The 66,144-nt window shown below is 42.4% G+C and overlaps 1 protein-coding gene across 1 annotated transcript; it reads left to right on the top strand.

The window, feature by feature from the left end:
* Positions 1-5,773: 5,773 nt before the first annotated feature.
* Positions 5,774-35,643, top strand: PSKH2 (protein serine kinase H2). Its single transcript, XM_077268002.1, has 3 exons — positions 5,774-6,080; positions 17,015-17,681; positions 34,959-35,643. Exons 1-3 carry the CDS (start codon positions 5,839-5,841, stop codon positions 35,274-35,276), a joined length of 1,227 nt encoding a protein of 408 aa, XP_077124117.1. The 5' UTR covers positions 5,774-5,838; the 3' UTR covers positions 35,277-35,643.
* The last annotated feature ends 30,501 nt before the right edge of the window (positions 35,644-66,144 follow it).

Raw genomic sequence — 66,144 nt, 5'->3', positions numbered from 1 at the left:
ATCCCTTCTTGGAGCTGAGCCACACATTGATCAAGGAGAGTTACAGCTGACTGTGTCTGGTGTATTTCTTTAGTGCACATGATCAATATCTATTAGGCCAGGAGTAGGCAACTAGAGAATTGAACATTTTATTAATTGTTCAACCCTAATACTAGTAGTACAGGTGAATGTTCGGGTAATCCTTCTGAGTCAGTATGGCAGCTGACGTTGTTGGGGTAGGTTGTTTTTGGCTCCACTGATTTTTCAATGAGTGTTTCCATTTTTCGCCTATTTTGTTTTGGTTGATTGTTACGAACAACGTGCAGCTATAAAGTTTTGTGTCTTTTTGGGCAAAAAAAAAAAAGCATATAAATGGTTGCAACATGCAAACCAGAGCAATTAAAAATAAAAGTGTATTTATTTGTACATTTTGAAGCTTCAACCTCCTTCAGTGTACTCTCCATTCGCATCCAGGCGATTGTCTCTGTGCTCAGGGGTCAGCAGGCGAGGCATGAATTCTGCTGCAACTCATTTCATGTCCAATTCCTCCATTAAAATCCACTTATAGTAATTTCATGAAATCACAGTCAAATCCACAAGTTCATTCATGGCAGAATTGCTTGACAAATTTTCACACATTATTGATACATTTTCACACATTTTTCATCAGTTCGGGCGGTCAATTGTAATAAGAATAAAAAAATAATAAAATAGGTCGAAAAATTGAAAAACCCGTTAAAAAAAAGAATTGTTGGAGCCAAACGCAATCTTCCCTAACAAAGTAGGCGGCAGGCATAATATCTCAGAAGGGTTCTGTGACCATTCGCTTAGCGGTGGAAGCCTGTACAATAAGCAAATATCGGCACTGACTGACAGCCGGCTGTTTTCTCCCAAGTGTCGCACTTTCAATACAGCGCCCGAGCACCTTCATAACGTATAAACCTGCAGATTAACCCTGTATCTGCAAGTTAATAGAGTTCGCAGACCTGATAGGTTCCCTTTAATTTTTTAAAAAAAATTCTTTTTAAGATTTGAATAAAATGCTTTCATTTATTTTAATTTGCCCGACTGATTAACCTATGTTTGTATGTCGTAAAGAAGAGAAGTTCCAAAAAATATACCTTGGGTCGAGAAAATGGATTAAAAATACTACGTTGTGTAATTGAAACCATCAATAATGTAGAATAGAAAAACTTGAGAAAAAAGGAGTGAAAAACAATAGTGAAACCAGACGATCCGGCTCTGTTGATATTCATGTGTCCTGTTTGTTGATGATGCAGGTAGTGTGAATAATAGACATGTGAACTGGGCCCTGTACCTGGTGGGGGGAGCCTCTAAATTCTATAGGAGGAAGCCATAGCTTCCCTTCATGCTAACAGCTGTATATGAAGGTGCAATGGGCAGCGAGGTATGGATTTAATGTCATAGAGACTGCAAGAGAACTGCATGTATGCAAGGAAAAAGTGGTAATTGAGAGTAAGAAAAGTGCTTACAAATGTGCCCCACACATTCGGCTTCCTACTAATTATCACTTATCCGTGAGTCTACACTGCTATGTGTTTGCTAAAGTCAAGAAGTGAGACAGAATGTAACGAGCCATCAACTCTAAATCTGATAGAGAAAATCCCAAACTATTCCTAGTGGAATCAAGACAATGCAATTTTTCTGTTTCAGCTATTTCTTTATACAATGGTTTCTTTTATCGTACAATTCAGGTTCTCCTCCACACACCGACCACATACTCTGAACTGGTCTTAATAGAGGCAAAAAAAATGTCCATTTCCAATCTGACAAAGAGATATTTATTTTTTGGGACGTTATAAGAAAATGCAATCTGCTCTTTATTATACAGTTTGCCACATTTTTGTTGTTGTTTTAACCATGTAGTCTATGGTTGGGTACGTCAGGGCTTTACATTCCACATGTACATACGGGGTACACAGGAAACACAAATCATAATGTAATCAGAGCTGTGGTTGATTTTATGATTTTTGTTTTATCTAGGTTTTTATTTTTACAGTTTTCACCAAACATTGTTCCATATTGGTGAATATTTCTAAAAACTAATGAAAAGGAAAAATTGAAGAATTTTCCAAAGCTGCCAAGTCATCCTGTACATTTGGCCTTCCATAGAAAAACCAGAGGTGTATCTACTTGATTTCTATGAAGCGCAGCAATGTTTTCTCTTGCACTAATTATCACCAACCAGTGTTCCCCTAGTCATTGTGTGCTCACATGTTTACATGCACTGTACAACCCCTCCCCATTATTTATTCCTCCTGATGAGTCTGGTTTGTTTGTGGTCTGGAATCAGGTTTAGAAGAAGTGTAATCTAATGTACTAGGTGTTTAGCAGACATTCATTCCATATATATGTCAGGGATAGAATTGGTGCATATCAATCTCATGCCATCAGTTACAACAGTGGTCTGTGGCTGCTGCACAGGGAGGGAATACCGCCTCTTAAAATGGATGCTTAGTCAAGTCACAAGAGTATCAACGTAGGAAAATAAGGTTCAAAACCTACGAGTTTTAAAACCTGTAGGTTTTGAACCTCATTTTTCTACAATTTTACTCTTCTGGAACATGTTTCATTACTACAAGTAAAGATTTTATTGCTTTATCATTGTGATTCGACTAAGGATTCATTTCATATTTTCCATTGGAATGCTAAATAGGAGTGTGGTCTCTTCCTAGGATTAAGGATATCAGCACCTGGTAAGCTGGCTTCCTTTTTTACCTCTGGAGCACTGCCTCTTACCTTCCTTTCTGATGGAATTGTTCACTTTTCTTGTCTTTTCCATCTAGCCCAGACCGACATGACCACTTCTTCCAGCCACAACTCACCTGCAGAGAATACAACAAAGACACGTTTCACATCTCATATTCCAGCCCCATCACCATCTATTCCCAACCTGCATAAACCCCTCATCCTGCTGATACCCCAAATACTGAGCCACTGCTGCCGTATGTGTCCCTATTACTGCCCCTGATACTCCAATACTGAGCCGCTGCTGCCGTATGTCTCTCTATTACTGCCCCTGATACCCCAATACTGAGCCACTGCTGCCGTATATGTCCCTATTATTGCACCTGATACCCCAATACTGAGCCGCTGGCACCGTATGTGTCCCTATTACTGCCCCTGATACCCCAATACTGAGCCACTGCTGCCGTATGTGTCCCTATTACTGCCCCTGATACCCCAATACTGAGCCGCTGCTCTCGTATGTGTCCCTATTACTGCACCTGATACCCCAGTACTGAGCCACTGCTGGCATATGTGTCCCTATTACTACACCTGATATCCCAATACTGAGCCGCTGGCGCCGTATGTGTCCCTATTACTGCCCCTGATACCCCAATACTGAGCCGCTGCTGCCGTATGTGTCCCTATTACTACACCTGATACCCCAGTACTGAGCCGCTGCTGCCGTATGTGTCCCTATTATTGCACCTGATACCCCAATACTGAACCGCTGGCGCCGTATGTGTCCCTATTACTGCCCCTGATACTCCAATACTGAGCCGCTGCTGCCGTATGTCTCTCTATTACTGCCCCTGATACCCCAATACTGAGCCACTGCTGCCGTATATGTCCCTATTATTGCACCTGATACCCCAATACTGAGCCGCTGGCACCGTATGTGTCCCTATTACTGCCCCTGATACCCCAATACTGAGCCGCTGGCGCCGTATGTGTCCCTATTACTGCCCCTGATACCCCAATACTGAGCCGCTGCTCTCGTATGTGTCCCTATTACTGCACCTGATACCCCAGTACTGAGCCACTGCTGGCATATGTGTCCCTATTACTACACCTGATATCCCAATACTGAGCCGCTGGCGCCGTATGTGTCCCTATTACTGCCCCTGATACCCCAATACTGAGCCGCTGCTGCCGTATGTGTCCCTATTACTACACCTGATACCCCAGTACTGAGCCGCTGCTGCCGTATGTGTCCCTATTATTGCACCTGATACCCCAATACTGAACCGCTGGCGCCGTATGTGTCCCTATTACTGCACCTGATACCCCAGTACTGAGCCGCTGCTGCCGTATGTGTCCCTATTACTGCACCTGATAACCCAATACTGAGCCGCTGGCGCCGTATGTGTCCCTATTACTGCTCCTGATACCCCAATACTGAGCCGTTGCTGCCATATGTGATCCTTTTACTGCACCTGTTGTGTGGTTCTCTGTGCCTTCTAAATTCTAAAGCACCCCTCTATAATATAGTAATGCTGGGTGCAAGTGCCCTAGAAAACAGTGCCCACATTTTGCCCCCTAGAAAGTAATATTGCCCTGTGTGCCCCTTTAATAGTCACAGTAACCTGAGTTCCCCTATAACAATAAGTGCCCACTTCACATTGAATAATGTCCTGAGTCTGCCCTCCTGTACAGCTTCCCTATACACAGTATGATGCTCTCTTATACATACCATGATGCCTCCTCACTGTAATGCACCCCCACACAGTATACTGACCCCTTAGTAGCCCCCAAACTGTTTGATGGCTCTAGCACTGTATGATGGCCCCTTCACTGTAATCCCCACACTGTATGATGGCCCCCTCACTATAATCCCCACACTGTACAATGGCCCACTAGATGGCCTCCATATAGTATAATGCACAACATAGTCCTCAATATAGTATAATGCACTCCCCATAAGCAGACTCTATAGCACAAGGCAGCACCCATAGGCAGACTCTATAGCACAAGCCAGCACCCCATAGGCAGACTCTGTAGTATAAGACAGCACCCCATAGACAGACCCTGTAGTATAAGACAGCACCCCATAGGCAGACTCTAGTATAAGGCAGCACCCCCATAGGCAGACCCTGTAGTATAAGGCAGCCCCCATAAAAAAAACAATAAGTAAATACTCACCTCTCTTCCTCCTTGTTCCAGCATTCTCCGAGCTCCCGCTCATCTCCTGACAGCGGGCACCGGGTGGAGATGTCACCGCGCCTACTGTCAGTGTCGGCATCGGTGACATCAGACGCTGACATGGGGGGTGATGGGAGGAGCGCTACACGCTCCTTTCCCCTTCAATGCGGTCAGCTGTGTCAGCTGAATGCCGATACAGCTGACCTTGCGGTGACGGGTGGGGGGCCCACTGCTGGCACCGGGCCCCCGCCTGCTCAGTGGCCCATAGTGGCCGGGTGGCAGAGCAGGGAGACCGATTCTCCCTGTTCTGCCGCAGAATGTAACTGTACCGGCGCACTGCTGCACAGTTACAGTAGCATAGCTCTGGGTGGGCCCCCTCTGAGCTCCGGGCTCGGGGCGCTCGCACCCTCTGCCCCCCCGGTAGCTACGCTACTGGTGTTTAGCCAAGACTCAAGCAGACACTTTCTCTGATGGGTCTTGGGGTATTTTCTTTGAACATTACCCTTATTCAAGCCATTGCAGATACATTCATAATGAGCATGGATTGCATCCTGAGTGGTAGAACCGACTGCTACAATTTAGAACTTTTTATTGCAGTTGTAGCAGGACCATAACTTAAAATCTCCATATTTAAAAGACAGAACAAAACAACTTTATACATTTTTCTGCAGCTGGAGATACGTTGCATAAGTACATGTAGTAACAATTATCCTGTGTGAAAAAGTTATTTCGGTTAATGAAGTTTAAGCTCCATCTGAGGTTAGCTACGTTCTGCTCAACTGCCTCCCTCCAACTACAAGTCTATGTGTCACACACTATGTACTTAGCTATCAGAGGTTGTCATGGACAGTGTGTAGGAGGAGCTGATTTAGCTGTTCAGGAAAATCTCTCTTCTTTTTGCCTTAGGCAACTGGATGGTGATGGGTCCCAGTCTCCTCGTTTTACTCCTTTTGCTCCTATCTTCCTGAGATGGGGTGCGTAGTCAGCAGTAAGGTGCTCCCAGAGCCCATGGAACCTCCTCTCAAGAAGAACCCTTACTATGTCAAGCTGATCCGTGCCATGGTCCCTGTTCAGTTCTGTGGTGAACCAGTGAAATGCAAAGCTGAATTTTGGGGATTGCAAGAAGAGCCTAAAAGAGATCGGGAAATTGAAGAAAAAAAGAATCAAGTGGCCAGATACCGTGCAAAGTTTGACCCCAGAGTGACAGCCAGGTGAGTAACTTCAAGATGCTTTGAAAACTTTGTATTGTGTACAAATACTTGCTTACTCGTCTCTATATGTAAACTTGCATTAGGCCATCTCTTGATTGCACGTCAGATAACCTCTGTCTGATCTTTTTTTTTTAGATTTTAGGGCACAGTTTAAACCAGTATGACCTGAAGTCTAAGCTTGAAGGCTTTTATTCATGCAAGTGATATGTAAAGTGTTCCACAGCATGCACAGCAAGTGTTCCTCGAGTTGGTTCAAGACATGTTATGATTTTGCTTGACCTGGCCCACTTTAAAAAGAACCATACTTAGCAATGTCTAAGCTGAAATCATACACTCAGTTTCAGATGCAGACTTAAAAAAACAAAACAAAATCAGGGATGGTTTTGAAAGAAATGTAAAATAAAAAGGAAGATTCATTGAGAGGTTCACAAACAGGGAGTTTGACAATTAATTTTGTTGTCCTAATAAAACTAAGCAAGTGGGTTCCAGTGCACCCTTAAAATAGTCACTCAAATGTCAAGCATGCTGTTGATGGCTCATAAACATCATGTATACTGTTGCTAAATTTCCTTCTAGCAATGATGCTGGAGAGCAGGCTTTATGGTCCGTGACTCAATTAAAATAGTTTTCATAGTTTCTGAGATTTATAGAAATATGGTTTACTTTTTTAACCAGTTTTTTTATTTTATATTGTATTTCTAAATTAGTTTATAGAAAATGGTTATATATTTAAGAGGCTAACTTGCTATCCTTTAAAGCTAGTGGTTAAAAACCAAGGCTTTAACAATTTTTGTAAAACAAATATGTCAATAGGATCAACCTTCCTAAGCCATCTACAAGGGCATGCAGGTAATAGAAAGCTTAATACATTGATACCTTTATAGCTGTGATTCGATGTCTTATTCCAGAGAAGTTCAAGTTTTTCTTATTATTTAAATGAGCTGTTAAGATCTATGAGTCCGATACAGATCTCCCTGAGGATCTGCTGCCAGAGCTTATTTTAAATAAAAGGGAGAGATACCAGTGTGAGATAAGTAATGACTGTGTCTAGTCTCTTGATCTCATTGCAGAGCTGTGTATGATTATAACTAACACAGTACAGGAGGACTGAAAATGTCTAATTATGAACAGATTTGCAGCTGCAGTTGTACTCTCATGGTGCTTCAGTTTCCATCTCACGCAGCCAGCATGGGGGGAAGGCAGCACAGCAGAGCTAACAGTACTGTGAGAGGACAACTGCAAATGTGTTTGTAATGAGACAAAGCCCAGTTTTGCTGTTCTGTTATTTGAAATCAGGCACAGCTCTCCAGCATAGCTGACAACACTATGAGAGGACAACTGTTGCTGCAAAGGTGTTTGTAATGAGACATTTCAGCTCTGCTGTACTGTGTTATTTGAAAACAGTCACAGCTCTGCACTTCAATCAGGAGAGCAGACTCAGTCATTACATGTCCCACAATGGTAAGTCCCCCTTTCATTTCAAATAATCTCTGGAGGCAGATTCTCAGAGAGCTCAATGTCTGGCCCATAGATCTTAAGAGCACATTTATATATAAAGAAAACTTAGGTTTCTCTGAAATAACACATTGGATCACAGATATTAACCCCTTTCTGCCATCGGACAGAATAGTACGTCCGATGGCAAATCCCCTGCTGTTTTGTACAGCTGACATGTGCCCGCAATAGCGACGGGTGGAATCGAGATCCACCTGCAGCTACTAAGTAGTTAAATGCCGCTGTCAAACGCTGACAGCGGCATTTAACAAGCGCTTCCGGCCATAGGGCCGGAATTGCGAGCATCAGTGACCCCCGTCACGTTATCGGGGATCATCGGTGCGTTGGCATAACAACCAGAGGTCTTCTGAAGATCTCTATGGAGGTTGATGCCAGATTGCTGTGAGCGCCACCCTGTGGTCGGCGCTCATAGCAATGGAGTAAATCTGCTACATAGGAGCGATCTGAGCTTTGCTCCTATGTAGCAGAGCCGATCAGGCTATGCCAGCTTCTAGCCTCCCATGGAGGCTATTGAAGCGTGGCAAAAGTAAAAAAAAATGTTTTAAAAAAGATGAAACAAATAAAAAAATATAAAAGTTTAAATCACCCCCCTTTCGCCCCATTCAAAATAAAACAATAAAAAAATCAAACATACACATATTTAATATGTGTCAATAAAAAAAGAATTAACCTGATCGCTAAACGTTGTAGCCAGAAAAAATTTAAAAACGCCAGAATTACGGGATTTTTTTCCGCCGTGACATTGCATTAAAATGCAATAACGGGCGATCAAAAGAACATATCTGCACCAAAATGGTATCATCAAAAACATCAGCTCATCACGCAAAAATTAAGCCCTCACCTGACCTGAAATCCTGAAGAATGGATATGCTATGGTCTCGGAAAATTGTGCAATTTGCTTTTAAAGCAAATTTTGGATTTTTTTTTCACCACTTAGATTAAAAAGAACCTAGACATGTTTGGTGTCTATGAACTTGTAATGACCTGGAGAATCATGATGGTAGGTCAGTTTTACCATTTAGTGAACCTAGCAAGAAAGCCAAACAAAAAACAGGTGTGGGATTGCACTTTTTTTGCAATTTCACTGCGTTTGAAATAGTACACGACATGGTAACACCAATGTTGTTGTTCAAAAGTACAACTCGTCCTACAAAAAATAAGCCCTCACATGGCCATATTGACAGAAAAATAAAAAAGTTATGGCTCTGGGAAGGATGGGAGTGAAAAACGAAAACTCAAAGCAGAAAAAAGCTCCGGGGGTTAAGAGGTTAAAATATAATTTTATTCACCTTTCTATGACTTGCATGCCCACACAGGCAGCTTTGGAGAATTGATCCTACTGACATTCCCGATAAGCAACTTTTCAGAATAATGTGTCCGGTGTGTGTTCATGAGGAATAACACAATTTTGTCCATTATGTGTCTTATCCTCCTTTCTCGACAGTTCCCCCTCTCTGCATGCTCTATCTGTAACTTACAATCTACTCAGAGCTGGTTGGGGTAGAAGAACTGCAGTGATTTCTCCTATAGATATTACAGCACAGAGAGGGGAATCCCTGCTCTTCATTCACTTTTTAGCTCATAGACACTAGCTGCAGCAACATAAAGGACATTATACAGCAGAGCTGAGCTGTCTTCATCTGAATCAAGCTCTGATATGAAGTAAATCACTTGTTACACAGCTCTGCATCATTTGTTTCTGTCTGACTCTGTCTGCACCCTTACCTGCTGCTCACTCCTTCTTCTCCCTTCCCCCTCCATAAAGTATAATAGGCTGTGTGACATGACAGCTGCAGTCCATCTTCTCTGAGCAAGATGGATGTGAGCTGCTTTTTCACAGCGAATGCGAAGTTCAAGAGGTAGGGGGAGGGGTAGAAGTGTCTGGTGAGTGGAGAAGGAAGCTGATTTCTTTGATAAGATACATGACAAAGCTTCTTGTAATCGATTTAGTAATTAATAATCGATTAATTAATGCAAAGATTCTTGAAAGCACAGATCAGTTTTAACATTCCTCAGAAACAGGTCAGGGTTTCCTTGAAAAACCGTAATGGCACAAGTCAAGAGCTATCACATATTCTGTCCAAGCAAAAAATTGATGTTAAATCAATTGCAAATTTTTGATATACAGGCTGGCAGGCAGTCAGTCACTCTCTTCCAGATCATCCACCTATCAGTCTGAATATATTAGAATATATTCATAAGTAAAGTTGATGTGTTGAAAGCTGGAAAAAATGTATCTGATCTGACTTTCAAAAGGACCAATTTGTGATGTCTAGAAGACTGGGTCAATACATCTACTAAATTGCAGTGGATAGTTCCAACCAAAGGTGATCCAAAGAAGGATGACTAGCAACAAAGTCATGGTTGCCCAACGCTCACTGATGCATGTCTGATCAGTGGGGACCCCACCTAGGTGTCTTGGTGCTTATTACTAGAGGACATCTTTAGAGGTTCTGTTGAGTTCGAGCCTTGGTGGGTCTGAGCTGACTTGGTTAGGTGACATGTGAAGGACCTACCAAATATTAGGCAGGTAGTTTTATTGTTATCAGGACTGACCAGTGAGAAGTTGGCTAACTATAAAATTCCCACCATATACACAACTTCTTGCAAATAGTGGAAAGAGTAAGAGTTATTACTTAGGAAGATGAAAACATTTGAAACACAGCTTTAAGATATATTTTACCAGATGAACCAGTCCTTGGTTTGTCTTTTCTTTACTAGCTAAAGCTAAGAGTTACAGAGTTACAATAAGACACAGCTCGAAGATTTGCAAATTAAAGAGTTAATCCTTAATTTTTTTTTTTTCGGGAAAAAACCTGATTGCAAGGGAAGATGGGTGGGGGGCAGGTACTCTTGACTGAGGGACATCGTTCGGCTGCTGACCAAAATCGTCCACTGCCGAAGCTCCAATGTGAGGCAGCTTTGCCTCTGGACCAGCAGAAGCGCCTGACACTGAAGCTGGCTGGGATCAGGAGCTAATATCTCCCTCTAGCGATCGCAGACGGCCTCTGGGCAGTTCTTCCAAGTTCACTGTGAAAGAGCTCATGGGCAGTGGTCGCTCCCCTTGGCAACAAACAGTAAATTGCAAGGTTTTTTTTACAAGCAGTTTTGAAATTTAGCCATCTTAGAAGATGAGAGTGACCCTTTTAAGGCAGCTAAACGCCAATTAAAGGGGTTGTCTGGACAAAACTGATAAGTCTGCAGTCATTCTGTGTGACTGCAGAATTATGAATCCCCCCCGACACACGCACTATGCGGGTATTCGCCGGTTTCAGGCCTGGAACCAGAGGGTAGGTATGAGGTATACATACCCCTGTCCAGTGGGCATGGCCTCACTTTCTATATGCTTGTATAGAGCGAGGCTACGGCCTCTAGTTGGCCACGCATGCTAGCCGTCCATGTCAATGGTCGGGGCACGGCCTAGACCCTATACAAGTGTATGGAGCAAGACCGTGCCCACTGGACGGGGGTATGTATAACTCATACATACCCTTTGTTCCCGGGTCTGAAACTGGCGATACAAGGCCTCTCCCACCATATACGTATACAGTACTTTATTCAAATAATGGTAATGGTGAGGGTTATTACCTGGGGTTAAAACCCCCCACAATTTGTAGGATTTCTCCAATGATAAAAAAAATAGAAACACCAGATGGACGAGTCCTTAGTTTGTTCTTTCCTTTCTAGTTAAAGCCGAGTCACAGTAATGCACATAATACAACACCCCAGCCAGAGCTGTTTCTAACCACGGCAATTATTATCCATTTCACTCTTCTGTATCGCTCCATTTTCTCTACCTTTTACCTTCAAACAATACTTTTTTCATGTTTATTCTTTCTCTTCTAAAACAATTTTTTCTTCTGTATCATAATTTTTTGCGATCTCAGCACTTTTATCTGCTCACTTAAGGGCGATCACAGCAATATTCTACACCCACCCTGCACTTTAAACATCAAACATACTGTCTACGAAGTGACAACTTACTTACACTTCCTAAATACCTTGTTAGCACCCCTCGCTATCTGAAATGATTGTTTCACGCGATCCCTAGAGGTTTGCAGCATTGTTACACTCTTTTTCTTAGGTTTATAGCATCCTGAATTCTAGGACAACCGTCTTGTCTATCTACTATGTTATTCAATGGTTCTGATCTGTGATTGTTCATGATGTGCTTATCTATTTATCTATCTAAAAAATACGAATGAAGGCAGCACTCCATGGTCTCCAATGTGAAAAAGTGGTAGAGTTTATTCAGACCCACATGTCTGGGTGACGTTTCGGCTTACACTGAGCCTTTCTCAAGCTTGAGAATGCCTCAGTGTGAGCCGAAACGTTGCCCAGACATGTGGGTCTGAATATACTCTACCACTTTTTCACTTTGGAGACCATGGAGTGCTGCCTTCATTCGTATTTTTTTGTCTAACTTTGGGCAAATATTGGACTTTTATATCTATCTATCTAGATATATATATGGTTTTTTTCCTACTTTGCACTTTAATCCTTCTTTCCTTACTCACAGATTATTATTTCTTTAATTCTGTTAAGCCTGTTTTTTCAGTTTATTTTATCTTTCCATTTCCATTTCACGCTTCTCCGGTTACACTTCACGCTCTTTTATTCACTATCAATACGTATCTTTCAACGTCTCACATTTTAGTAGTCTTTTCAATAGTTTTTTTCACATTTGTTTTCTTTTTCTTTTTACTTTATTATCAAACAAATAAACACCTAATAAACAAATATAAAACTTTATTAACAAACCGCAGAAGTATTTTTTGTTATTGAGCTCTTTTTGGCACTCAGTTTGAAAATACCTAAAGGGGCTGTCTGTTTGGTCCAAATTGATAAGCCTGCTGTCGCTCTGTGTGCTGTGAGAATTCGCTGGTTTCTGAGCCGGGAACTGCGGTGATGTATGTGATATATATACTCCCGGCCATAGCCTATGTAGAGGGCGGAGCCTCGTACCATACACTTGTACTGAGCATGCCCACGGCCACTAGACGCCGCACCCCTAGCTCAATAAAAGTGTTAAGCCCATATTCACTATTCTTTGTGTTAGTCTGCTTTTTGTCTTAAAGGGAATCTGTCACCTACTTTTTCATATATAAGCTTCGGCCTCCGCCATCAGGGGCTTATCTACAGCATTCTGTAATGCTGTAGATAAGCCCTGATGTAACCTGGAAGATAAGAAAAACAAGTTAGATTATACTCACCTGGAGGGGGGCGGTCTGGTGCGGTCCGGTCCAATGGGCGTCACGGTCCGGGTCCGGCGCATCCCTTCTTCATGCGATGACTTGCTTCCTGTCATGGTTCCTGGGCAGGTGTACTTTATCTGCCCTGTTGAGGGCAGCGCAAAGAACTGAAGTGCGCAGGTGCCGGGAAAGCTCAGAGAGGCCCAGCGCCTGCACACTGCAGTACTTTGCTCTGTGGCACCATAGAGTTAAGTCCTCTTTTTCTCTGAAGAGAAAATTTGCATATTAAATTACCCAGAGGAGCATGGCCGGGTGACTAAGCCTCCTTACCTTGACAAGTCAGATCTGGTATGTCACTCTCTACAAGGAGAAACGTTACCCCTTAGACCCTAGTCCAAAACCTCTCACCTAGCCAAATCAGTTCTCATGCTTCGCACTGACGAGGGCCAACAGCCTGAAACACCGTGTCTGCGAATTGAGATACTGATTTGGCTTTTATCCTAAGTCATATTGCACGACTCGTTAGAGGGTTGATTGTGACTTGTAGGATCGCTACTTCCAACAGGTGGTGCTATAGAGTTCGTCCTCTTTTTCTCTGAAGAGGCAATTTGCATGTTATAGTTACAATAATGCACAGATTGAGGATTTACAAGTTTATTTATTTATTTTATTATTATTTATTTATATAGCACCATTAATTCCATGGTGCTGTACATGAGAAAGGGGTTACGCACAGAGTTATAGATATAGTTTACAGTAAAGAAATTTACAATGACAGACTGGTACAGAGGGGAGAGGACCCTGTCCTTGTGGACTTACATTCTATGGGATAATGGGGAAGAGACAGAAGGTCGGGGGTGCAGCAGCTCTGGTGGTGGTGAGGCGGCAGCTCTGGCGGTGGTGAGGTGGCAGCTCTGGTGGTGGTGAGGCGGCAGCTCTGGCGGTGGTGAGGCGGCAGCTCTGGCGGTGGTGAGGCGGCAGCTCTGGCGGTGGTGAGGCGGCAGCTCTGGTGGTGGTGAGGCGGCAGCTCTGGCGGTGGTGAGGCGGCAGCTCTGGCGGTGGTGAGGTGGCAGCTGTGGTGGTGGTGAGGCGGCAGCTCTGGCGGTGGTGAGGCGGCAGCTCTGGTGGTGGTGAGGCGGCTGCTCTGGTGGTGGTGAGGCGGCAGCTCTGGTGGTGGTGAGGTGGCAGCTCTGGTGGTGGTGAGGTGGCAGCTCTGGTGGTGGTGAGGCGGCTGCTCTGGTGGTGGTGAGGCAGCAGCTCTAGCGGTGGTGAGGCGGCAGCTCTGGCGGTGGTGAGGCGGCAGCTCTGGTGGTGGTGAGGTGGCAGCTCTGGTGGTGGTGAGGCGGCTGCTCTGGTGGTGGTGAGGCAGCAGCTCTAGCGGTGGTGAGGCGGCAGCTCTGGCGGTGGTGAGGTGGCAGCTCTGGTGGTGGTGAGGTGGCAGCTCTGGTGGTGAGGCGGCAGCTCTGGCGGTGGTGAGGCAGCAGCTCGTGTGGTTGGTGAGGCGGCAGCTCGTGTGGTTGGTGACGCGACAGCTCGTGTGGTTGGTGATGTGGCAGCTCAGGTGGTTGGTGACGCCGCAGCTCAGGTGGTGGTGACGTTGCAGCTCGGGTGGTGGTGACGCGGCAGATTGGTTATTGCAGGCTGCAAGTTAAAGAGTTAATTCTATATTCTTTTTTCGGGAGCTCACCTGATTACAAAAGGAGGTAGAAGGGGGGCAGATACTCTTGATTGAGTGGCAATTCAGGCCAGCAACATCGTTTTGGAGAGAATGCAATATATTTTGTGTCCAGTCATACTGTAAAATGAAGCTGTCTTAGGTCACTTAACTGAGACCTTTTCTTCTTTCTGTTGTGAAATCGTGGAACCATGAAGGGTCTTAAGATGACAAAAGATATTTTATCTGCATTCGGTTGTACAAGTCCAGACACGTAAAAGACTGTAGAGCACTTCATGGTCTATATATATCAGTGCAATATGGAAATGATCTCCAGTATCTTGTGTAGTTTACTTTAGTTAAAGGGTTCCCCGTCATCAGGTATCTTCTCAGATCTCAAGTTTTGCTGCTTCACTTCTTTTACAATGGCAGCTTTCCCAATGTCAATTTGATAACAGTGCCATTCTTCGTGTCACTGCACTTTTGGCTAAATTGTAGTCATATCTTCAACATGTAAACCTGTGAACATTTGCTACACATACCTGTGATGGACAAACTGAACTTTCGTAACTCAAACCCAAGGACCCAACCATCCTACGGCATGGTTATAAGCAGACACGTCAATAAAAAACAGAAATATGAACATACAATTAATATATTTTGGATGAAAAATGGACTGGTGCACTCGATTAAAATGTACTCTTTTTTGGGAATCTTTGCACACTAGGCCACCTCTTCTTCTCTCCCAGAGCCACTCATGTCCTTTGCCTCCCCTCCAGCCTCCTGCTCAGGGATTTTAATTGCTGTTTTATCTTTGTTTTCAACCATGAAAGTAGTTTTCTCACAAGCAACGTATATAATCTATCCACGGGATTTTATTGCAGGGGGTTCAACCAATGGAATCCCCACTGATGATGAGAATGGAGATGCCAAATGCCCATGTCTGATTGGAGCAGTAGTGAGCATGTGCAATCACAACTAATCACTGTTCATAGGAATAATGCTTACTACCAGTCTCTTTTCACAGTCGGCTTTACAAATAAATTTTTCCTGCAGGTTGATTAAAGTTGTATTACATTTAAAATATGTAAGGAAGTGTATCTGTAAGTAATTATACCAAAAATCAGAGTAAATGCAAGGTCTTGCTGCCCTTATTCCCCACTGCTTTTAGCTGAGTAAATGCAGGAATTGCCCCAATTCTCCAGTTCTGTAACTACCCATCCAGTCTTTTCTAGTGAATGGTTTATCTTCAATCAGCATTTTGTCAAAGCCATGGCCTCTTTTCATTATTACCTTTGCACCTGTTTTTTGGTCCAGTTTTGTGCATTTTGCCTCTTCTTTGTTTGCACCCAATTCATTATCTGCAAATTTTTAAGTCTATTAAGTCTGCTTTTTGTTTGTTTTCTGGTTTGTGGGGGTTAAGCAATTCCAGAGGTTTTAGCCCTATTCATCAATATCTACTTTTTTTCTGACTGAGGGTACCGTCACACCGTGCAATTACGATCGCTACGACGGCACGATCCATGACGTCGCAGCGTCGTATGACTATCGCTCCAGCGTCGTAGACTGCGGTCACACTTTGCAATCACGGCGCTGGAGCGATGCCGAGGTTTGCTGGTAACCAGGGTAAACATCGGGTTACTAAGCGCAGGGCCGCGCTTAGTAACCCGATGTTTACCGTGGTTACCAGCGTAAAAGTAAAAAACAAACCGTATATACTCACCATCTGATGTCCGTCAGGTCCCTTGCAGTCTGCTTCCTGCTCTGACTGTGAGTGCCGGCCGTACACTGAGAGCAGAGCGCAGCGGTGATGCCACTGCTGTGATCTGCTCTCACTTTCCGGCCGGCGCTCACAGTCAGAGCGGGAAGCAGACTGCAAGGGACCTGACAGACATCAGATGGTGAGTATATACAGTTTGTTTTTTTTTACTTTTACGCTGGTAACCACGGTAAACATCGGGTTACTAAGCGCGGCCCTGCGCTTAGTTACCCGATGTTTACCCTGGTTACCAGCGAACTCATCGCTGGATCGCTGTCACACACAACGATCCAGCGATGACAGCGGGAGATCCAGCGACGAAAGAAAGTTTCAAACGATCTGCTACGACGTACGATTCTCAGCAGGGTCCCTGATCGCTGCTGCGTCTCAGACACTGCGATATCGTAACGATATCGCTAGAACGTCACGAATCGTACCGTCGTAGCGTTCAAAATTGCACTGTGTGACGGTACCCTGACCCTTAATCAGAGGTAACGGTCCCAAGGTCTCAATGTAAGTCTATGAGGACCTCGTTCTGGCCTTGTTCCAGCTCTCATAGACTTACATTGAGCTGTGACTCACAGATATCCAAACACTGGACCAAAGCTGCGCCGATAGAAGAAAGAGAGGCTGGTAAGTCTGAGACTGGGGCAGGGAAATTAGATTAGTGGCGCCACTCCAGCAGTAAAACAAAAGAAAACGTTGGAATGGGGCTTTAAACAAGAATAATTATTTAGGTGCACTGTTGTCATTTTATGCATGAGATAATATTTCTATTGGGCAATAATGGTTCTGAATACATTTTTTCTTTTAGATATGATATCAAGGCTCTTATTGGAAGGGGAAGTTTTAGCAGAGTGGTAAGAGTTGAACACAGAGCTACTCGCCAACCATTTGCCATCAAAATGATTGAAACAAAAGCTAAAGAAGGCAAGGAAGTCTGTGAATCAGAGCTTAACATCCTCAGGAGAGTCAGCCATCATAACATCATCCAGCTTATTGAAGTGTTTGAGACTCATGACCGAGTGTACATGGTGATGGAACTAGCCACAGGTGGAGATCTGCTCGACAGAATTATCGCTAAAGGATCATTCACTGAGCGAGATGCAACCAAGGTGCTTCACATGGTTTTAGATAGCATAAACTACCTCCATGGACTTGGTATAACACACAGAGATCTCAAACCAGAAAATCTTCTGTATTACCATCCTGGGGCTGACTCAAAGATAGTAGTTACTGACTTTGGCTTGGCAAACGCTGGTAACAAAGGCGGAGACTGGTCAATGAGGACCATATGTGGGACTCCTGAATACATTGCACCAGAGATTATTCTGAAAAAACCTTATAGTAATGCAGTGGACATGTGGGCTCTTGGAGTCATGACTTATTTTTTATTAAGTGGATGCATGCCCTTTGAAGATGAGAACAGAACAAGACTTTACCGGCTAATCCTTAAAGGAAGATACAGTTACTTAGGTGATGTAAGTATCCTGGGTGTGTGAAGACATTCAGTACTCTGAAATGTACCTTCACATTGTGAAGGAATGCTGTCAGCACAGGATGACTGTTCAAACCAAGTACAGGCGCTCGGTAAACCCTTGGGGTGGCCAAACATTTAAGTGCATCTTCCCACCTACTTTATAAAGGCGGCGATAGATGGAAAACAAGTGGGTAGGAACGTGCAATTAAATGTTTGGCCACCCTAAGGGTGTATTAATTGCCTGTACTTGGTTTGAACGGTTATTTTGTGCTGACAGTCTCAATTCAAAGATGTCGAGTAGACCACTACTTACACCGGTACTTGGAAGTTTGTAAACCCTTTAGAATTTTCGAAATATCTGCATATATTTGACCTAAATTAGACAAATTTTCACACAAGTCCTAAAAGTAGATCAAGAGAATCAAATCAAGCAAATGAGTCATAAATATTGGACTTTGCCTTTTTTTTTATTTAGAAAATGATCCAATATCACATGTCGGTGAGTGGCAAAATTCTGAGAACCGTTAGTCTGTGTTCACACACAATAGTCATGCTGCAGCATTAAACTATTGCAGCTCTGTGTTTTTTCCACTTCTCCCCTCACAATCATAAACAAAAAAGAGAAAAGTCTACAGAGTTGCTTTAACAATATATTTATTGTGGTTTTTAATACAGTAGTACTATTATGCTTTAAAAGAGATGTGGATTTGATCTTGTGGAAGGTCTTCAATCAATGCAGTTTTAACCTATCATGTAGGCAATTATAATTACAATGCTATATATTGGTATGGGACACTATAAAATCCACTCTAGATGTGGGCACCTTGTATAAATGTTTATCGGCGCTCTTCAATCAATCATTTTGCATACATAAATGCTCTGTGTGATTGCTGACTAGTACTATTCAGGCTACAGAGCTGCGAACAAAGCAATATAAGCTGATATGGTGGTTTAATATGGAGATGTAGGAGTTATATTTTTGTGTTTAACGGTAACCTGTGATCAGGTGTTCCCAATATAAACTACGGGCACCACATTTAAAGAGGTTGTCCACTACAAGGACAACCACTTCTGAATCTGAATATTTGCCCTTGCTAAAATAAAAACACCTATACTCACTTTCCGTGCAGTGTCGGCACTCGCTTTCCCTGGGATCAACAGGAGGTGAAAGCTACGACTGGTTGCTCACCCCTTTTGGTTGCTTTACCTCCAAAGGCGGGAACAATGATGCCAGTGCTGATTGTGCGCAGGGCTCACGTGACATAACAACCTCACAGGAGCCTCAGGAACATGAGTGCTGACACTGTTGGTACAATGCTGGCAGGGGAGGTGAGTATAGGTGTTTTTATTTTACCGGGGGCAAAGATTCAGACTGATAAGGGGTTGTCCTAACAGTGGACAGCCCCTTTAATATCTCTTTTACAGTAGCGTATGTGTAGTGTTTATAAATCCCCAACTCCCTCTGTTGATCCCAAAAAATACCTTTCATAATCCCCCTATAGGCACGGACTGGTCACAGGTCTTGCTTCGGCATCTCCTCTCTCATTGCAATCGCTATCCTCCTGCATCCTGCATAACATGCGTCATCCACACAGTGCCCCCCAATTGCGTTGCTGCCCAGATGTAGTTGGCTATGCCCTGCTGAGGACAGAGCAAAGCACTGAAATGCGCATGCGCCAGCTTTACTTCCGGGTCATCGGTGTTCTTCGGCCCCTATTGGCGCACGTGCATTGGAGTACTTTACTGTGACCTCAGCAAGGCAGAGCGAAGGACGCCTGCGCAGGAGCGCGATTGGGGGACACTGTGTGGATGATGTAGGACACCTCATCCACATGAAGCAAGCAGGAGGTGATCGCAGTGACAGAAAAGATGCTGAGGGAAGACCAGCGACACGCATTGGACCAGACCACGCCATATGGGGGGATTATAAAATGTACAGTATTTTTTTGGCTATGCCGAGGGGGTGGGAACTTATATATATCTTACTAGACTACGGTAAAAGAGGCATTAACGGTGGTGGCTATAGTTTATATTGGTAAAACCTGGTGACAGGTTGCCTTTAAGATTATATGGCGGTATACTGGTGAAACTAATGGTCACACTGAGAGATGTGGTTCTTAAAGATGATGGAACCTTTTGTAGTTCGAAATCACCAAGTTCAACAAATTCTTCAAAAAAATTAAGTTTGCAGCAGATCCATTCATCACGTACTGCATTGCTGAAAAACCCTCAGTCGCCCTAACTAGATGTGTGTAACATACTGAGGTCTCCTAGGACTGTAGCCAGCCCCTTTCAAGCTCTTTAACATGAACATAAGCATCCAAAGTGAACTAGTCATAGAAACAGATGACAGTAACTGCTAGTAACTAACAGACCATTTAATAACAATGACAGACTTTTCATGTTTTTTTTTTTTATAAAAAAAAATGTCCAAACATTATTCCTCTTTGATGTGGCAGACTTTGCTGTGTAAACTAAAATTGATGATTTCGCTGTGAGAGGTAAAAATCAACTGTCGTAACTGATATGAGTGATGCACCATATACAGTAGCATGTAAAAGTTTGAGCACCCCTGGTCAAAATGACTGTTATTGTGAATAATTAAGCAAGTTGAAGATTAAATGATTTCTAAAAGGCCTAAAGTCAAAGATGACACATTTCCTTTGAGCTTTAAGCAAAAAAGTAAATTTTTTTAACCTTTTACATTTTAAAAATTACAAAAAGAAAAATGTGGCAAAAGTTTTGGCACCCTGCATGGTTAGTACCTAGTAGCACCCTTTTTGAAAGGCTTCTTTCCCGACCATCAGTCAGCCGGTGCTCCCACACATATTGGACCATCAGTCGATACCATTGATATTGGTGGGTTTGGACGACATTAGTCTAATGTGTATCGGTTCTTTGAGACTGTCTCGGTAATAGACATCACATCATTAATAAATCTGCCCCTGTGTATGTGTGAACATGGCTTTACTTCCAAATTTCTCATGATCTTTTAAAGCTTCCGCTAGACTTGCATCACTGAAATGTTGTCTATGCATTGTGCTTTTAGGCAAAGATCTTTCAACATAAATGGATGATCCAAGTATTTATTATCATCAAATGTAAAAGGCATCTCACATCTTAAAGGGAACCTGTCACCCAATTCATGCCACCCAAATCACAGGCAACATGAATGCAAGATCTGCTCCCTCAGTACAAACAGTTGTGTTCAATTCTAAAACACCATCTTCAATTCCGAGAAAACATAATTAGGCTAGTTTCACACTAGTGTTTGGAGGAGCTGCGGACTTCCTCCGTGAAGCCCCGCCCTCTGCCGCACCTCTGCCACTAGCTCCGCCTACTTCTGCATGCGTACCTATCTTTAACATTAGGTACGGAGGTCGTGCGGCTGTAAGCGGGTGTTTCTGCAAGCGTCGTTTTGACGACGCGGCGACCAGCGTAGGACGCAGCTGGTTGCATTTTCTTTTTTTCTCCACATCGTCAAAATGACGCATGCGGAAGCATCCGCATACAGCCGCACGACCTGCGTACCTAATGTTAAAGATAAGTACGCAGGCCGCATGCAGAAGGAGGCGGAGCTAGAGGCGGAGGTGCGGCAGAGGGCGGGGCTTCACGGAGGAAGTCTGCAGCTCCTCCAAATGCTAGTGTGAAACTAGCCTTACAAATTGCAGTCGAGTCATTGCCAATTTATAATGAGAGGAATGTTTGATGTCAATTTTCCTTGTCTCCATATTGCTGTTAATTGTGCCAAATTTATCAAACTGTTGTACTCGATAAACTTTACCTGATGAAGGCAGATTCACCGCCGAAAAGCTTTGTGAAGAGATAATGACCAAGTAAAGAAGTTTCTTTTCTATCTAAAACGAGTGTCTGTCTTGGTCTGAGTGCCCTAATCAGCTGTACTTTTCCTTCTTTGCACTCGATAAATTTGGCACATCTCTAAAAATTTCAGTCTACAGCTGATTTTCGACCCTATACGCCACTTGCTTAAAGGGTTGAGTGCAAAAATCATAATTTTGACTTGAACTTTGTTTGCATAGCTAACTACACCCTGATAGCACTCACTTTTTAACCCCTTCCCGACCTGTGACACCACGTAGGCATCATGAAAGTCGGTGCCAATCCGACCTGTGATGCCTATGTGGCGTCATGGAGGGATCGCGTCCCTGCATATCGGATGAAAGGGTTAACTCCAATTTCACCCGATCTGCTGGGACAGGGGGAGTGGTACTTCAGCCCAGGGGGGTGGCTTCCCCCGTGGCTATGATCGCTCTGATTGGCTGTTGAAAGTGAAAAAGCCAATCAGAGCGATTTGTAATATTTCACCTATGAAAATGGTGAAATATTACAATCCAGCCATGGCCGATGCTGCAATATCATCGGCCATGGCTGGAAACCCTGATCTGCCCCCCCCCCCCCACCGATCTGCTCCCCAGTCCTCCTTTCTGCCCTGTACTGTGGTCCGCTCCCCTTCGTCCTCCTGTCCGCTCCCCTGTCCTCCTGTCCGCTCCCTCGTGCTTTGATCCACCCCCCCATGCTCCGATCCCCCCCCTGTGCTCCGATCCCGCCCCATCATACTTACCGAGCCTCGCGGTGTCCGTCCGTCTTCTTCATGGGCGCCGCCATCTTCCAAAATGGCGGGCGCATGCCGGCAGATTCGTTCCAGGTACATTTTGATCACTGTGATAAACCTATCACAGTGATCAAAATAAAAAAATATTAAATGAACCCCCCCTTTATCAACCCCATAGGTAGGGACAATAATAAAATAAAGAAAATATTTTTTTTCTTCCCCCACTAGGGTAGGGTTAGGGTTAGGGCTAGGGTTAGGGCTAGGGTTAGGGCTAGGGTTAGAATTAGGGTTAGAACTAGAGTTAGGGTTAGATTAGGCTATGTGCACACATGGTGCGGATTTGGCTGCGGATCCACAGCCAATTGGCCACTGCGGATTCGTAGCAGTTTTCCATCAGGTTTACAGTACCATGTAAACCTATGGAAAACCAAATCCGCTGTGCCCATGGTGCGGAAAATACCGTGCGGAAACGCTGTGCTGTATTTTCCACAGCATGTCAATTCTTTGTGCGGATTCCGTTTGACACCTGTTCCTCAATAGGAATCCGCAGGTGAAATCCGCACAAAAAAACACTGGAAATCCACGGTAAATCTGCAGGTAAGACGCAGTGCCTTTTACCTGCGGATTTTTCAAAAATGGTGCGGAAAAATCTCACACGAATCCGAAATGTGGGCACATAGCCTTAGGGTTAGGGTTGGAATTAGAGTTAGGGTTGGAATTAGGGCTAGGGTTGGAAATAGGGTTAAGATTAGGCTTGTGGTTAGAATTATGGTTAGGGGTGTGTTGGGGTTAGGGTTGTGGTTAGGGTTGGGATTAGGGTTAGGGGTAGGGTTGGGATTAGGGTTAGGGGTGTGTTGGGGTTAGGGTTGTGGTTAGGGGTGTGTTGGGGTTAGGGTTATATCTAGAGTTGGGATAAGGGTTTGGGGTGTGTTGGGGTTAGTGTTGGAGTTAGAATTGAGGGGTTTCCACTGTTTAGGCACATCAGGGGTCTCCAAACGCAACATGGCGCCACCATTGATTCCAGCCAATCTTGCGTTCAAAAAGTCAAATGGTGCTCCCTCCCTTCCGAGCCCCGACGTGCGCCCAAACAGTGGTTTACCCCAACATATGGGGTACCAGCATACTCAGGACAAACTGGGCAACAATTATTGTGGTCCAATTTCTCCTGTTACCCTTGCGAAAATAAAAAATTGCTTGCTAAAACATAATTTTAGAGTAATTAAAAATTATTTTTTATTTTCACGGCTCTGCGTTGTAAACTTCTGTGAAGCACTTGGGGGTTCAAAGTGCTCACCACATATCTAGATAAGTTCCTTGGGGGGTCTAGTTTCCAAAATGGGGTCACTTGTGGGGGGTTTCTACTGCTTAAGCACATCAGGGGCTCTGCAAACGTAACATGATGCCCGCAGACCATTCCATCAAAGTCTGCATTCCAAAACGTGTGCCCAAACAGTGATTCCCCCCACATATGGGGTATAAGCGTACTCAGGACAAACTGGACAACTTTTCGGGTCCAATTTCTCCTGTTACTCTTGTGAAAATAAAAAATTGCGGGCTAAAAAATAATTTTTGAGGAAAGAAAAATGATTTTTTATTTTCACGGCTCTGCGTTATAAACTTCTGTGAAGCACTTGGGGGTTCAAAGTGCTCACCGCACATCTAGATTAGTTCCATGGGAGGTCTAGTTTCCAAAATGGGGTCACATGTTGTGGAGCTCCAATGTTTAGGCACACAGGGGCTCTCCCAACGCGACATGGTGTCCGCTAACGATTGGAGCTAATTTTTCATTCAAAAAGTCAAATGGCGCTCCTTCCCTTCCGAGCCCTGCCGTGTGCCCAAACAGTGGTTTACCCCCACATGTGAGGTATCGGTGTACTCAGGAGAAATTGCCAAACAAATTTTAGGATCTAATTTATCCTGTTGCCCATGTGGGAATGAACAAATCGAGGCTAAAAAATTTTTTTTGTGAAATAAAAAGTACTTTTTCATTTTTACAGATCAATTTGTGAAGCAGCTAGGGGTTCAAAGTGCTCACTATGCATCTAGATAAGTTCCTTGGGGGGTATAGTTTCCAAAATGGGGTCACATGTGGGGGAGCTCCAATGTTTAGGCACACAGGGGCTCTCCAAACGCGACATGGTGTCCGCTAACGATTGGAGCTAATTTTTCATTCAAAAGTCAAATGGCGCTCTTTCCCTTCCGAGCCTTGCCGTGTGCACAAACAGTGGTTTGTGACCACACATGAGGTATCGGTGTACTCAGGAGAAATTGCCCAACACATTTTAGGATCCATTTTATCCTGTTGCCCATGTGAAAATGAAAAAATTGAGGCTAAAAGAAATTTTTTGTGAAAAAAAGTACTTTTTCATTGTTACGGATCAATTTGTGAAACACCTGGGGGTTCAAAGTGCTCACTATGCATCTAGATAAGTTCCTTGGGGGGTCTAGTTTCCAAAATGGGGTCATTTGTGGGGGAGCTCCAATGTTTAGGCACACGGGGGCTTTCCAAATGCGACATGGTGTCCGCTAAAGATTGGAACCAATTTTTAATTGAAATAGTCAAATGGCGCTCCTTTCCTTCCAAGCCCTGTTGTGCGCCCAAACAGTGGTTCCCCTCCACATATGGGGTATCGGCGTACTCAGGACAAATTGTACAATAACTTTTGGGGTCCAGTTTCTCTTTTTACCCTTGGGAAAATAAAAAAAATGTTGCTAAAAGATCATTTTTGTGACTAAAAAGTTAAATGTTCATTTTTTTCCTTCCATGTTACTTCTGCTGCTGTGAAGCACCTGAAGGGATAATAAACTTCTTGAATGTGGTTTTGAGCACCTTGAGGAGTGCAGTTTTTAGAATGGTGTCACTTTTGGGTATTTTCAGCCATATAGACCCCTCAAACTGACTTCAAATGTGAGGTGGTCCCTAAAAAAAATGGTTTTGTAAATTTCGTTGTAAAAATGAGAAATCGCTGGTCAAATTTTAACCCTTATAACTTCCTAGCAAAAAAAAATTTTGCTTCCAAAATTGTGCTGATCTAAAGTAGACATGTGGGTAATGTTATTTGTTAACTATTTTCTGTCACATAACTCTCTCGTTTAACAGAATAAAAATTCAAAATTTGAAAATTGCGAAATTTTCAAAATTTTAGCCAAATTTCCATTTTTTTCAGAAATAATTTTTGCGTTTATCGACCTAAATTTACCACTAACATGAAGCCCAATATGTCACGAAAAAACAATCTCAGAACCGCTAGGATCCGTTGAAGCGTTCCTGAGTTATTACCTCATAAAGGGACACTGGTCAGAATTGCAAAAAACGGTCATTAAGGTCAAAATAGGCTGGGTCATGAAGGGGTTAAAAGAGTCAAAACCAACATAAAAAGCCAAAAATTGCAACTTTTTTGCACAAAAACAACAAGCAACAAAATGTGATTTTTTTGTCCCTAAAAACTGTTTTCTCCTTTTAAAGGGAACCTGTCACCCCCAAAATCAAAGATGAGCTAAGCCCACAGGCATCAGGGGCTTATCTACAGCATTCTGTAATGCTGTAGATAAGCCCCCGATGTAACCTGAAAGTTGAGAAAAACAGGTTAGATTATACTCACCTGGGCGGGCGGTCTGATCTGATGGGCGTCGCGGTCCGGTCCGGGGCGTCCCATCTTCTTACGATGACGTCCTCTTCTTGTCTTCACGCTGCGGCTCCAGCGCAGGCGTACTATGTCTGTCCTGTTGAGGGCAGAGCAAAGTACTGCAGTGCGCAGGTGCCGGGAAAGGTCAGAGAGGCCTAAGCAAAAACATGTCGCCACAAATTTAGCCAAGAGAATTATGACATGCTTAGAGAAAATCCAAGAAACTTCTATTCTCAAATTATTACAGTTGATGTAACATGGGTACACCACCATGATCCTGAGACCAAACATTGTCTCCATGCAGTGGAAACACAAGTGATCACCAACTCCAAAGAAATTTTGTGTCTAGCAGTCAGCTGGAAAGCAAAAAGGGAAAAAATGCAGTTTTATTCTCCCTGCAGCTGCTTGCTTCCAGTCATAGGACTAGTCCAGTGAGCCGAGAGACCATGCTGTGATCACTCCCCTGCCCTTTAAGTGACAGTCTGCCGTGCATACACACTTCTGTACAGGTGCTGCAGAGCTGGCTGTCAATCAATTTGCCAATAAGTGATTACTGTGCGCTCATTGTATTGTGAGGGCTGACTGTAATACATCCCTGCATTATCTCACTGAATGGAGGCGAGCGGCTGCAAGGGTAATAAAACTTCATTTTTTCCCTGTACCTGCTGCTACAGTAACATGATATAAGCCTGATTTATTCCTATATCTCTAGGTAAATATTGTTTCTGAATGTGACAGGTTCCCTTTAAGGGCAAATAATGGATAGGGTACACAGCCAATATGGTAAGTCAGGGTGCTACATCATGTATCAAAGCAAACCACAACCATAAGGAAAAGCAATACAATAGCTATGAGCACAGCTTAAATAATGATAATTTGATAATTTTATTGGACAACCAGTACAAATAGAAAATCATTAAAACCGCCTAAAAATATCAATATACACACACTGACATCCACTGTACACAGTGAAGAAATGGGCCAAAAGTGTAAATATTTACCATATGTAAGAAAACTTAAAAAATGATGAATATATTGTGCAGACCGGCTACGTGTACATGTGCAAAAACAAATATAGAAAAATAATCTGTGAAAAAGCTTTTAAAATATTCAAAAAATAATGTCACTAATAATGTATCCTGTGAACTAACCCATAAGGTGATATAGCAGACAAGTGTGATAAAATAGTTGGGCGGGTAATAAATATGGCCAAGTGCTAGAACCAATATGAAAACAATAAGTATCAGATAAACCCATAAAATATAAAGCAAAGCAATAAACACAGCCAAAATGAAGCAAAAAAACAAACAGTCATACATGGTAAGAACAAAGCCTAAATATCATTAAACATAAAGACAATAATGGAATCCAAATGGATGAAAACATAGGCCCGGTATCTGGAGACAAACCCCATGCGTATCGCTGCATATCACAGCTTCATCAGGGGAAGTGCAGGTGAAATTCAGCAACAGAATACTAAAATAGTAAAGGAGAGTCAATAATTCATTACCGGTGGTTGGCGTCACGCAGACAGAAAAGGAAGTGTCCGTCCATATTATAAGAACATCCGGCATACAGGTGTGCTTGCCTGAACGATCCTAAAAGGCAAAACAGGCCCGGGTCATTGTTGCTGCACACAGCGGTTGCTAGATGCTGAAATAAACGTTTCACATACTTTTGCCAATCACAGACTTGATATTGGGGCAAATTCTAATATTTTCAACTCATTGGTTTGATTTTGTTCTCTTTATATACTTCTAGGACTTTTGAACATTTTTTCCTTTTTGACCAAAATAATGCATTTTTTGTATTTTTAAAAAGTATATCCTTATAATAGCTAACAATATTAAAAATATAGATAAAAGCAATATGTTCATCTCACATATTACATATATCAACAATCATATGTGTTATAAGAAGTATACCCATAAAATCATCATTTGGCTATACAATTATGCACATTTATAGAGAGCAGTATTTGTATGTGAATTTTACCATAAAATAAAATGAAAATGTAATAATTAAATAGTCAATACAATATAGACACTTATAAACTATTGGATCATATTGTCTTTAAATATGTCCTAAAGGGACTCTGTCAGTAGGATCAAGCCCCCTGAGATGTCTATATAGACATGAAGATCACAAGAAGTTGAATAAAATGACACATTGATATCTGTTACACAATTTCTTATTTCCAAGAAATAAGCATTTTCTTATATAAAAACGAGCTGTTAAGATCCATGGGCTGGACATAGATCTCCCTGAGAATCTGCCTCCACAGCTTGTTTTAAATGAAAGGAGAGTTACTAGTGTTAGACATGTAGATCACAAGAACAGACTGTCAGTCATTACATGTCTCACACTGGAAACGCCCCCTTCATTTAGGATAAGTTATGAAGGCAAATTCTACTGACAGATTGTCTTTTATGCCTTAATGCAGTGTTCCCCAACTCAAGTCCACAAGAGCCACCAACAGGTCATGTTTTCAGGATTTCCTTAGTACTGAACAGCTGGTAATTGCAAGCAATATTTTTTTATAGGGTTTAGTTTCACCTTATGGCTAAAGCGGACTTAAACATGCACTAAGCTTAAAGAGCTTGGCCAATACCTTACATATCTGTTTCATTTCTCCTTATCTATTGATCCATCCCATCCATCCATCTCAACCATGTCACTGAGGGGGAGCAGGGGATAATGGTGCTTTGTGCATTACTTCTATTACCTGCAGTGTCCTGTACAGGAGATGGGGCTGATGCTGTGTGTGACTCTCGGGATGAGTGGAAAGGGTTAGGGCGTAGTTATAGGTCTGTGCTCACTGCTGGCTTGAAGCCCAGAACAAGGAATCATGGGAAATGTAAGAAGAGAGCTGAAGATTCTGAAGAGCAACTCATTGCTATGACAAAAGAGCTAGTGCCAGAGCACAGGAAGCAAAGCAAAAAAACATAAACAACATGAACGTTGGCAGAAAAGGTATATTGGGCTATTTATACTTATTCTTACGCATTTATGGCAAAATCAGTAACTAACTCAGGGTAGTGGACAACCTCTTTAAGGCCTCATTCAAAGAGCACTTTTTTGTCACATACATGAAGAAAAAAAGGTCTGATTTTCATCGGTGTTTGGTCAGTTTGTTCATTTTTACCATCAGCGTTTCATCAGTGTTTTTCTTGTGTACAAAAACAAGAAAAAAAAAGGAAATGCAAACCTTCTCCTAACCATTGCAATTGTCACGTAGTGCCTAGGTACAGTGAGCTCCTACCCAATCCCTTGAACTAGGGATCCCTTGGACTGTCCCCAGAATTACCCTGAAAGAGAAATACACCAGGGTCCTATACTTTGCTATGCTCCTATCTTAAACCTCATCTGTTCCCTCCCCCACTCAGGGAGATGTAAGGCTGAAGTGTATATGATTACACTAAACAGATAGCCAAGGGTAGACACACAGGGATGCAAGAAAACTACAATCATACAAACATACTCACAAAACAACAGAGTGGAACACAGGCAAGGAATAGGAAGGCGAAACTAAATAGGAGAGGATGAGGATCAACATAAAAACCAACTGCAAGCAGAAATCTCCTGAACAACTCTCCAACCACCTACTCTAAACACTGAATTTCTCCTCCAAATACAGAGAGCCTTTATTTTGAGATCACACATCCTCTAGGTGGTAGCTCTTTTGAACAGGTGTTTGAGCACGTGTGACTTGCTCACATTCTGGCAGAGCTGTTCACCCCCAAGTTCAGCAGGGGTCAAGAACTTGGAAACACCACATCTTTTGTCTAGCAAGCGTATCAGTAGTATTACACATTATATGCTATCCACTTCATAAGGCAGGTAAGATTGAGTGTTCCACTTGGTCGTTTTTAGCGCATACAATACTACAAGAATCATAAATTATTGTTCCTATGAATATGAAAGTGGACTCTTCTTGTAGGTTGAATTGATGTTTGCTGCAGCTTATTGTGTGCTATCCTTGGAAGACAGGGACACAGGGTCTTTGAACAATCAATTTTGCTAATATGTTAATTACCCATTGTACCAGGCCATGCAGTTTGTTGACTTGAAAGCATTGGAGGATAAACTATGAAACCTCGAGCAATACGAGATGAGCTCCTGCTACCTTTCCCCATTCCTATGGAAAATGCCTGAATAAGGGATGTGAACTAAAAAAGGGGATCTGCCTCTGTTTCCTGGGTGACTTGAGAGAACATCTGACAAAACCATGACTCCATGAAGGAGAGTCTCTACAGAACATAAGCCAAGGAACCGTGGCACCATCAAGGGGAACACAGATTTGATATTTGACAGGATGCCAGCTTAAGGGACCACAGCCTTAGCTGGAAGAATACAGATCTGCTCCATTGATCATCACTGACCCCATGGTTACATTTGGGGAAGCCAGATTGGAACCCTCCCATCACTTGGACCCATGGAGACTTTCAGAGAATCCAGGTTGGGACCCTTCAGTCACCTGGCCCTATGGAAACGTTAGGAGAAGCCAGGTTGGGACCCTCCAATCACCTGCCCACATTCCTTAGTGGACTGTCAGATTCCTAAGCTTGTCATTACCTCCTCTCTGTAAGTGCCCGGAAGGGTGAGACTCTGTAATTTGCACCACCTTGGGTATTTTTCTGACACTGTTCTATATGTTATTGTCTATTTGGTGGTTAAATAAAATAATGCCACACTGTTTTACCTTTACCCTGTGTTGTCTGAGTGGTATTATGCCCACAGGAAAGGAGAGTGGAGGTTCAGTGGGATGAGCCCTGGTCCACGCCGTCTCGGGCTAGCGGACGAGAGCACTCACTGACCCCAGTCTTTCCACAATGGGTTTGTTTTCAGTTTCTGATAAACATCGATAAAACACGTATATGAAAAATGAATGTCTAAATGAGGTCTAAGATAACAGGCACACAAATCTGATAAAAAAGATGTGTAAATGGTTTCTCTATAGGTCAGTGTACTGTCCATTTTAAAAACATGCAGCACGGAATGACGCATGTTTGGCCCCATTTCTGTGAAAATGGGAGAAAAACACAAACTTTAAGTTTGACCAGACTTACAAAAGTAAAACTTGCTCATGGTATTTCTCAGAGCTCCATGGTTAAAGAAAAGAACTATAAATTTGTTGTCATCATGGTACTAGTGATGAGCGAGTGTGCTCGTTACTCGAGATTTCCGAGCATGCTCGGGTGTTCTCTGAGTATTTTGGGCGTGCTCGTAGATTATGTTTGTGTTGCCGCAGCTGCATGATTTGCAGCTGCTAGACAGCCTGAATACATGTGAGGATTCCCTAACAAACAGGCAATCTCTGCACGTGTTCAGGTTGTCTAACAGCCGCAAATCATGCAGCTGCGGTGACACAAACATAATCTACGAGCACGCCCAAGATACTCGGAGAACACCTGAGCATGCTTGGAAATCTCGAGTAACGAGCACACTCGCTGATCACTAGAAGGTACTATTGTATGTGCAGCGTATTTACCAAATGGTATTGATAATTTGTTGAAATGTGAGGAGGAGACGAGATCTTTAATTCATATTTAGTGAGGTTGTTGAGGGATAAACTTTTTTTGGGGGGTAAAATTCTAAACATATTATGCATATTCTGTAAGAAGGGGTACCAATACCTCCAAGGTTGTATTGTTATCCCTAATTCCAGGATCTCAGGCTCAGGTAAAAAAAAGGCATCTTGAGACATTTCCTTACCTGTAAGGATTATTATTCAGCGGTATTGGAAATTCAAAGTGATTCCTAATGCTCATTAGAATTTGCGGGTGTCGGTGTTTTGCCTAGTATTTGGTGATTCATATGATTATCACCTGATAAATGCTCTTGTTTGGAGCCGAAAACTGGTTTTGTGATCTGTAAACTGTGGACTTCCACTAAAGGTAACAAACAATTCGCTGCCTTATTATACCTCTATACCGAGCAGTGCACAGACACCTCATCACTAATTATATCAATTGGTAACTCACTAATTTCCTGAATGGGTTTCCTGCTGGTGCTCTTTCCCAAGCCTAAGGTGAAATTAGTTCATCACCTAACCACCTTCTATTCCATCACCTGAGCACCTTAGGATAGTGCAGCGCTGGTGCCCCTGCACGTATTCCCTTCCAGCCTCCTGCAGAGACACCTGCATGTTTACTAATCTGTATGTGCTTCATCGGCGTCTGTTTCCTCCCAGGTCCAGCGCAGGAAATGCAGATCTTCTGGAAGTGTGCTTAGGCTGCGCACAAGTTCTCAAGCTCTGAAAGGGCCATCATGCATTGCTAAAATTGTCCCCAGCCAATGGCAGGGAGACGTCTGGTATTTAAGGCACCCTCACCTATTGGGAGGTGCCTTAACAGCTTCAGTTATTAGTCTACATCCTGTCTCCTATTTGTACCTGTGCTCTCTGTATCTGTTCCTGTCCATCCTGCTTATCTCATAATGTCCGCTCTGTCTGCACCTGTCCTTTCTGCTGTATCTATACCCAAACCCTTACCTGTGGCCATTCCGTGTTCCTGTACCAGACCTGCTTGTTCCTGATCTCACTTCCGTCTACCAGCCGGATACATCCTGCTAACCAGTTCCTGCTTCCCTGTCTCCTTGGGGGTCTGCAGCTACGGCTTCGGGGTCTGACTTGGAGTAGCACCTGGCATCCACCTGGGATCAAGTCTACCACATCATAAGGGGCTCTAGTAAAAACAAGGTGTTCGCTTAGCTATACCCCCCTAGGCTCTCCCCAGACAGTGACGCAGTGGTTTCGCTATTACGTGCGTAACACTTTATTTTCTGCTAATGCACATTATCGTTCAGGCTCATTTAGTTCCATATTGAACCCTCTACCACAACACATCAGACTCTCGCCTACCATCGAAATCTTCAAAAAGAATCTGAAGACCCACCTCTTCCGACAAGCCTACAACCTGCAGTAACCACCGATCAACCAAACCGGTGCACGACCAGCTCTATCCTCACCTACTGTATTCTCTCCCATCCCTTGTAGATTGTGAGCCCTCGCGGGCAGGGTCCTCACTCCTCCTGTACCAGTTATGACTAGTATTGTTTAAGATTATTGTACTTGTTTTTATTATGTATACCCCTCCTTACATGTAAAGCGCCATGGAATAAATGGCGCAATAACAATAAATAATAATAATAATATTGTTCCTATGGCAGTATTTTATGTTCACCCCTCAGTTGACATCACTTCTAGGTTGAGCTTGCCACAGCAATGATTTAGCAGCATCATCTTCTTGCTTTTGGCTTCCACAGGCATCACCCTTTCCTCCTACTAAGCCATTTCTCATTGTTCCTTTCTTCTCCTTTTTTTTTTCTTTCCTTCTTTCTTTCTTTCTTTCATTCACTGAGAATCTTCACATCATTGTATTGACCTGTTATCGATTTTTAAAGTTCTGAATATTAATAATGGTGTTTGTAAACAGAGTTATATATCTTAGTACTTTTTGCTTGTAAACTCCATCTTTGTACGCTTCTAAGAGAAAATAAAACATATAGCAATAGGATAAGGAAAGCAGATGTGTGAATGTATCCTTAGGGTAACATGGACACGCAAGCTATTAAAGAAGACCTTTCACTGGATTTATGTAATTGAAATCTCCAATTGGTGCTGCTCCACTGATTCTGTAACAGTTTTTCTTAGGTGCCTTTCTGTTCCAAAGTTATGACCCATGGTAAAAAAGAAGCACATTTTTTATTCAACCATCTTGACGTGTACCACAGAACTTCTCTACAGGCTTGGCCATTTTTTGATTCACCGTCATCAGAGGAGAAAACGCAAACACCAATGGGGAAGTTCTTTGGTATATGTCCAGTTGGTTGAAGGTAAAATTTGCACCATTATTACTGGGGAGCATAAGTTTGTGATGTAGGGGCAAAGAAGAAACAATTTTTGCTGAGTAATTGGATCAGCACAAATTAAAGGTGGTAATCCGTTTAAATAAAAAAAGCCCATTGAAAAATCCTCTTTCAAGAGATTGCCCCACAAAGTGAATTTTAATTAATAGATCCTGTAATGCTAGCAATTAAATGTGTTAAAAAATGTTAATGTGCTGAGATAATGTTATAAATGTGCCCCTGCTATGGACTGTTATTTTCTGTGTATGACTATGAAGAGCACTTCAAGTTTATGGTCGGCACATACCACAGCTCCTGGCCAGGGAAGAAGCATAAGTTACTTATGATATGTGAGTACACAGACGCTGCTGCTTTCTAAGGTAATACATTTCGCATCCTGTTTTGTCACAGGAGTGAGTGTTGCTGCCTTGTCTCCAGCCCTCTGAGCTCATGACAAGTCAAATCGGGGGATGCGAAAGCTCCAGCGGCTGCTGAGCTCATATGTGACTGACTTTATTTATGATGAGCTCACAGGAATGGTGAAGAGCAAAAACACTCGCTCCTGTGATAAAACAGGCATGGAAAAATGTGATCTCTCAGGAAGCAGCCGTTCTGAACCCCTGCTGTGTCATCTGAATACTCACTTATCACAAGTGACCAATGCTTCTTCCCCTCACCAGGAGCTGTAGTATGTGTTAATCATCTCCTGGAACAGAACTGCATGGTCAGACACAGCCACTACACAGTACATAGCAGGGGCACAATAATAAAATTATTTCTCCAATTGTGGAAATTAATCTATTAATTAAAATGTCCTTTGTTTATGGGACAACCACTTTAAGCCCTCCCTTTGTCCCTTTTAGGTCTATAGTTGCCATAGCAATCTGTAGGTACTCCATGTTCCTAATGGTGTGACAGAGGGAACTAACTGCAGCAAAAACTTAAAAATGTATTTCATTGTGTATCTTTACTTCCCTATTGAACTCAGTGGCAAAGTTTGACAAAAAATGCAGTTTTTCCACAGCTGTCAGTTTCTGAAATGTAAAACGCTGTGGACTTTCTGCCAAAAAAATCTGGATGTGTGGAGGTCACTGCTGAGACAATATTCTCACTTTTTCAAGTTCACTTCCATTGTTCTCTGATATCTCACTAATATTTGTTATCATTATTGCTCATATGATATTACTAATATATTGTAAAAAAAAAAATAAATGTTGTTGTTTCCTTCCAGCCATGGCCAAGTGTTTCCAACCTTGCGAAGGACTTTATAGACCGCCTGCTCACTGTAGACTACAGAGACCGGTTATCAGCCGGTGATGCCCTACAACATCCCTGGATCAAAACTATGGCGGCTTCATCATCTATGAAGAATCTTCACAGATCCATCTCACAAAACCTGAGAAACAGAGTGTCATCTCGGTGTCAGAGCATCAAGTCAGAGCAGTCGATGAAATCCGGCAACTCCAACAAGTCCCGTAGGATGAAAGAGATCAGGGAACGCAATATGCGCTATCATGCACATATTGTGGGTGGTGAGGCATCGCATTGAGCACTTCACGCATTGCTATACCACTACCACATGTGTCTTATTTAATGTCTAGTTTACTTTTCACACTTAGACTTTTATTTACAAACTCAAAATATATTGATGAGAAAAAAACATAATCCCGCCATTGTCACCTATGTTCCTGAATTATTCCTGTACATATGTATATTTAGTGCTCAGCATGTCCCGAATGTCACTATCTGTGTGCCTATGTGGGTAAGGGATGGGGAAATATCCATTATTTTGTCAGTTTCTTTAATGTGGTATATTACATGATCTCTTTATGTATTTTCTTTTGCAAATGTATAACTTATTGCGCTACTCTTTTCTTGCTTTTTGTTAATTCTTTATAAAACCTAATTATCATTTCTATATTTGTGATATGTTCATTTATATCTGCATACTTGCATTGAAGTCCATTCTTAGCTCATACATGAGGAGTGCCGCACAGAGGTTTCTAGATATTTGCCTTGCCCTTAGATATAGGTAGAGCCCAAAAAGAGCCACGAGTGCCCTTGAATTTTGACTAGCGCACTTGACTTTAGCACCTCACGTCCAGTCTAATGGTAGACATCACTCGGTCGTCCCCTTATTCCTGTGATAATCCCAAGGCAGCTCAGTAATGACAAATACGTAACCTAGCCCTTCACTCACTTTAACCATCACACACACAATAAAATACCCCAATAACCACAATAGCACCAGCTTTTCCCTAGTGTCAGCCACAGTGTTCCCTGAACAGTAAAACCTAATATCCATAAAACAGTACCCGCTTGAGTGTCCCTGAAACAGTACCATACCGAGCTACCATAAAATTGCCATCATTCCCCCATCTCCCCCATGGTATGGCTGTCTCAGTATATTTATAATAGAGCCAGTCCTAGTGTCTCTATATGAGTGTAAGCCTAAGCTCTCTCATAACAATACCAGCCTTAGCGTCATTATAATGTATATATTCCAATGTAGAACAATAGCATATATACAATGTATATATATAAAACAGTAAAATAGTATATAGTAATAAATAATAATTAATGGACAATGTGACGGTAATAGGTGAAAACTCAGGGCAGTAATAATCTGTAAGAAAAAAATCAAATGCATGATATTCAATTAAACATAGACCGGGTGAAATAAGTATTGAACATGTCACCTATTTTCTAAGTAAATATACAGCTCTGGGAAAAATTAAGAGACCACCACATCAAATCCCTATCATGGGCAGCCCAATCTCCAGACCTGAACCCCACTGGAAACCTCTGGAATGTAATCAAGAGGATGATGGATAGTCACAAGCCATCAAACAAAGAAGGACTGCTTACATTTTTGTTCCAGAAGCAGTGTGAAAGACTGGTGGAAAGCATGCCAAGACGCATGAAAGCTGTGATTAAAAATCATGGGTATTCCACAAAATATTGATTTCTGAATAGTGATGAACGAGTGTTCTTGTTGCTCGAGTTTTCCCGCGCACGCTCGGGTGATCTCCGAGTATTTTTTAGTGTTGAGAGATTAAGTTTTCATCGCCTCGGCAGCATGATTTACAGCTACTAGCCAGCTTGATTACATGTGGGGATTCCCTAGCAACCAGGCAACCCCCACATGTACTCAGCCTGGCTAATAGCTGTAAATCATTCAGCTGCCGTGATGAAAACTAAATCTCTGAACACTAACAAATACTCGGAGGTCACCCTAGCGTGCTTGGGCAAACTCGAGCAACGAGTACACTCGCTCATCACTATTTCTGAACTCTTCCTGAGTTAAAACATTAGTATTGTTGTTTCTAAATGATTATGAACTTTGTTTTCTTTGCATTATTTGAGGGCTGAAAGCACTGTTTTTTTTTATTTTGACCATTTCTCCTTTTCAGAAAAAAAATACAAAATGTATTGCTTGGAAATTCTGAGACATGTCAAAAGTTTATAGACTAAAAGAACAATTTACATTTTTTACAATTTACAATTATACAATTTTTGCCAGAGCAGCATTTCTAAAGGTGCTATTGAAATGAAATTCTCACCAGATGTTGGTAACAACTCATCCAATCCGCACAGGCAAATAAATCAAGCCATAGATGTCCATAAATTATATGTAATAATGAGAAATGACACGGGGAAAAAATATTGAATACTTTTACTAAAATGTAATTAAAATAACTTTTTCTAATTTTATATTACAGCCACAAACTTAAATGCATTTTGTTTGAAATTTATGTGATATACCAACTCAAAGTAGCAAGTATTTGTAAAGGAAATGATACACGGTTTTCTAAGTATTTTTAAAAATATAAATCTGAAAATGGTGAAGCGCATTTGTTTCTCCTCCTGAAACTTTGCAGGACCACCTTTCACTACATTACTGCTGCAAGTCTCTTGGGTTCTGTCTCTAATAGCTTTTCACATCTAGAGGCTGAAATTTTTGCTCATTCTTCTTTGCAAACTATCCCTAGCTCAGTGAGATTGGATGGAGGCCTCTATGAGCAGTAATTTTCAAGTCTTCTGATTCTGAATGGGATTTAGCATGGACGGTGACTAGGCCACTCACACACATGAATACGCCTTGATGTAAACCATCCATTGCAGCTCTGGCAGGATGTTTAGGTTCATTGCCCCAATGCAAGGTGAACCTACACCCCAGTCTCGAGTCATTTGTAGCCCCTAACAGGTTTTCCTCCAGGATTGCCCTGTATCCCAATAAAATAGATTAACATTTGTGGGTGTAATGTGAAAAAATGTGGAAAAGTTCACAGGGTATGAATACTTTTTCAAGGCATTGTATAAATTCATGTAAATGTATAGTACATCTATATTTTTTATGGAGAATCTGTTCCCATAAAAGAGATTGTGTCTGTAGTCTTGTGATATGGAATATAACAGCTTTGCTCCTTGAATTGAATACTAGGTCACCATCACACTATCAGTATTTGGTCAGTATTTGACATCAGTATTTGGAAGGCAAAACCAGGAGAGGAGCAATCAGAGGAAAAATATAATAGCAACACATCACCACTTCTGTATTTATCACCCACTCCTGGTTTTGTCTTTCAAATAGTGATGTAAAATACTGACCTATTACTGAGCGTGTAAATGTGGCCTTACTCTCCTCCTGTATGTACCTCTTATGGAATAAGAGGTAATGGGTAAGGATTAAGTACAGTAATGTTATTAATTTTTCTAAAATCCGAACAAGGACACAAACCTCCATCTTTTTTGTTAACCCCTTTCTGCCAGCGGACGGAATAGTATGTCAGCTGGCAGTGTCCACCGCTTTGAGGTTGGCTTCAGTGGTGAACCCACCTCAAAGCCGCGACATGTCAACTCTTTTGAACAGCTGAAATGTGCCCGCAATAGGTGCCAGTGAATTCGCGATTCACTTGTGCCTATTAACTAGCTAAATGCTCAAACGCTGACAGCTGCATTTAACAAGCGCTTCTGCCATCGGGCTGGAAATACGCGCATCGCTGACCGCTGATGACGTGATCGGGGGTCATCGGTGCATTGTCATCACAACCACAGTTCTCCTCGAGACCTCTACGGTTGTTGACGACTGATTGCTATGAGCGTGAGCGCCACCCTGTGGTGGTGAATTAAAATGCAATAACGGGCGATCAAAAGAATGTACCTGCACAATCGTATCATTAAAAACGTCAGCACGGCATGCAAAAAATAAGCCCTCACCCAACCCGAGATTACAAAAAAATGGAGACGCTAAGGGTAACGGAAACTTGTGCAATTTTTTTTTTTTTTAGCAAATTTTGGAATTTTTTTCCACCACTTAGATAAAAAAAGAACGTAAACATGTCTAGTGTCTATGAACTCGTAATGACCTGGAGAATCATAATGGCAGGTCAGTTTTAGCATTTAGTGAACCTAGCAAAAAAGCCAATCAAAAAACAAGTGTGGGATTGCACTTTTTTTGCAATTTCACCGCACTTGGAATTTTTTTCCTGTTTTCGACTACACGACATGGTAAAACCAATGATGGCTTTCAAAAGTACAACTCATCCTGTAAAAAACAAGCCCTCCCACAGCCATATTGATGAAAAAATAAAAAAGTTATGGCTCTTGAAAGAAGGGGTAGGGGAAAACTAAAAAACGAAATAAGCTCCGGGGGTTAAAGAAAAATCCTACGACGACTGGTGAAGTGAAGGCCTTATGTGACCCTTGGAGAGACTCTTTTGAATGCACTCTTTAAAGGCATCACTTTCAGAAAGAGAGAGGTTAAACAGATGAGATTTAGGCAATTTGGTCACTGGCATAAGTTCAGTAGCACAATCATATGACCATTCTGTAATGCTGTAAAAAAGCCCCCGATGTATCCTGAAAGATGAGAAAAAGAGGTTAGATTATACTCACCCAGGGGCAGTCCCGTTGCGGTCCAGTCTGATGACATCCTCTTCTTGTCTTCATGCTGCGGCTCCAGCGCAGGTGTACTTTGTCTGCCCTGTTGAGGGCTTAGCAAAGTACTGCAGTGCGCAGGTGCTGGGCCTCTCTACTCTTTCCCGGCGCCTTCGCACTGCAGTACTTTGCTCTGCCCTCAACAGGACAGATAAAGTACGCCTGCGCTGGAGCCGCAGCGTGAATACAAGAAGAGGACGTCATCGTAAGAAGATGGGAGACCCCGGACCGGATAACGACACCCATTGGATCGGACCGCCCACCCAGGTGAGTATAATCTAACCTCTTTTTCTCATCTTTCAGGATACATCGGGGGCTTATCTACAGCATTCCAGAATGCTGTAGATAATCCCCTGATACCGGTAGGCTTAGCTCATCTTCGATTTTGAGGGTGACAGGTTCCCTTTAACAGCAAGAGCAACTATATGGGGGTTGTGAGGATCTGAGGTTGTGGTTTGTAATAATTACCTAGGCAGATTAATGAAGCGTGTACATCCAGCTCCAGCTAGCAACTACATATAGTAGAGCCCAGCAAGTACACAAGATGGTGCAAATGACAGAGTCTCACCCTTCCCTTGGCTCAGAGGTGATTAGAATCTCTTTGACTTTGGGGCATCCACGACCAATTTCCCAACCAGTAGCACCCTGCTTTTCGCGGGCACCCACAGAGAGGAGGTAGGAGGTTGACCAAGCACAGTGAGGTATATGGCCAGGTGACCTGATTATCCCAACATGGGTTCTCCATATGTCTTTGTGGGTTCAGTCATGGGCAGTGGAGCAGAACCTATTCCACCAGATGGAGCAATGGTTTATTGGGCTAATTTTGTAGAGTTTCTCTGTAGATAGAGGCAGCCCCCTTTTTATATTTCACAGCTCTCATTCAGGGCATTTTCCGACAGGATTGAGCGATGAGCGAATATGTTCGGAAACGATTGTCAAACATAAATTCGCACAAATATGGTATGAATATGGCAAATTCAGATTCAGTAATGTTTTTCCGAAAATATTCACTCATCTCTAATAGTAACTCACTCGGGAAAATAGTTAACACATTAAAACTGCAAGAATGATCCACGGATATACAAAACTTCTTCTTTATTGGTGCGAATAGAAAACAATTCAGTCGGTAAGTTTAATATGCCATGTCATGGGTAAAACAATATGTTTCAGGTAGTTAAACTCTTAATCATGTTATCAGACAACGTTTTCACATTTATACCTAATTAACAATTAATCAGATTAACCCCTTCACATGCACTGAAAACAAAACGCATGACACACTGACAAAAGCAAATCACACATGGTAAATTAGATGCAAAAAGTACAATATATACAATGTATATGATAAATCTTCAATACAATTAATAAACTATGCAAAACAACAATGCAAAAAATGTGTCATGTATTCAAAATTGTGCAATAATTTTACAAAAAAAAGCATAATAATGCATTACATGTAAGATTTCTATATATTAACAGTATGCAAAGTAAATGATATATTGTCACTGCTATTGAAGAAGTACATATGTAAACAGCATGGATTAATGATATTTTCATAAAAAAGTTCTTATTATTAAAGTATTTTTATTATCTGTACACAGTTGTGCTCCAATGTAACATGAGCAGTGAGAAAATCATTTACTTCAATGGAAAATATAAATGGTTAATAATGGAGCATAATGTCCTTTCTATGATTCAGGCCCATTGGTAAATTGAGTTCAGATTAAATATCCACCTCGCCTCACATCTTTTCAAAGCAGCCTCTCTGTTTCCCCCTCTGTTACTGATAAATGCCTGTTTGATGGCATAAACTATTACGCCTGATATGTCATTATGATGTTTTTCAATAAAATGCTTTGATGGTTGAAAATTTCTCTTTCGAGAGTTTTCACGGTTGTGTATGTCGTAGATATGATCCCTAATGGGGACCTTTAGTTGGCAAGTGGTGCAGCCAATTATATATATATATTTTTTAATGAAAGTCTTAATTGGAAACTCAGCGTTTTTCAAGGAATCAGAGAAACTCTTACATTTTTTGTTATACAAGCACATATTACAAGATTTGATGCCATATCTAAAGAATCCAGTGGTTGATAACCAATTTTTTCTGTTGTTAAACTTGGAGTTTTTTACTTCACTCAGTGAAAAGATTTGTCCCAAGGAAGGAGCTTTTCCTTGGGACAACACGGTGACCTTATTTTATAACTGCCGCTGATTTCCAATATAGAAAGATTTTTGATGAACAATTTCTTACTGGCAGAAAATGTATAACTTTATTCCAGAGATAAGGTAATGGGTGTAAGATGTCCATCCGTGCATTCTTCATTACTAGAAGATTTCATCCAAGATTTTTATCAATAATGTTTTTTGCTCTAGTGAACATCCACTGTTTATAACCCAGTCACTAAGACTTCTATTCATTTTTATAGATTCATTTTCATCTGATGTAGCAGAGCTGCGATTCGTTTTAGCTCATGTGAGCAACAACATGACACTGCCTGTAGTTTACTTAGCAAAATCCTGCTGACAGGTTCTCTTTAGACATTTACATTTTCCATTAAAGCAGGTGAATGAGTGGATTCAGACCATATTTTTCCTATTTTTCTCACTGCTCATATTACACTGAAGCACAATTGTGTACAGATAATAAAAATACCGTAATAATAAGAACCTTTTTATGAAAATATTATTAATCAATTCTGTATACATATGTACTTCTTCAATAGCAATGCCAATATATCATATAAATTGCATACTGTTCATACCTTGTACGTTTTAGATATTATACATTTTTATGTTTTGTTTTTTTGTGTAATTATTGCACACTTTTGTAAACAAGACACATTTTTTCCATTTATGTTTGGTATATTTAATTCATTTTATTGCAGATGTATCATAAACATTGTGTATTTTGTACATTGAGCAGGGGGTTGTAAACAATGATTCTGGAGGTCCCTTCCATCTCTAACATTCTATGATTCTACATTTTGAATCTAATTTACCATTTGTCATTTGCTTTTGTCAGTGGACCGTGTGTTTTGTTTCTATGCATGTAAAGGGGTTAATCTGATTAATTGCTAATTAGGTATAAAATGTGAAAACCGGATGCTGCCCTATATGAGTTCCAATTCTTCCTATTGTATGATAACATGATTAAGGGTTTCACTACCTGAAACGTGTTGTTTTACCCATGACCATGGCATTTTAAACTCACTGACTGAATTGTTTTCTATTCACACCAATAGAGAAGAAATTTTGTATTTCCATGAACTTGGATCATTCTTTTTGTTGCCATTACTTACGTCCAAGGCACAGATGCCTCCTCGGCTCCAGATCTTCAAACAGTGCATGTGGGTGAGCTGGACTCAATTCTTCCCACACTAAAATTGCAACTGACACTGCAGATTCCTATACAGACTGTAGATTCTGACCCAGCAGTTGCTAGTAGGGTTGAGCGAAACGGGTCGTTCATTTTCATAAGTCGCCGACTTTTGGCAAAGTCGGCGTCTCATGAAACCCGACCCGATCCCTGTGCGGGGTCGGCCATGCGGTACGCGATCTTGGCGCCAAAGTCGCGTTTCGTATGACGCGTTTAGCGCCATTTTTTCAGCCAATCAATGAGCGTGGGCAGAGTGATGACATAGGTCTTAGGGGAGTGAACGCCTATCGTCATGTTATCGCTTGTGCGCAGTAGGGATTTGGAATGTGCAATACGAAATTTTCTGTGCTGGGACAGGAGAGAGAGAGAGAGAGAGAGAGAGAGAGAGAGAGAAAAAAAAAAAAAAATCCTTCATTGGGTTTCGTGTTTCGACCGAAACCCGACTTTTCACGGTGGTCGGCCGATTTCACTCGACTCGACTTTTAAGACAGTCGGGTTTCACAAAACCCGACTCGACCCTAAAAAACTAAAGGTCGCTCAACCCTAGTTGCTAGTCATTCCTGCGTGAGCTGAGATAGCCCTAACAACAGACTAAACAATGGCAACTTGGAGCTATGCTGCCTGAAAGGTTGTCGAGCACTTCACATTCCTCTTAAAAAACTGGAGGGCAGAGCAGAGTGCAAAGACCACAGAGTTAGTAAAACAAACCACGAAATGCAAAATAAAGGATTCAGTTCACAGTGTTAGAGAATATGCCACTTGCTAAAAAGAAACAGAACATGGTGCAGGGTACAAAACATAAACACCAGAGAGATAAACCCTAGCTGGTCTTTCATTGACTGGTTTAAACTACAGCAGTATAGGTGGACATCCAAATGAGACTATCACCAGCAGGAAATACCAGCAATAGAAAAGTATATAAAGCCGCACCCGAAAGGTGATAGAGCAGATAAATGAGTAAAAGAAAACACCTGCTACCCTAAAAAACTGATGCAAGGATAACAGAAACTAAACATCCGGAGAAACGGTGTATTTGCTGTGGCTCTGTGGACAGAGGAGCCGACCACAAACCACGCGCTCAAGGTTTCGAACCCAGAACCGTGACAGACAGCTTCAAGATGCCTCCTGTATGAAAAAACTGGTCACATTCATTGCTCAGGTGTTATTTTTGCAAATTAGTTCCTTCCATAAGGATTTAATTGGATTTAGGTCAGGTGACTGGCTGGTCTATTCTAGTAGCTTTTTTTCTTTCTATGAAACTAATTGAGAGTTAACTTGGTTGTGTTTTTGGAATCATTATCTCGCTAAAATGCCCACCCTCGTTTCATCTTCATCTTGGTAGATGGCAGCAGATTTTTTATGAAGAATGTCTCTGTACATTTGTCTATTCATCTTTCCTTCAATTATATGAAGTTTGCCAGTGCAGTAAACTGGAAAATAGCCCCACACCATGATGTTTCCATCTCGAAATTTCACTGTTGGTATGATGTTTTCAGTGCTAATATGTAGTGCCTTTTGGCCTCCAAGCATGGTGTGTATTACGACATCCAAAGAGTTCAATTTTTATCTCAACTGACCAGACTATATTTGACCAGTGTTTTACAAAGCCACGGATAACAGCCGAGGTGGGGCGCAAATATCCCACTCCTGCTACAATTTTGTCATCGGTTAACACCAGAAAGATCATGCAGAGTCCATCGCTACCACCAGCTTTTCAAGGAGGACATCAAGGGGGTTGCACAGATCCCTCTGCTGACGCCACTTTGTCAGGGAAAGTACTTCCTCTGCCTCCAATTGTCAGGACAATTAGACAATTGACTATCGAGTGATGGATGAGGCCTGGCTGCTTCCAATACTAAGCCGGTTATTGTGCATATGATATATCCACCTCTGATTCCAGGGCATGGAATATATACAGTTGTGCTCAAAAGATAAAATACACCAGCAGAATTTTTGCTTTCTTTGCCTTTTTTCACAGAATATGAATGATAACACCAGAACTTTTTCTCCACTCATGGTTAGTGGTTGGGTGAAGCCATTTATTGTCAATCTACTGTGTTTTCTCTTTTAAAATCATAATGACAACTTAAAACATCCAAATGACCCTGATCAAAAGTTCACATACCCCATTTCTTATAACTGTGCATTGCCCCCTCTAACATCAATGACAACTTGAAGTCTTTTGTGGTAGTTGTGGATGAGGTTCTTTATTTTCTCAGATGGTAAAGCTGCCCACACTTCTTGGCAAAAAGCCTCCAGTATCTGTAAATTTCTGGAGAGTCTAGCATGAACTGCATGCTTGAGATCTCTCCAGAGTGGCTCAATGATATTGAGGTCAGGAGACTGAGATGGCCACTCCAGAAGCTTCACTTTGTTCTGCTTTAACCAATGACAGGTCAACTTGGCCTTGTGATTTGGATCGTTGTCATGTTGGAAGGCCTAAGTACGTCCCATGCGCAGCTTCCGGGCTGATGAGTGCAAATTTGCCTCCAGTATTTGTTGATAACATGCTGCATCATCTTTCCTTCAACTTTGACCAAGTTTCCTGTGCCTTTATAGCTCACACATACCAAAAACATCAGTGATCCACCTCCATGCTTTACAGCAGGAATGATGTTCCTTTCATCATAAGCCTAATTGACTTCTCTCCAAATATAATGTTTATGGCTGTGACCATAAAGTTCAATTTTGGTCTCATCACTCCAAATTACCTTGTTCCAGAAGTTTTGAGGCTTGTCTCTGTGCTGTTTTGTGTATTGTAGGCAAGATACTTTGTGGCATTTGCACAGTAATGGCTTTCTTCTGGTGACTTGACCATGCAGCCCATTTTTCTTCAAGTGCCTCCTTATTGTGCATCTTGAAACAGCCACACTACTAGTTTTCAGAGAGTCCTGAAACACCATCCTGCATGCTAGCAATCACCACCCCATGCATACTATTAAACCAATCCCAAAACACCATTGTTTTTCTTGTGAAATTCTCAATAAGTTTGATGTGTCACATGACCCTCCTCCCATTGAAAAAAATAAAGTTGGATCCAAAATGGCTGACTTCAAAATGGCTTCCATGGTCACCACCCATCTTGAAAAGTTTTCCCCCTCCCATATACTAATGTGCCACAAACAGGAAGTTGATATCACCAACCATTCACATTTTATTTTGGTGTATCCATATAATTGGCCCACCCTGTATATATATACTTGAAAAAGGCTCATTTGGAGCCGAAATGTTGCACTGACATGTGGGTCTGAATAAATCCTGCATATTACCAAAAGAATATGGAGTGCTGCCTGCTTTTTTGAATTGTATGGACTAGAGACATCCAGTGGACGGGCTTAGCACCTGAAGATAAGTAAAGGATTTGTGCTGTTCCTTTTTTATTAATATATATATACAGTTATATGAAAAAGTTTGGGCACCCCTATTAATCTTAAGCTTAATGTTTTATAAAAATTGTTTTTTTTGCAACAGGTATTTCAGTTTCATATATCTAATAACTGTTGGACACAGTAATGTTTCTGCCTTGAAATGAGGTTTATTGTACTAACAGAAAATGTGCAATCTGCATTCAAACAAAATTTGACAGGTGCATAAGTATGGGCACCCTTATCATTTTCTTGTTTTAAATACTCCTACCTACTTTTTACTGACTTACTAAAGCACTTTTTTTTGTTTTGTAACCTCATTGAGTTTTGAACTTCATAGTCAGGTGTATGCAATCATGAGAAAAACTACTTAAAGTGGCCACTTGCAAGTTGTTCTCCTGTTTGAATCTCCTCTGAAGAGTGGCATCATGGGCTCCTCAAAACAACTGTCAAATGATCTGAAAACAAAGATTATTCAACATAGTTGTTCAGGGGAAGGATACAAAAAAGCTTTCTCACAGATTTAACCTGTCAATTTCCACTGTGAGGAACACAGTAAGGAAATGGAAGAACACAGGAACAGTTCTTGTTAAGGCCAGAAGTGGCAGGCCAAGAAAAACATCAGAAAGGCAGAGAAGAAGAATGGTGAGATCAGTCAAGGACAATCCTCAGACCATCTCCAGAGAGCTGCAGCATCAACTTGCTGCAGATGGTGTCACTGTGCATTGGTCAACTATACAACGCACTGTGTTTTTTTGCCACCATGAATAACGCATTTTTGTATTACCAAACAACTCAATCTTGGTTTCATCAGTCCACAGGACCTTCTTCCAAAAAGAAATTGGCTTCTCCAAATGTGCTTTTGCATACCTCAGCCGACTCTGTTTGTGGCGTGCTTGCAGAAACGGCTTCTTTCGCATCACTCTCCCATACAGCTTCTCCTTGCACAAAGTGCGTTGTATAGTTGACCGATGCACAGTGACACCATCTGCAGCAAGTTGATGCTGCAGCTCTCTGGAGGTGGTCTGAGGATTGTCCTTGACTGATCTCACCATTCTTCTTCTCTGCCTTTCTGATGTTTTTCTTGGCCTGCCACTTCTGGCCTTAACAAGAACTGTACCTGTGTTCTTCCATTTCCTTACTATGTTCCTCACAGTGGAAATTGACAGGTTAAATCTCTTAGACAGCTTTTTGTATCCTTCCCCTGAACAACTATGTTGAATAATCTTTGTTTTCAGATCATTTGACAGTTGTTTTGAGGAGCCCATGATGCCACTCGTCAGATGAGATTCAAACAGGAGAACAACTTGCATGTGGCCACTTTAAGTAGCTTTTCTCATGATTGCATACACCTGGCTATGAAGTTCAAAGCTCAATGAGGTTACAAAACCAAAAAAAGTGCTTTAGTAAGTCAGTAAAAAGTAGGTAGGAGTATTTAAAACAAGAAAATGATAAGGGTGCCCATACTTATGCACCTGTCAAATTTTGTTTGAATGCAGATTGCACATTTTCTGTTAGTACAATAAACCTCATTTCAAGGCAGAAACATTACTGGGTCCAACAGTTATTAGATATATGAAACTGAAATAGCTGTTGCAAAAAAAACTATTTTTATAAAACATTAAGCTTAAGATTAATAGGGGTGCCCAAACTTTTTCATATAACTGTATATATATTTATGGTATCACCACAACTGTACTGACTTGTGGAGCACATTTGGCATGACAATTTTGACCACAGAATGAACATTGTAAAACCAAATCCAAAGTGCAACAAACAAAGGTGAAATTTTCATTTCTTTTTTTTAAATTCCATGCCAGTTTTCTAGTGCATTATATGTTAAAATTAGCAATAGCATTTAAAATAACTGATACTGCAAAAAAAGGCCTCCCATGTAAGAGGATGAAATAAAAAAAAGTTATGTTTCCTTGATGATAAGGGAAAAGAAAAATGGCTCCGTCTCCAAGGACGCAACACAGATTTTCACTGTCTTTATACTAGACAGAATTAGACAATCTGATTTCGGGCTCACAATCATCAGTGGACATAAAATCGGTCCAATGTTGATCCTGAAAAGTAGGACCAGTGTCATGCGAGTGTCATGCGCACCCATTTGCATTGGCTAGTCTCATCTGATATATGCGGCCACTCACAGCATACTGCGATTTTATTCTCAGTCCGATCCAAGCTGAGAAGAAAAAAAAAATCGGAAATGAATCCATAATTATCGAGTGACATCAGGACAGGGAAAGAGCACCAGAATGCAGATCATTTGTCTAGGCATGGTGCAGGCCTTAGCCAAGAGGTTAATGGCTCGCAAGTTAATGAGGACCCTTGACGTGGGTTGCGAGCTTGTGTATTTTTTATCGGATTGCACTCGTCCTTTTTAAATGCAGACGAGCATGAGCCCTTAAAGTGTATAATACACATGATAGATATGGTACAAGAGGAGTACACCATTTCTTCTTTCTACCACTAGATGGCGATGAAACCTAATGCTGGAGATTGACCTCAGGACCATAAGGAGCAGAATGGGAAAAATAGAACAATAGTGATTGTTACAGAAAAATGTCAATGTCATGTGAATGACTTAAAAATGCCCGAAACCTAACAATATAGCGAAAATCCTTATCAGAGAAGTCTGCGGCCCTGCTTCATTCCTTTTCTGCTTCCTCCCAATATTATTTCTTTATAGTACATACAATGAAGACGTTATCAGAGGAAGTTGCTGATAATAATAGTCGATGACCAAGAAGAAGGGTCAATAGGACATTTTGAGTTTATGAGGACTTCAGTTACCTTCAGCACAATAGCCGCTCACTCGGGGTAAGACGCATCTTGTGTCATTCACAATTCCTTCAATTGACCTCGTTATGGCAGAGATTCTCGAGGGTATGAGCCTTGTCCTTTCTGACCGGTGCTCACTGACTAGGTAGAACATATACTTTTTGTGTCCTTTCTTATATACAGATGTAGCAGAGCTGAATTTGTATTTCAGATGTTCTTCCTGGAATCTTGATGCTGGGGTTACTTCATTAAAGGTAATTTGTGAAACTTTTGTAAGACTTGATTTCTAAACCTTGGTAATTTTTTTGGAAGGATATGCTGACAAGTTAAATCCCTTTTGAAGAAGCCATAGGCCTCATTTATGTACATGCAGGGAAAATGAAGATCGGTCTCAGGAGCGCAGAAAGAAGACTCCAACACCAGGTTGTATTTGAACCACAATGCGTTTCAACGGATAACACCGTCTTCATCAGGCGGGCAGGTTTTACTGGGACTATTTTTGGGATGGCTAGATCAAGGCAGGACCCTGGTGACTTCTCCCTGCTCCTCTCTCCATGACTGAAGGTCTCTCCCTATGTGTGTGGGTATAACTGTCAGTCATGGAGAGCGGGGATCTGCCTCAAACTAGTCATCTGAGACACATAGTCCCCGGCTGGCTTTTTAAAGTATATTTGCTGAGTGATATGATGATGCCCGAGGTTAGGACAGCACAAATCTAATGGCGGGTTCCATTCACCAGTGTGCAAAAAACGACACAGATGAGGCAGTCCTATGTAAAACCAAAAGCAACACATTGAGCTGTGACAAATAACATACTCAGCTCTGCTACATTTAAATGATGAGCCTATTTGTATTATAGCATTATGGTGGATTTATCTGTAGTTTATGTGTAAGAAAATTGATGATTTCTGCAGATTGGCGTCTTAGAAAAATGATATACTGTCACCATGTTATACCTTTTCTAGTAGGCAGAGGGCACAATGCCTCTACTCTTCCACTGGATGGCGGCTGGTTATGGGATGTTAGTTATATGCCTGTTACCATGTGATTTGTCATATACTGATGTATTATGCATGGATCTATAGCATAAAATGGAAGATGCAAGTACTGTATAGCGGAGGAAGGAGGGGAAGAGGACAGAAAGCACGCTACATCGTTTATTTAGGTCAAAGGTTATTGTTTTCGTTTTGCGCTTTTGTTTTTTTCCCCTCATTTTCTTCAAACAGCCATAATCTTTTTCACATTTGTGTCTTACCTGGCCTTATGAGGGCTTTTTTGTTTTTGCAGGTTGAGTTGTAGTTTTGAATGACTATACAATGTACTGAAAAATTAGGGAAAAACCACAGCCGGCAACTGACATGTATGGAGCGCGCTCAGCTCCTGAGCCTGTTCCATGTACCCGCTCCCGATGTATCACTTGCATGTAGGTCACACCTTGGGGAGGTAAACAGATTACGAACAGAGTCAGAATAGGCGGCTTCGCAGGAGCGCCATCTGGTGATGGGGGTATTTTAGTGCAGGTAGCACGCTGCAGCTCCGGCCAGATGCCTCAGAAGAGGATAAGACTGGATGAAGTAAAAATGGACCGGTCATATGGAGCGCAAACGACACAGTTCAGCTGAGATTAAAAAGTCTTCATTTAATATTTCCACAACGCGTTTCAACGGAATAGTTCCGTCTTCTTCAGGTGGCAGTTACACATAGAGTAATATAGGGGAGGTATATAAAGGAAGAACAGCAGATGAAAATTAATTAAGCAATTTCTAAGAACATCCCCATAATTAAAAATGCAAATTATAGCTGCACTAAAAAAAAACAACACATGCCCATGTACATAAATATATACACACACACTAGTATAATTAAAATAAAACCAACCTAAAAACTATTTGAACAATTAAAACAATGTACACAAAAAATTATAACAACGTACATACTGTATATTATGTGACTTTCTCAATGTTGAGGTTTAACCCCTCAGGGGCCAGCGTGCCAACTTTGAAAATCCAAAAACTCTCCCTTCTTATTAAATTATTGGATCAATCAGGCAAATCCTCTGGAATCTGGTCAATAACAATAAGTTTGAATGAATTCAAATTCTTTTGGTGCACTAGAGAAAAGTGTTTGGAAAGACTATGTAACATGAACCCATTCCGGATATTATGGCTGTGCTTATTGAGCCTAGCATGCATCGTCTGTATCGTCCGACCGATTTATTGCAAACCTCAACCACACTCAATTAAATAAATAACGTAACAAGATTGGCAATTTACGCGGCAGTTCATTTTAAAGCTGGTGCCTGTGGTACGGGATTTAAATTCATGCGCCTCATTCAATATAGAGACACTTAGAGGTCTGTCATGATTCTCAATGGCGAGAGAACATAGCCCAGCATATATGAGAACTAGCTCTTGGAAGATGGAAACTATACTGACCATGAACTAAACCTGCCGCACAACTAGAAGTGGCCGGGTAGCATGCCTACGTTTTTTAACCCTAGATGCCCAGCGCCAGCCGGAGAACTACCTAATCCTAGCAGAGGAAAAGACAGTCCTGGCTCACCTCTAGAGAAATTTTCCCAAAAGGCAGACAGAGGCCCCCACATATATTGGCGGTGATTTTAGATGAAATGACAAACGTAGTATGAAAATAGGTTTAGCAAAATCGAGGTCCGCTTTCTAGATAGCAGGAAGACAGAAAGGACACTTTCATGGTCAGCAGAAAACCCTATCAAAACACCATCCAGAAATTCCTTTAAGACTCTAGCATTAACTCATAACACCAGAGTGGCAATTTCCGATCACAAGAGCTTTCCAGACACAGTAACGAAACAGCAGCTGTGAACAGGAACAAAATGCAAAAACACACAAGGACAAAAGTCCAACTTAGCTGGGAGTTGTCTAGTAGCAGGAACAAGCACAGAAGGCTTCTGATTACATTGTTGACCGGCAAGAAACTGACAGAGGAGCAAGGTTATATAGCGACTCCCACATCCTGATAGGAGCAGGTGAACAGAGGGGATGATGCACACAAGTTCAATTCCACAAGTGGCCACCGGGGGAGCCCAGAATCCAATTTCACAACAGAGGTCCCACATGCAAAACAACCCAGATTGGAATTTATCTTGGTTGTAGGGGGAAGTGAGGACTTGAGAGTTGTGTTGCTAGGGGCAACAAGATTCCTAAGAGTTTGATTTTTCCAAAAAATCGTTCTGGGTTGTGCGGGTATGTGTGCCTATAGTATGGGTCCCCTTTCAGGATAAACCAGTACTTTTTAACAAAATTGCATATGGTAACATGGGATTGGTTAAAAGTAGGGATAAAACTCCAGTTCACTAAATCTGAGGATTTACCTGGCCTGTTCTCCCTAGATTTTATTTTCTCAATGCATTTCCTTTGTGTGAATGCTCTAGCCCTGGTGAAGTCATCACCAACCAACTTCTTAGAGTAGCCTTTACTCCTGAAACGATCTTTTAGAATCTCGGCCTCCTTAAAGAAATCGGTGTCCTCCGTACAGTTCTTTCTGACCCTCCAATATTGCCCGTAAGGGATGTTTGAGATCCACTTAGGGAGATGGCCACTGGTGAAGCCGAGGTAGCTATTTACATTCACCTTTTTGAAGTGGGTGGAAGTTGAAAACCGACCAGATGGATCGACGTGCACCACTAAATCCAAAAATTGCTTCATTGTATTGGATATATTAACTGTTAATTTGAGTCCACAGGAATTAGAATTAAGGGATTGAGCAAAATCAAGTGCTTCCCATTCAGACCCAGTCGAGATGATGAAGAGGTCGTCAATGAAGTGACGGTACATAGCAATTTTACCTAACGCCAGTGGGGACTGCGCGATGAAGACAGACTCGAATGCCCCCATAAACAAATTTGCATAACTGGAGGCAAATCTCGACCCCATCGTGCAGCCCCTCACCTGGCGGTAAAAAAACCCTTCAAAAGAAAAGACATTATTCTCAAGAACAAACTTAATGGCTTTTTTTAAAAAAATCCATTTGTAAGGGAGGTAGTTGCTCATCAGTTGCAAAGAATTGAGACACCGCCTCAACCAGGATAAATTCCAATCCAGGTCGTTTTGCATGTTGGACCTATTAGTGCTTATGCTGTGTCTCTATATTGAATGGGGCGTGTGAATTTAAATCCCGTACCACAGGCACCAGCTTTAAAATTAACTGCTGCGTAAATTGCCAATCTTGTTACGTTATTTATTTAATTGAGTGTGGATGCGGTTTGCAATACATCGGTCGGACGATACAGACGATGCCTTAGACCATGCACTATATATCTGACTAGCAGCCTTTCTGCTTTTTTCCCATTGCACAAACCATCCTGCGCTATACTGATGCTTTCTATTTATTTATTTACTTGTCATCAGTTTATTCACACGATTGTCCTATACAGCGCTGGGGTCAGAGGGCAAGGGTCTGTCCCTTTCTTTTTTCCCTCCATGTATTGTTGTGGTACACTCGCTACTATAGTTCTTGTCCTGACTTTTAACTTTCTGTATTAATAAAGATTTTGTTATATATTTGTACTCTGGGCTCCTGTTCCTCCTTTTTATGTGATATTTATTGGAGCAATGATTTGAGCAACCGGGTTATTATTTCATTCACACTAGTGCCTGGACGGCCCTTTGTGTGGGCTTATCCTCGAGCTGGTGGGATATGTCCTTTCCCACAATTTTTTTGTCTTTAAAGACAATTTTTACCTTCAGAAGCGCGGCACAGCCATGGGCGCGGCGTGTGTGCCCTCGTACGCCAACCTCTTCCTTGGCACCTGGGAGAGGGAGATTTTTGGCGACGGGGGCCCACCGCTTGCTGCCCATGTGCTGTGCTGGTATCGATATATTGATAACATTCTGTTTTTGTTGGGTAGATCTGCCCACCAGCTCGGGGAGTTTATGAGGTGTCTCAATGAAAATTCTCTTAACATACGTCTTACGCATCATTGCAGTGTGGCTGCGGTCGACTTCTTGGATGTCCGTCTGGAGGTCGATTCTGACCGGCGCATCCAGACGGATGTCTATCGGAAGCCGACCGCCATCAACTCTTTACTGCATGCATCCTCTGCCCACTATCCAGCTACCATTAGGGCCGTCCCGGTCGGACAGTTCCTCAGGGTGCGGCGGATTTGCTCCACCGAGGCCAGGTTCGAGTCACAGGCCTTGGACCTGAAGGACAGATTTGCTGTCCATGGATACAGTCGCAGATCCATAAAGGCTGGTTACGACTGGGCACGTTTCACACAACGTAGTGATCTTTTGCACTCCAGGGCTCGACGCCGTACTGTGGGTGGAGATGGACATATTAGGTTCATCTCCACCTACAATCACGAATGGGAGAGTATGCGGTCCATTTTAAAAAAACATTGGCCTGTTCTTCAGGCTGAGCCTTCCCTGTGTGCCACCCTGGGCACCTCTCCCCTCATGACCCCCAGAAGAGGTAATAACCTTAGCAATATGTTAGTGAGGAGCCACTATATTCCAGCCCCGGAACGGAATTTTTTCGGTACAAGTGGTCCCCGTGCGGGTTGTACCCCGTGTGGGCACTGTCTTGCCTGCGCCAATGTCCTGCGCTGTTCTGATTTTGTCTCTAGTGATGGTACCAAAACATTTCAGATTAAAGAACGTATATCCTGTGGGACTACAAATGTGATATATTATGCCACCTGTCCGTGCCCCAGGATATACGTTGATCTCACCACTCGAGAACTTCGAGTCCGTGTTAGAGAGCATGTGCGGGACATTGGCACGGCCAGGACGGTGTCCCCCGGGGTCGATATTAAAACGATCCCCCGTCACTTTAGGGCCTATCACCATTGTAATGAGAGACTGCTCAAAGTGAGGGGGATTGATGTGCTTCATCTGGGGATTAGAGGTGGGGATAATAAAAAGCGACTAGCACAGATCGAGACTAAGTGGATCGTTTTGTTGGACACCATGACCCCTAAGGGTCTTAACGAATCCCTTAGTTTCGCTCCCTACCTCTAATTTTTGGTCTTGCTGTATTCTGGCCTCTCTGGGTGGGATTTCCCATCTTTGGTTCGTACCACCTTTCCACCGGTGGTTTTTGTGTTGGTGTTTTTATATTGTTTTTAACTTCTAATTTTCTTCTTTTTATTATTAGTATTTTGTCGGGCCCTGTTGTGGTCCCCCTTCCCTTGCCTCATGTCATCTGGCTTCCTGTGGGGGCGCTGAATTCACTGCAGCTGCGGACCTTTGAAGTGTTTCTGGACATCTGCCGTATACATGAAGATATCTACACTTCTTTTGTTATAGACTTGTACCATCAATTGGTCTTTTTGATGATTGACTATATTGTATACTATTGTTAGCATTTTTTGTACAGGTCTTTCACAGATGTCCTGCTGTACCCACGGCTGTGGGTTTCAGCAATTCCCAATGTGGGTTTGAGTCTATATATTCTATAGATCCACTTCCTGTGTCCCATTACCATATTCCAGCTGCGGTTGCGCCCCCGTGTGGCCGTGCGCATCGCCCTGCGTGCGGGCGGCTGCCGCACAGGGACGGGTGTCTCACTGGCTTTGTGCGCAGGTCCGGAGGTTTCCCTCCTGGCCTGCGTGCTTGGCTTGACTCCAGGTCCTTGTGCGGAGCCTCTCCGCCGCAGTGCGCATGCGCCGACAGCGCCACTATGATTGGTGGCTGCCGGTCATGTGATTCGGGTCAGGGGGGTTATAGGCAGGTCCTGTAACATTAGATACCACATCCCCTTGAGAAAGCAGAGTGTGAGCGCTGCGAAACGTGCGTCGGGGCCACACCACCGGCGGGACTCCCTCCCCTCTGTCCCCCCTTGTTGCATGGGTAAGCATATCTTTTACTGTTATTGCTGCGGCGTTCTAGGTCTCTATATATAACTGTGGCACTTGCCTTAGACCATGCACTATATATCTGACTAGCAGCCTTTCTGCTTTTTTCCCATTGCACAAACCATCCTGCGCTATACTGATGCTTTCTATTTATTTATTTACTTGTCATCAGTTTATTCACACGACTGTCCTATACAGCGCTGGGGTCAGAGGGCAAGGGTCTGTCCCTTTCTTTTTCCCTCCATGTATTGTTGTGGTACACTCGCTACTATAGTTCTTGTCCTGACTTTTAACTTTCTGTATTAATAAAGATTTTGTTATATATTTGTACTCTGGGCTCCTGTTCCTCCTTTTTATGTGATATATATAATGTGTGTATATATATATATAATGTGTGTATATATATATATATATATATATATATATATATATATATATGTATGTATATGTGTATGTGTTTTTTTTTAGTGCAGCTACTGTATAATTTGCATTTTTAATTATGTGGGTGTTCTTAGAAATTTCTTCTTAATTTTCATTTGCTGTTCTTCCTTTATATACCTCCCCGATGTTACTCTATGTGTAACTGCCACCTGAAGAAGACCGAACTATTCCGTTGAAATGCGTTGTTGAAATATTAAATGAAGACTTTTTAATCCCAGCTGAACTGTGTCGCTTGCGCTCCATATGACCGGTCCATTTTTACTTCACACCTTGGAGAGAGGCTCCGAGGATTAAACAAGGGCTTTACATGCACAGGAGGAGGGATCGAGGCTGGGTATACTGTAAGACTAAACGTTAACGGTGGGCACCAAGCAGAGAAGTCACAACAGCCTCCCCCAATTCGGAATGGGTCAAGCGTAAACTGTACATTTTTTTTCCTTACATGTTAGCAGCATTAGATCTCAAATGACCACATTTGAACAAAGCTTTTCAGGGTGAGTCAAGTTTCAGTAGGGTGTCTACTGTTATGTTGACGAAGACTAGGAGATAAAATTGATCCTGGGATCCTGATGCAGGACCAGATTCCACCTGTGGAGTTACAGTCTGTCGGTTTTCTGTATGTTGAAGCAATAACCACACGGCCATGAACATCTCCGGTCAAAGTGACACCACATTGTACACATATGTAAATGTTAAGTGAAATGGATTATTGTTAACCTCTTTCTGACCTCGGACGGGATAATACATCCGAGGTTAGCTCCCCTGCTTTGATGCAGGGCTCCGGCGGTGAGCCTGCATCAAAGCCGGGACATGTCAGCTGTATTGTACAGCTGACATGTGCCCGCAATAGCGGTGGGTGAAATCGCGATTCACCTGCCGCTATTAACTAGTTTAATGCCGCTGTCAAACGCAGACAGCGGCATTTAACCGGCGCTTCCGGCCGCGCGGCCAGAAATAAGCACATCGCCAACCCCGTCACATGATCAAAGGTCAGCGATGCTTCAGAATAGTAACCATAGAGGTCCTTGAGACCTCTATGGTTACTGATCCCCGGCAGCTGTGAGCGCCACCCTGTGGTTGGCGCTCACAGCACACCTGCATTTCTGTTACATAGCAGCGAACATCAGATCGCTGCTATGTAGCAGAGGTGATCGTGTTGTGCCTGCTTCTAGCCTCCTATAGAGGCTATAGAAGCATGGCACAAGTTAAAAAAAAAAGTAAAAAAAAAATGTGAAAAAAATAAAAAATATATAAAAGTTTAAATCACCCCCCTTTCGCCCCATTCAAAATAAATCAATAAAAAAAAATCAAGCCTACACATATTTGGTATTGCCGCATTCAGAATCGCCCGATCTATCAATAAAAAAAAAGCATTAACCTGATCGCTAAACGGCGTAGCGAGAAAAAAATGCGAAACGCCAGAATTACGTTTTCTTTGGTCGCCGCGACATTGCATTAAAATGCAATAACGGGCGATCAAAAGAACGTATTTGCACCGAAATGATATAATTAAAAACATCAGCTCAGCATGCAAAAAATAAGCCCTCAACCGACCCCAGATCATGAAAAATGGAGACGCTACAGGTATCAGAAAATGGCACAATTTTTTTTTTTTTTTTAGCAAAGTTTGGAATTTTTTTTCACCACTTAGATAAAAAAGAACCTAGTCATGTTAGGTGTCTATGAACTCCACATAACAGTAGAGACCCTACTGGGACTTGGCTCACCCTGAAGAGTGTTTTCAAGTGTCGTCATTCCAGATGTATTTCGTGTGAACACGTACATAGATCAACATTTTTTTTCTCGTTAACCACAGGACGCAATTTTAACATCAATATTGTCATAAATTGTAACACGACTGGTGTAATTGATCTAATGGAACGTACATTGTGCCGCATACGATCTGTGGGCTGTACTGTGGGACTCTTTAAAAACGCATCAGACGATATACAGTCATATGAAAAAGTTTGGGCACCCCTATTAATCTTAAGCTTAATGTTTTATAAAAATTGTTTTTTTTTGCAACAGCTATTTCAGTTTCATATATCTAATAACTGTTGGACACAGTAATGTTTCTGCCTTGAAATGAGGTTTATTGTACTAACAGAAAATGTGCAATCTGCATTCAAACAAAATTTGACAGGTGCATAAGTATGGGCACCCTTATCATTTTCATGTTTTAAATACTCCTACCTACTTTTTACTGACTTACTAAAGCACTTTTTTTGGTTTTGTAACCTCATTGAGCTTTGAACTTCATAGCCAGGTGTATGCAATCATGAGAAAAGCTACTTATAGTGGCCACTTGCAAGTTGTTCTCCTGTTTGAATCTCCTCTGAAGAGTGGCATCATGGGCTCCTCAAAACAACTGTCAAATGATCTGAAAACAAAGATTATTCACCATAGTTGATCAGGGGAAGGATAAAAAAAAGCTGTCTCAGAGATTTAACCTGTCAATTTCCACTGTGAGGAACACAGTAAGGAAATGGAAGAACACAGGTACAGTTCTTGTTAAGGCCAGAAGTGGCAGGCCAAGAAAAACATCAGAAAGGCAGAGAAGAAGAATGGTGAGATCAGTCAAGGACAATCCTCAGACCACCTCCAGAGTGCTGCAGCATCAACTTGCTGCAGATGGTGTCACTGTGCATCGGTCAACTATACAACACACTGTGGTTTTTTTGCCGCCATGCATAACGCCTTTTTGTATGAACAAACAACTCAATCTTGGTTTCATCAGTCCACAGGACCTTCTTCCAAAAAGAAATTGGCTTCTCCAAATGTGCTTTTGCATATCTCAGCCGACTCTGTTTGTGGCGTGCTTGCAGAAATGGCTTCTTTCACACCACTCTCCCATACAGCTTCTCCTTCTGCAAAGTGCGTTGTATAGTTGACCGATGCACAATGACACCATCTGCAGCAAGTTGATGCTGCAGCTCTCTGGAGGTGGTATGAGGATTGTCCTTGACTGATCTCACCATTCTTCTTCTCTGCCTTTCTGATGTTTTTCTTGGCCTGCCACTTCTGGCCTTAACAAGAACTGTACCTGTGTTCTTCCATTTCCTTACTATGTTCCTCACAGTGGAAATTGACAGGTTAAATCTCTGAGACAGCTTTTTGTATCCTTCCCCTGGACAACTATGGTGAATAATCTTTGTTTTCAGATCATTTGACAGTTGTTTTGAGGAGCCCATGATGCCGCTCTTCAGAGAAGACTCAAACAGGAGAACAACTTGCAAGTGGCCACTTTAAGCAGCTTTTCTCATGATTGCATAACCTAGCTATGAAGTTCAAAGCTCAGTGAGGTTACAAAACCAAAAAAAGTGCTTTAGTAAGTCAGTAAAAAGTAGGTAGGAGTATTTAAAACAAGAAAATAATAAGGGTGCCCATACTTATGCACCTGTCAAATTTTGTTTGAATGCAGATTGCACATTTTCTGTTAATACCATAAACCTCATTTCAAGGCAGAAACATTACTGTCTCCAACAGTTATTAGATATATGAAACTGAAATAGCTGTTGCAAAAAACCCTATTTTTATAAAACATTAAGCTTAAGATTAATAGGGGTGCCCAAACTTTTTCATATGACTGTATGTCTGGGGCGGTCAGCATTTTGCACAGGTGCACAAGGGCAATTTATCTACAATAACAGTTAATGGAATTTAAAAGGTTTATATACCGATAATAGGAGATAACTACTTTTTGGATAATTATGTTGAATACCAGAACGCCATCAGGTCTCAATGTTAGACAAGATCTCATGTTACAATATCCGTATATGTTCGGTCACTTCTGACATTTTAATTCTCCTGATAGTTTCTCTTATGATTTTGCATATAATCAGTAGCTCTAATTATTAATCAAATGCTATTGGTTCACGGCCGACAAGTGGCCAATATCTGTTTCTATGTAAAGACGGTTCTGCCATACTGCTTATAACCATGACTATTAGTCCAAACGCGTTGATCCAGCACCTCTGGAGGAACCGCACTGGTTTGTGGCTTCCTCTTTTACTTAGTAAAATGATTTGCGCCATATACTGAAGACTTTTCTGAATAACCATAGTTAAAAGTAATAATGAAAACTGTCCCTAGCAGCCTCTAAGTGACCCTACACTCTAGCAAACGTTAGGTTTGTACTTTTGGATTGTGGGATCCTGACCTGCAGTCAGGCTGTGAGATGTCACTACAGTGACTGCACAAGGGTTGTCTGGGCTATAAAACAAAGCGCATTATTATTGCAGCAGTCATTGGTTTAGAAGGCTGGGGCCGCACGGCCACTTTATCAGCGACACCTGTCACACAACCAAAGTTCTCTAGGTGTCGCTGCTACATTGCAGCACAATGCAAGTGAATATGACCCCAAGGATACTACGACCTTAACAAGCAAGTCATAAGAGTTTTAAACATGTCAGGTTTTTCTGTGACTTGCTTATCAGGGTCCCCTCGGGGTCACATTGCCGCCCCATAGACTTGTATTGAGCGGTGATTTGGCGACACCTAGCAAACTTTGGTTGTCACTTCGAAGCCCCAGCCTTATACAATAATGACTGCTGCTACAACAAACCATTTTATCTTATTGCATAGACAGCGCCGGTGTGGACACAGCAGCGAGATCTCACGGTCCGACTGCACATGTGGATGATGAGAGTTGCTAGAAAATCAGCTCCATTAGAAGTTGTTTAGGGACAGTTATCTTTATTAATGATATTTAGAAAGTTTTTCTATGTGGCCACCTATTCTTTTCATAAATAAAATAGGTAGACACATACTAGTGATCTTTAAAGGGATGGTCCAAAATACAAAATTAATTTTAATACTAAATCCCTATTTAAAGGGAACCTGTCACCCCGTTTATTTTCGATATGAGATAAAAATATGGTTCAATAGGGCCTGAGCTCAGCTTTACATCAGTTCCTTTCATATCCTTCGATTCCCCACCTTTGCTGAGAAAATACCTTAGTAATCTCTCCGTTTTCGGACCCAGCTCTGGTCGAATGGGAGGGGCCTAATTGCCGATTCTCCCCACCTCTGGCTTTGCTCTATGAATCTTCTTTCCTGCGTTGGCGTAGTTTTCTGCGCCTGCACATTCAAGTGGCGTCTCGCGCGTGCACAGTATGTTTTGCCCAACAGTGGGCAAAGTATTCAACTCATTATTGCGCATGCGCTGGCATTTTCCTTGACGTTCTGTGCCTTGGAAGTCTTTCTATGCTTCCGGGGCACAGAGCATAGGGTCAAAATCTGGCGGATGCGCAATAATGATTTCTTGCTTTGCCCACAGTTGGTCAAAGCATACTGCGCACGCTCGAGACGCTAATTCAATGCGCAACCGCAGAAACTAACCGCGACCTATGCTATTCACAGATCTAGCTACGTCTGACACGCCGAGGAGCAGGGGGAAAGGCAGCAATTAGGCCCCGCCCATCGGACCGGACCGGATGATTGACATACGAAAGCAGAGAGATTACTAAGGTATTTTCGCAGCAAAGGTGGGGAATCGGGGGATATAAAAGGTACTGATGTAAAGCACAGCTCAGGCCCTATTGAACCATATTTTTATCTCATATCGAAAAAACGGGGTGACAGGTTCCCTTTAATGTCATAATCTAATCTATTTTCTAACTAACTTTAATTAAAAATTCCCTATCCTTCCCTAACTACACTATCTAACTGCTTTTTATTTTACAACTTCCTTTTTGATGACGCTTCAGTTGAGAATCCCAATTCATGCTTAAATGCTCAAATGAAGCATCTTGGGATTCTCAAATGAAGCATCATCAAGGGGCAGAGGTTGCGGTTACTGCCACACAGTGGTGTATCTAGGGGGGCAGCCGGGGCATGTGCCCCGGGCGCAGCTGGCAGGGGGGCCGTAGTCGGGCTGCCTAATACGGCGGTCCACAGTGTCTCACCTGGCAGCTGCATTCTGCAGCCCCCCGGACTGGGAGTCAGCTGTTCTCTGTACCAACTGTCAAGCTGACAGCCGGCACAGAGAAGCTGCAGCGCGCCGGCTCCCAGTATTCAATTGTACTCGTATCTTACCGAAACGAGCGCAATTGAACATCTGACTGCAGGGCAGCGTCTAGATTGGAGTTGATTTCTTGAGGGGGAGGAGTCGATGGCAGGAAGCTGCTGGTGGAGAAGAGGGAAATGAGCTGTGCAAGGAGAGGACCGAGGAGCTGCAGCATGGAGCCGTGTGAGGAGAGGAGCTGCACCATGGACCTTTGTACAAAGGAATGAGGACGCAGGACTCAGTGTGAGCCTCTCAGGATGTAATTTGGAAGGGGGTGATGTTACTTGAGTGGGGCTGCACAGGGAAGATGATGGTGAGGGGCTGTGTGGGGAATGGGAGATGATGAGACGCTGTGTGGGGAATGGGGGATGATGAGACGCTGTGTGGGGAATAGGGGATGAGGAGGAGCTGTGTGGGGAATGGGGGATGATGAGGAGCTGTGTGGGGAATGAAGAGCAAAGGGGGAGATGGGGGCATATATGAGGAAACAGTACAGGGGAATGGGTTGGTATGTATGAGGAAACAGTACTGTGGAATGAGGGCATGTATGAGGAAACATGTATGAGGGTGATGGGATGTGTGCAGACACAGTATGGGGAGTCAGGTGAGCAGGCAGTATAGAAAGTGAGGGGGTAAATATATGAGGAGACAGTATGGTGAACAGGGATGTGAGAGGAGACAGTATGAGGAGGGAGGGGAATAGTGTGAGGAGACAGTATGGGGGGAGAAACGTGAGTGGGCACAGAATAGAGACTGGGTAGTGGGGGCGTGGCATGGGGGGCAGTTTTTTTTTGGTTTAGAATAGTGCAGGTCTTTCCTCTTATGGTGTTTTTTTAGATTAGGACTGCCAATATGTAAGGACCCTTGACGCGGGTTGGCAGCTTAAATATTGTGGCCATAATATCGACCAATACCTTGCATACATTGTTATGTTTTTGGTGCACTGTATATTTTTCCAGGGGGCGGCTGGGCCCTAGATGGCTCTGTACACTGTGGCCTCTGTTCACACAGGATGCATCATAGTGAGCCCGCTACATGGCGTCATTAATAGGCTTTGAGCCATATGCTCTGCATTTCTGTGTGAACACGCCACATACAGACTATTTGTTTGCACAGGTGCACCAAGCGGCCAATTCCTGATTGTAGGGTGGCTGCATTATGGGTATTATTGCACCTGTGTATTTGCCATCTTAACTTGGGTCCGCTGTACCTTGGTTAGTGCAATTGTTGGAGGCCTTGGACAGGTAAGCATCTCTGCCTGTATACGGTTTTTTTTTTTTTGTTTAGAATAGTGGAGGTCTTTCCTCTTATGGTCATGTTTTGAGCAGACAATATAGTGAGGGGCAATTTTTCATTCAGGAGCATTATAATGACAGTATCTTTAAGGGTATCGTGTAGAGATTTGCTGCGGAAGAGCGGAGAAGATGGAAGTCTGCAGAGATGGCTGTGGATGAGAAAACTCATCATGGGGTCTGGACAAGATGAAGAAGAGAAGGAGAACGACTCCAGAGACGACGTCATCTATAAGGTACCTGGATGTAAATGTTATTTGTGATACTAATTCTCATGTTTTTATTTATGTTAGGAGCATTAAAGGGGATGTCCAGGTTTGTAATGAGTCTGCAGTCATTCTTTGTGACTGCAGACTTCTGAATTCTCACAATGCGCCCTGCACACTGTCAGGATTCTCTTGTGCTGGCGATTTACTCACTGTAAAATGCAAATATATTTATATAATTTATATAATGTGATTTTCTGGATTTTATTTTTGATATTCTATCTCTCAATGTTAAAATTAACCGACCCTTAAAATTATAGACTGTTCCTGTCTTTGTCAGTGGGCAAACTTACAAAATCAGCAAGAGATAAAATACCTATTTCCATCACCGAGCTGTGGTATGTCCTGGTACCTTAAACATGCAGGCCCCTCTCTTCTGTTGTTCAGTGTCATCTACACTGGGTTGGGTGGGGGTACTGCTACTGCTACATGCACACCAAGGTATTACCACTGCCACCGGCTCTATCTCCTTGGCCTGCTTTCCCAGAGCAGCCAGTATTCACCTCAACTCAGTCGGTTGATCCTCCGCCATTTGGATGACAGCCCTGGGCTGTGGTCTCTCCACAGAGCTGCACCCTCCTGTGTGTGTTCATGGTCCCAGTCGAGCAAGCATTGTATTAGGGTTGCCCAGTTGTCCTCTGGCAACCAATCTAGCTTTCTACCAGAGCAAAAGGCTCTCCCTCTTGAGCCTCTTGTAGATGGAGTCTCCCATCTCTTCTGCCAAGTTACCACTCAGTAACTTTCCCAGTTATGCTGCCCATAGATAAGTGATCGCACTGCTGCCACCACTTGTGTAGGCATGAGATTGTGGGTTGTAATAATCACCTAGGCAGGTTAACTATGTAACTATTTGTATTCCTTACATCCTCTGTCTTGCAACAATTCCGGGTAGATGGTCACAGTGCAGTGTCCCCAGTCTACAAGAACCCATCCTGAAGCCAATAGTTCCACTGCCCATGTACCAGGCAATGCCCATTGTCTCAAAACTTTTGGTTGGCTGCCATCTTCTGCCATTGCAGTCACAGTCCATGCTCCTCCTGACAACGGATATCACGGCCGTAGCACATGTATCCCACTCAAGCGAGCAACAACCCATTCATTTAATCGTCAGTGTTTAAATACCCTATAGCGACCCCTGGAATTGAGCCCGGAGCGAGGTAAACACCCCCCAAAGCTAACTGTGCATTGTGGAGGTATTTTCCTCAGGTCGGGCCTCATCACCTGAGACTGCATGTGAGACCCTCTGTGTTAATGGTTCCACTGGGTCTAGTCTCCCCATTCACATAATGGGACTAGTGACTGGGATAACAATGTTTTTTGGCCCCTAAGATACTAAAGAGAGTAATGAAAATATTGCTTCACCTGATTACCAATATTGGGTCTGTCCTTTATAAGACCCAGCCGTCAAGTCTTTTGCTTACTGTCACTGAATGGAAACATTGATTTCTGAGGCTGAACTGATGAGCAAGCAAATCTCTAATAAAACACAACAATAGGATTGACGTAACCGGTGCTCCATGCTGGAAAAAGTCTACATACCTTAGAGCTGTGGATTCTGCTCTAAGTGCATTAGGCCAATAGTCTTTACAACAAGACCAGCTCCTCACTCACACCTTTTCTGAATGGCCACACCACTTATTGGCAACACCAATAAGCAAGAAGCAGTACTAACCAAACAACACCATGAAGATAAAGGAGATCTCCAAACAAGTCATTGACAAAGTTGTTGAGAAGTACAAGTGAGGGTTGGGTTATAAAAAAATATCCCAATCTCTGATGATCCCCCAGAGCACCATCAACTCCACTATCATCAAATGAAAAGAACATGGTACCACAGCAATTCTGCCAAGACAGGTCCACCCACCAAAACTTTCAGCCTGGGCAAGTAGTGAATTAATCAGAGAGACAGCGCAGAGACTAAAGGTATCCCTGAAGGAGCTGCAGAGTTCCCAAGCAGAGACTGAAGTATCTGTCCATATGACTACAATAAACCACACACTCCATACAGGTGGCCTTTATGGAAGAATGGGCAGAAAAAATCCTTTATTTACACACAAAAATTGTAAAGCTCGTTTTGAGTGCCAAAAGACATGTGGGAGATT

The sequence above is a fragment of the Ranitomeya variabilis genome, chromosome 6 (assembly GCF_051348905.1).
Source record: "Ranitomeya variabilis isolate aRanVar5 chromosome 6, aRanVar5.hap1, whole genome shotgun sequence".
In the NCBI taxonomy this organism is placed as follows: domain Eukaryota; kingdom Metazoa; phylum Chordata; class Amphibia; order Anura; family Dendrobatidae; genus Ranitomeya; species Ranitomeya variabilis.
The sequence above is the reverse complement of the archived record's forward strand: the minus strand, read 5'-3'. Positions and strand labels throughout refer to the sequence as shown.

Excerpts from the sequence above, each read along its gene's own strand:
- PSKH2 (XM_077268002.1), top strand. The coding sequence starts at position 5,839 with ATGGGGTGCGTAGTCAGCAGTAAGGTGCTCCCAGAGCCCATGGAACCT. Across the intron at positions 6,081-17,014 it reads GACCCCAGAGTGACAGCCAG|ATATGATATCAAGGCTCTTA; the intron begins GTGAGTAACTTC and ends TTTTTCTTTTAG. Across the intron at positions 17,682-34,958 it reads GATACAGTTACTTAGGTGAT|CCATGGCCAAGTGTTTCCAA; the intron begins GTAAGTATCCTG and ends GTTTCCTTCCAG.